Genomic DNA, 55,017 nt, shown 5'->3' on the forward strand with positions numbered 1-55,017 from the left:
CTAACTTTTTCAAAAATGATCATATCAATATAATTCTTTTTTATATATATGCATAATATCATAACCTTTCATTTGGAATATTTTTTTCATAAATTTAACTCTTAACCTGCCCACAAGGGGGATTTAAAATGACAACTTTTTCACAAAAAATTAATTTTTTTAACTTAAATTTTGAAAATGTTCCGGAAGGTCTGACACTTTTATATATATCTTAAATTAAAGCTTATGTAATATACTTTAATTTGAAAAAAAAAAATTTGACCTCTGGACTTGTCTTCGTGGTGAAAGTTGACATCAAAGTTAATAAAAAATTACGATTTTTGTAAAATAATTTTTTTTTATATTTTTAACTTAATAATGCTCTAACTTTTTCAAAAATGAACATATCAATATAATTTTTTTTTATATAGATGCTTGATGTCTTTACTTATCATTTGGTATATTTTTTTTGTAAATCTGACACTTAACCTGCCCACAGGGGGGGATTTAAAATGACAACTTTTTCACAAAAAATTAACTTTTTCAACTTAACTTTTGAAAATGTTCCGGAAGGTCTGACACTTTTATATATATCTTAAATTAAAGCTAATGTAATATATGCGTTATTATGAAAAAAAAATTTCGGACTTAATCTTATCTTCACGGTGAAAACAGACATCAAAGTTAATAAAAAAAATACGATTTTTGTAAAAAAATTCTTTTTTATATTTTTAACTTTATAATGCTATAACTTTTTGAAAGATGGATCAATATAATTTTTTTTTATAGATGCATGATGTCTTTACCTATCATTGAGTATATATTTTTTTTATATCTGACCCTTTACCTGCCCACAGGGGGGGATTTAAAATGACAACTTTTTCACAAAAAATTTACTTTTTCAACTTAACTTTTGAAAATGTTCCGGAAGGTCTGACACTTTTATATATATCTTAAATTAAAGCTAATGTAATATACTTTAATTTGAAAAAAAAAAATTTGACCTCTGGACTTGTCTTCACGGCGAAAATGGCTACCGAATGCTATTTTCGTGTGAAAATTCTCGATTTTATTATTTATATTATATTTAACTTTATAATGCTATAACTTATTGAAAAGTTTATGGATCCACACAATTTTTTTATGAGAAATAATATTTTTTAATAAACCCTTTTTCATTCGACATACTTTATCTTAATCGAGATATTAATAAGGAACCAGCAGATCAAGTAGCTTTTGGAATAAAACACCAATTTTTTTAAAATTAAACACTATCTAAAGATTTGCATCGAAGCGTTTTTTTTTGATAGTGATTTTAATCACTGTCAGATATCATTACACTAGATCCAACTATGCCACGTCACCACTGTGCCGCGACCCCCCTGTGCTGGGTTTTTTTAACGATACGTCAAATGATTACAATTAGTTGAAGATACTATCCTCAAAAATTGAAAAAAATTCTAATCTATCAATTAAACTGTTACTTGTCACATGTTCTCCATACAGACATTTAAAATCATTAATTTCTAATGTTTTCAAAGTATTTATTGACGAATCAAGTTTGATATGATAATTTAATATGATAGGTTTCAACTACAAAATTAAATCATTTTACGTTGTAATTTCATTATTTTTTTTTTCTATTCATGTGTGCTACTACTAGACTATAATATTCAAATTTTTTTGGTAACATATTGTTATATAAATCATTTCTAAAAAAAACGATTGTTACTTTGTCCTGAGTCAATAAAGGATTTTTACAATTATAATCAAATTTTATTATACGCTCAATTGAGTATATCTTTTTAACAAATTTGTTTTGATTGGTTCATTTAGTTAAAGTAGATCATTAAAATTAATTAAATTCTGAATATTTCAATTGCAGAATCTTTTTAAACACCAAAAGTTACTAGGAAATTTTTACTATTACTTCTATTTAAGTTTTCTACTACGATAAAAATGCAAAAAAATATGAAGCTTTTATGATAAATTTACAATAAATAGTAATAATAAAACATTCTGACTGCATATTAATCTTAACGGTACAATTTTTTTAATTCTCATAAAATTTTCTATTTAATGATGTCAATTTTAAACTTGCCAATTGAGCTAAAAGTTATGGTAAAATAAATTATAAATATTCACAAAACTTTATCAAAAATTTTTCATCAACCCAACCAAAAAATAGGTTAAAAATGTTTAACCTATTGATTATTAAAAATGATTATTTTTAACATATTAAAAATCAAATCAGTAATAATTTGAAAAAAAAATTTTTTTTTCTTTTAATTATTATTTTATATGTAATTAGTAATAATATAAAAAATTAGAAGTGATAGAAAAAGTGTAATTGCAGATTTGAAAACAACGCGAAAAATTGATTTAGAAAAGTATATTTTTGCTTCTTATGATAGTTCCTTGTATTTCAGTGCATTTATTTACAGTAACAAACAGTTTTTATTGAAAATTATTGTATCAAGTCCCTTAAATTTTTATACACGTAAAAGTAAACCAAAATTCAATTTCTTTATTAATTTTATAATTTCTCCGTATAAATTATAATATTAAATTATTGAATATCAATTTCATACTAAATTTAATAATTATAATTAGTATATATTCATATATTATATTTTAAAATCAAAGAACTACTAATTAGGGTATAATCATAGAAATAAGAGTTGATGTTGCTTTTGGAATAATCCACCAATTTCTCTAAATGAAACAGTATCTACAGATTTGCATCGAAGCGTTTCTTATGATAGTGATTTTAATCACTGTCAGATATCATCTATAATTGTCCCATCTATGCCTCGTCCACACTGTGCCTCGACCCCACTGTGCTACCGTTTTTATCGTAATTTTTTTATTTAAGAAAAAGATTCAGATATTTCAAATAAAGATACATAAAATAAATAATTTTTTTATTTTCACCGTAATAACTACTTTTTTTATTTTCACCGTAATAACTACTTTTTTTTTTAAGTTACTCCGATTTTATCTAACAATAAACACTCACAATTACTTTAACAGAGAAATGCTTTGTAAGCCAAATGATATCAGCTTAAGAATTTTTTTACAAACCTATCTCGCTCTATCGTGCAAGACCATTGTTTTTAAATCATTTAACTACAAATAAATGCCGTTTTATACATGCATTAAAAAAAAAGTCTGTGTACATTTCAGTTTCATTGCGGACAAGTAACTAAGAAAGTATAGGTTATTTTAATGTAGTTCATCCTTTTTTACGAAAGTCATTCTTAATTTAAAAATCGCTGTTTATTTTGTTAAAAGATATTAACTGTTGAAAATATAGTGTCTGTTCATAAATTATAAACAAAATAAATAGTTATTTGTAATAATAAAGTAATAAATTAAAATGTTTAGTAAAATTTTTATAATTAAATCAAATTTCATCAGTAAGTGCAGGGTGCTTAATTTTTTAAGGGTTTAAATTTAATTTATCCTCCTCCTAAGAATAATTTCTTTATAACAATGCAAATAATTTCGTTAAATGTGTGGGGGTTAAATTTAAACGATGGACTTATTTCCCGTAGTCCTCCTCTCAACGTCTATGAATATCACTTTAAATAACTTCTTATTATAAATAAATGTGGTTAACCAATACAATAAATAATATTATAGATTGAATTATATTATAATACATTTTTTGATCAGTGTAATTAATACTGAACATCAATAATAAGACAATGCATTCTAAAGCAGTTTTGTCGCTGATTTCAGGTGTTTTACGTTACCATCATTTTTATAATCGCAGTAAGAGTTTAAATTTAATTTTCGGTGTTATTAAAATATTGGGTAATTACTATTGTATAAAAATATTATAAATTTTTTATCAAACGATAAATTTTTGTAGCTTATAAGTCAAAATTAATTTAGGTTAGTACAAAGTATATTTTATGATGACATTAAAGATATTACGTTGTTAATAATGGCAAAAAAATTTAATATAAAAACACCATCTTACTCATGAAATTATTTTATAGAATTCTAAAAGCGTATAGCTATTACAGCCAGATAAAAATAAATGATTTATTAAACTACACAATACTTTACTACCAAATGAATTAAAAACGTCAAAATTAATTTTAATATTTATCGCAATACTTTATTATCATGGTTATCATGACTATTAAATTTCAATTAATTTGATTAATTTTAGTTTTGATGTGAAGCTGAAAAGGTATAAATTTTACTATTGTAAGAATATTTATTACTATGTTCTTACCACTTATATTACACACGTTTTATTTCTATTTATTTAATTCGTAATATATATTAATTAGCATAGAGGGAGATGATGATGTGACAATTCTACTCGTCTGTAGCCCGGAGCTACTGACGTCGAACTAACAAAGGGCAGTTGTGTTTGAGTGGCCGTTATAGACATAATTTTCAATATTATTACTTTCGTCTTATTTATATTATTTATAACTTTACTTGTTTTATTCAACGACCCGTCTATCGCCAATTGTCATCATAGCCAACCAACTCCGTCTCACTTGGATATACCTACTAACCAACTGTACTAGGATTCAGGTCAGACGTATTGTACATTACATATAACTTATATTTACTGAACATCTAAATATAACCTTACTTTGTCGTTGACATAAAACAATAGTCTAATTTTATTTAATAATCTATCCCCTGTAACTAAGGTACACGATTGCCTGTGTCTCCTTCAGGCAATTAAAACTCATTTAAGGAGATAGGGACGATATTTGAGCAGACGTCGGGTAGCTTCCGATTCTTGGTTTTGACCAAGATCCTCAACTTTTAAACAAGCCCCTAACACTATGATGTGTTTTTTTTGTGTCTATCGCTACTTTTTCTCAGCTCTCAACGATCCGATTCTTTACAATACATTACAAGATCACAGATTATGTTTATTTGAAGACATAACCTTCAAAAATTTAAAAAAAGTCACTCGTTTCCTAAATATGGGGCAAATACAAACAAAAAATGTTAGAAATATTGAAAATCGGTAAATTGCCACACTTTTTAATCTTTTTATTGTTAAAACTGTCATAACTTAAAAAAAAAAAAAATTTGAAAGAATTTTTTTTATAATTTTTTATATCTCAGGTTTATTTTACTTTATTTAAGTATATATATATATATACATTAACCTGCCTACAGGAGGATTCAAAAGTACTACTTTTTATGAAAAGTTAACCTTCTCAAATTAAATTTTGAAAATTTTTAGAAAATACTACAAGCTTTAAACCTTAGGTAAAAAAAAGCTTATTTTACATACTATAAGTTGACACCCTTACAATGTATTATATAGCAGATAATTCAAAAATAATATGTGAATAAAGGTTTTAAAAAAAAAAAAATTGTATAAAAATGTTTATTTTTATTTTTATTTTTAATCGAGTGAATTATGATAAAAAAAATCACCCTATATAGTCAATAGCTGAAACAAATGTATAAAAATTAGAATTTTTTCAATTTAACTTTTGAAAATGTTTTTGAGTTTCATATATTTCTAGATTTATCAATTACAACATTTTTCTTAAGAGTGTCATATAACTTTATTTAATGACAACATATTTAACTATCATATAAAATAAAAATGAGCTAATTAAGAAAATGACTGATCTATAAAAGCTTTTGAATCGTTGTTACGAAAGTTATAAATATTTAAAGTATAGAATAGATGTTTTCACCTCCATATAATAAGTGAAGTAACAATTGTGTTATTGTGTTTAATCACTCCTGTTGTTGTTGTTAAAATTAATTTAACGTTTTTATCCCTGGTATTCCCTTAATCTTAAATCTTTACCATTTCGTATTTTGAACAGCAAAGAGGCTATTTTTACTATCTACATATAATAAAGGTCTTTTATTTCATAGTACGGCCTTTTAATCTTCCGAAGTCTGTATAAAATCCGTTTTCTCCTCTTGAAAAATTTTATAACTCTTTTCATTTCATTATTTACTTTTTATTGTCATTTTTCCAAGTACCAGTCTATCTATCTATAATGCAATAATATAATAATATAAACGTATTGTTTCCTTCGGCGCATTATTATATTTTATTGTGTAATACCTATTTATGATTGCAAGGATTGTTAGTTAATTAATAAATTATCGTCAACAGGTCACTAACAATTATATTTGATTTAAGTTATTATTTAACTTTAACTATAATTCTATAACGATACATTTTTTTCCTGTATGCGCCCTAAATCTGCAAATCCAATATATCATTATAGTAAATAATTTACCATGATTATATTAATAATTTTATTACACTTAATGACATTAAAAAAAATTTAATTAATAAAAAAAAATGTTTTTTCACTTATCTGTATAGGTTTATATTATTTTTAAATATTATTTATTAGTAAATATATATTTTAAGTGTACAAATACATAAAATATACTTACGAATAAATTCAATTCAAGTTAAGAATATATAAAAAAACTGTATAGCTACAGTAAAAAAAAAAAAAACATTTTGATATTATTTAAGATTGATTTGAAACATACATCATGCACCCATATCTGTCATTCCACCTTCTATTAGTTATTTTTGCTTAGGTAATTGAGTAACAACCACTTCTTCGATGGTTAGATTAGTAATAATTTTGGTTACTACATTTTAAGTCTGTAACACGAATTTGAAATTATTAGTTTACTCAAGGATATTTTTGAGTTATTGAATTTTCTTTATAGCTTATACAGGGTGATTCATTAATCATAAATCATTAACTCAATTACACACAAAATAAAAATAATTATAGTTAAAAAAAAACCCAGCACAGGGGGGTCGCGGCACAGTGGTGACGTGGCATAGTTGGATCAAGTAAATGATATCTGACAGTCATTAAAATCACTATCAAAAATAAACGCTTCGATGCAAATCTTTAGATAGTGTTTAATTTTAAAAAAATTGGTGTTTTATTCCAAAAGCTACTTGATCTGCTGGTTCCTTATTAATATCTCGATTAAGGTAAAGTATGTCGAATGAAAAAGGGTTTATTAAAAAATATTATTTGTCATAAAAAAATTGTGTGGATCCATAAACTTTTCAATAAGTTATAGCATTATAAAGTTAAATATAATATAAATAATAAAATCGAGAATTTTCACACGAAAAAAGCATTCGGTAGCCATTTTCGCCATGAAGACAAGTCCAGAGGTCAAATTTTTTTTTTTCAAATTAAAGTACATTACATGAGCTTTAATTTAAGATATATATAAAAGTGTCAGAGCTTCCGGAACATTTTCAAAAGTTAAGTTGAAAAAGTTAATTTTTTGTGAAAAAGTTGTCATTTTAAATCCCCCCCTGTGGGCAGAAAAAAGGTCAAATTTACAAAAAAAATATACGAAATAATAGGTAAAGACATCAAGCATCTACAAAAAAAAATTATATTGATATGTTCAGTTTTGAAAAAGTTACGGCAGTTTTTAGTAAAAAAAATTGAAAAAATTTCTTTTACAAAAATCGTAATTTTTTATTAACTTTGATGTCAACTTTCACCACGAAGACAAGTCCAGAGGTCAAATTTTTTTTTTTCAAATTAAAGTACATTACATGAGCTTTAATTTAAGATATATATAAAAGTGTCAGAGCTTCCGGAACATTTTCAAAAGTTAAGTTGAAAAAGTTAATTTTTTGTGAAAAAGTTGTCATTTTAAATCCCCCCCTGTGGGCAGAAAAAAGGTCAAATTTACAAAAAAAATATACGAAATAATAGGTAAAGACATCAAGCATCTACAAAAAAAAATTATATTGATATGTTCAGTTTTGAAAAAGTTACGGCAGTTTTTAGTAAAAAAAATTGAAAAAATTTCAAAAATTAGCGCACGACAAATGTGTAATAACTATTTTTACAGTTTAAAAATTTACATTTTTAATAACAATTTAGAATTAAGAATATACAATTAATTTTCTTCTTTTAATTAATTTTAATAGAGGGTGCGATCGTCCCGTCGTCCAATCTACGAGCCGCCACTGGTCTGCAGCATTTATACAACGAATAAGTAAAAATTCTTCTGCACAATTTGTATTTAAGGCATGATTTACTCAATTTTTTATTTTATAAAAAAACTATTGTATCCAATGGATAAAATAGAAAAAACTAGGAGGGGGGACTATAGCTCCTAAAAATTCAGGAGTGATCCCGAGACACACTTAATTGTCTCCCCTCAAAGGCTAAAAATGATATTGATCATTAAAAGCAAATATACTTTCTTTGTAAAAAAAAAAATCTCAATAAAGGAATTGATTAGTACCTACCTTTGATTTTTGTTATATCATTAAAAATTAATTAAAAATAAATATCATACAAAACATCACAATGTCAGTATTAAAATTTAAATTTATTTTGAAAATAAACGCAAAGCAGTCTTTATAAATTTTAAATATTAGGCTATAATAAAAACAAGTTGAGAAAAAATATTAACAGTAACTAATTTAAATAGGTAATTACAAATAAAAATATGAAATGATTAATAAAGAAATATAAATTTTAAGTATTCAACAAATTAAAAATATATCCACAACCGTGGTAGATTCTATTGATATAAAAAAATTTTATATCACCTTACGTTCCATCACTTCATTACCCTTAATATAATCAGTCTTTTAGTCCCATGTGTAGTCATAAATTAATTACATGGGGTTTTAAACTTACATTAAAGACTTAATTAATTCAATTTTTGAATAATCCAAACAAAAACAAATAACAATAATTACGTCACTTACATTAAGCCACGCCTGTTACTAAAGACTCTTGGATGGGTGACCATACAAAAATTTTACAGCACCAATATCACGTCCTAAGTGTAAAATGCAACGGAAAACTGCTTATGAAAAAGTCATATCATGTTGTTATTTAGTTTATGGAATATTATAAATAACCAAATGATCGTCATAGAACAATGAAAAGGTATAAAAATAATTACCTATAAGATCAAAACAACAGATCGTTGTTCTATTTATTCAACTTGTAAATAAATTTTAGATGTGTCGTATAAAATAATAATAATAATCTTTACAAACTATTAAATATTTTGTTTATAATTTTAAATATTTTATAATAGTTATTTTCTCTATTATTATATGCTAATGCCTGTGTTGCGTCTTATGTTATATTAAACAGCGGCTAGAAAAAAGGGCGCTTATTGCCTATTGTATTTTTTATCTTAGACTAGTACACCGCGATACCACCTAGCTGTTCAGTGCGTTACGAGATATATATTTTATACTATCACTTTCTGTTATTGATATATTTTGTATTATTAATAATAAATTATAGCAACTAAAAAACTCTAAGCGTACAAATAATTTTTATTAATTTAATAATATTCCCGCTCACCCCTCATCAGCCTGCAAGACTATTTATGTGCACATTAATGTTAATTTCACTCAAACCTTATAAGTTTACTATCTAACTTGGAATCCTAGTACTTTCAGCTCATAATAATCATTTGGCGCGGTTAAAATATATTTACCAGCTAATACTTCGTTATTTAAAATTGATTATTAATAAAAAAAGTAAATTGAATTAACCCAACAACATAAAAAGCATTTGAAAAAATTAACCAATACGCTTATTTCGAAACTGATTTTTCATTATCAGCGCCAAACAAATACTTGGCGTAAGTATCAAGTTTCAAATACTTTTCGTGGTATACAATTATACAAGTGATTAATTATATTTTTTTGAGATTTAACTTAATTTATTTTATTTTTTTCATATGATTGTTAATAAATCACGAAAATTGAAATATATGCTCCTATCAAACCTTGAAGAAACTATTACCTCTAAAAATATTACTTTCTAATTTTACTTACTTTCAGCAATCCCATTTATATTTCAATAATTCTGTACACAAATTTCGTCAGTTATTCTGCAAAATTAATGTTACGTTAGTAGTTTTTTGTCATTTTTTGACTGCGTTCTTCATGACAGCAAATCCCGCTACAAGACAACATAAGTGTAAGATTTTAATATATATTTGCAGTTACATATCTATAATTAATACCTCTTCCACCAAATAATTCTAAATTAAATATGTGTTTAAACATTAAAATTTTAAATAAGAAATGAAATATTAACTACATCTCAACTTCAAATTTCTTTGACTATTACATACAATAATATAATAAGAATTAGGATCGTAATTACCTTATAACTTTATATTAAGACTATATAAAATTTCTATGATCTTGTATTTTTTAAATAAAAAAAATTAATTTTAGAATTGGAAAATTAAAAATAATTAATTGATCAATTTATATTATTCTTACAGCCTGTCTTCTTCAAACGACTGTTGTATGCATATTACAAAGGAGATAACTCACCTTAATTTTTATAATAATAATTTTTAATGCATCTCCCAACTTGACATGTAAATTTTGCGCATATTATACAAAGTAATATTTATTAATCACTCTAAAGCTAAGCCACGCCTACAACTGTAGGTTCATGATTGGGTGGCCATAAGGGTGTTTTCACAGTGATAAAAAGTACTGTCTTTAGTTCAGAAAGCAAAGAGAAATCATAACACTTAACTTTCACTTGTAAAATAACAGTCTAACTGTAGTTGGCTTATATCAAATTTACCTTCTGGTTAAAACGTACAAAACGAATAGTAATCACAAGATAAGGAAGTATCCTTAAATAAAAAATTGAAAATACAAAAACAAATGGCGTTTATCGGACAAAAAAAAAAAATACCAACTCTAGCATACTACACTTGTTAAATAAAACTGTCATGATATATCAAATAGATTGATTTTACTAGTGATACAAAAACAAAAATTTAATTAAATGCAAATGCTCGACCTGGAGTTAAAAATTGTATAATGATTGCACATTGCAGCACACAACACTAATATTGTTTATGTATTATTGAAGTCAGTGTGCGAGTGTGTTTTGGTTTTATCTGGTCCTCGGTTCGGTGCAGAATATTTCCACTCGTTTGCTCGCCATCGCTTTGCTGCTATGGAAGCATACAACTATACGTTGAAAGGAAATCATCAAATTCTAATCAAGGAAAACACTAAATCACACATGCCAGAGGCGTTCGAGCAGCACATGGCCGTTTCGAATTTAAAATCCCGATCTTGCCCTATCTCCTTGTAGGCGCTCTTGTTGTTTTTCCCATTAATAACGCAAAACTTTAAAACTCCTCGTCACTACCTTACCTTAAATAATTTCATAACAAACGCCAACACCACTTGCATTACTTTCCAGACATAATTCCGTCCCATGTATACGTAGGCTTATGTTCCTCATCTGAAGCGTTTTCCTTTTATTAGTTACCTGTTTATTTATTTTTTTTTTTTTTTTTTAATAGGTACAAACGACTGGAAAGTTCAATTTGTATCGTTATTTTAACACTTGCATTGAATCATGCGAGTACACAAACCATAGTTTTATAATTACTTAATCATTTAATTTATAATATAAACATTTAGAAGATAATGGCTATTAAATGTAAAATAACTCGGTACATTTTAACTAGATACAGAGTAATTCTTTTAATGCTAACCCTCGAAAGAAAGACAGATCAGAAGTAACATTGAAAATAGTTAAAAATTGTTTTTTTGAGTAAGGTAGGACTGAAGCCAAGCAATCAATGGATTGCCAATACCAAGTAAAGCTAGTACTGATATAAGAAGACTATGATAGACTGTGTCATAGTCTTTAATGAATCAATGAAAACACTGTAAATTCTTTCTTTTACTTCAAAGCTATTAAGGATATAGATGTAAAAACAAAGCTACTAATCACGGTACATTTTCCAGGGCGAAAATCATGTTTGTTATCCGCAAAAATATGATTGTGGCGTCGTTTAATACAAGTATACATAATAGATTAAAATGAATGTTATCAAAACGTTTGTTTAAGTTGATAATGTTTTTTAACTTTTTTAATTACTACAAGATTACTCCGCTTATCCGCTACGAAAATTGACAAAAAATGTAGAGATATATATCTATCTACACAAATTTTTAACATTCATTTATTAACATAACTTTATTTTTAATCGGCGTTAACTGATAATATAAATAAAAAATTCATTTAATTTGTATTTCTTGTAAAAGTTCATATTTGAGGACCACTTTACGTAACATACGTATTCAATTAGCTTATAAAATATAAAATCATCTAATGAAAAAAATGACAAATATAATAAATAAAATAACATCTTTTAGGCCAATACTATCATGTTATTACCATTACCTCACCTCAGTCCATATTTATATTGACTGGAGGTGAGATATGGGTATGACAATTTTTATTATTAGATATTTCTCAGCCACACCACTACCACGCCAAGGTATAAAAATGTTAATAAATTTCTAATTACTAGCCCAAAAGTTATTATTGAACACTTCAATATATATTTTTCCATATAAACAAATAAAGTTGACAACCTTATAAGGTAATTAGAAAAAGTACTTACTAATTGATATCAATGAATATATGAAACTAAAAAATAGCAAAAGTAATTGTCTTAATACAATTATTTTTTAAGAGAATTTGAGTGATTAGCGTTAAAAAAATCATGCTGTATAACATTATGAATAATTATTAATAAAATTTGAGAATCAAAAGTTAACATATGACAACTAAGCTGAAGTTAATAGACAATTAAAACTATGTTTTATTATTTTTGCACAACAAATGTTAACACCAATAGAAGTAACAATTAGATATATTTTCACATAACTCAATTCAATGTTTTAATTTAAAATACTCGACGTGTTTTCCGTTATCTGTACTACCACACTCATGAAAATATATATGGCTTAATAAAATTTTCTGCCTTAGTTTGTCTACTTTTAATACATTAATTTAATAGATTTAATTAATAAACAACTAATACAATTATTACAAATAATGAATTAATTTATAGCAATTAATACATTTTATGATAAATTCATATTTATCTATGTAAATCTAGTTTGTTAGATAGAAGTAAAGTAAGAAGACTTCATCAATTTATTAATTACAAACTCATTATTATTATTAATTGATAGTATCAAAATAATATTTTAAGAGAAGGTATTTAAGAGGCAAATGTTAGTAATACAGATTACTAAACAAACATTTTTGTTAAATTTTCTAAGTTAAATAAAATTTAAGTTCAAAAAACAAATAATCAGATCATCTCAAATAAATTTTCGTCTCATAAATAAATATATCGCAATATTGAAAAAAATAAAATTGTTCTTGTAATCATTTAAAAAAATAAATCATTATCAACAAAAAAAGTTATTTTCAAAAATTAAACTTGAAATTTAAATGTTTTCACCATTTTTTTAGCTTCGATGCGAAGCTGAGAAGATATTGATTCTATGATTTTTGTCTGTTGCCCCTTTTTCTCAGCTCTCACCAAACCGATTTCTTTCAACGATACGTCAAAAAATCACAAATCGTATCTAGTCGAATACATTACCCTCAAAAATTGAAAAAATTTCCCACGTTCCCCGTAAATGGGGGAAACCTCAAAAAAAATACAAATTTACAAAAAGCTAATTTTTGAAAAATTTTTAATTTTTTTTGCTTAAAACTTCCATAACTTTTTCAAAAATGAACAAATCAATATAATTTTTTTTTATAGATGCATAATGTCTTTAATCACTTTACTATGAAAAAAAAAATTCGAAATATACGTTTTTGTAAAAAAGTTGTTATTTTAAATCCCTTCCTGTGAGTAGAATAAGTGTTAGATTTAAAAAAAATGATATCAAATGAAAGGGAAATATATAAGGTTTTAGTATAAAAAAAATTATATTGATTTATTGATTTTTGAAAAAGTTATGGAAGTTTTAAGAAAAAAAAAAGTGATAATAATGACAAAATTTACCGATTTAAAAAATTGTAATTATTTTGGAGATTTCCTCCATTTGCGGGTAACGAGGGAAAATTTTTCAATTTTTAAGGGTAATGTCTTCAACTAGATACGATTTGTGATCTTTGGCGTATTGTTAAAAGAAATCGGTCCAGTGAGAGCTGAGAAAAGTGGCAAAAGAAATAAAAAAAAAAAACACATCATGGTAATATTAATACCTTCTCAGCAAAAAAAAATTGATAAAAAAATTAATTTTTTAAATATTTTTTGTAATTGCGAAAAATAACATAAAACATATTTTAAATTGACTGCAATATTTTAAAAATTGATTAAAAAAAAAAAATGTAGATAATAAATTAAAATAGTTGTCAGATAGATCTGTTCCACCTGTATACAAGCAAGATGACAAGTTTTTTAAAATTGTATTAGTGTAATATCGCCGAATAAAAAATTTGTATTATTTATAAATGTTTACCTTAAATAAAAAATATAACATTTTTAAATATGTAATGTATAGGTGCGTATTTTTGCATCGAAAAAAAATTTAGCCGATTTTCACTTTATTAATCCATATTTTATAAGAACCCTTTAACAGTTAATGTACTCTACTCAAAAATCATTTATTTCTTAAGTATTGAGGAAAAAAAATTGCGTGTGAAATTAATTAACGCCATTATTTTGGTTGTAGTAATTAAAGTACGACAACTGTGTTTTTGACGGTTTCGTTCGTGTTTTCGAAGCAATCTGTTGATAATCAAGGTAAAGGCGCAAAACGTAAAAAAAGCTTAGCTATTTGTAGACAAAGAATCTTGAAGATGACAAAGAGAGAAATATTAAATCCGTTCCGCCGAAAAGGGAAAGCACGCGGTAAGAAGGAGAACAACACTATAATATACCGCTGGTGGCGACAGTATAAGGGACAAATTAAAGACAGAGAAATGCGTTTGTATACAAACGAGTATAATATATAGACCGTGTACGATTCTTAGAGTCTTTACAGATTCGTATTGGAAGGGTAACGGGAGATTACTCGGTGACATCGGAAGCCGGTTTTATTAATTAGAGCTTTGAACGGCTGCGTTCGCTGATCGTATTGCGAGGACAGTAGAGGAGAGGAAGTACTGCTATAATTATTATGATTATAAACAACCTCTGATAAGGGGAGTGCCGTCAACGGGTGAGCGGATGGTCTTTCCCGAGTCTGATTAAAAATATGCCGATAAGTTTCTCTTGTCGTTTACCCCGACTCACCTCTACACCCTTTCTCACTTACAAATGAAAATCGGTGTGACAACCCAGAAAACCGAGTACGAAACAAATCTACCATTTCCCCAACTCCGCCCGTCTGTCATATAATAATATAGTACGTCATATTCAGTGTTCCCCACGGATCGGAAAACCCAACATAAAATCGAACGGCGTTTGTAACAATAACAATAATAATAATTTCAACCGGCAAATGTCATACCATTTTGTTTTTGTCATTAGTCTTTCATTCATATACATAACTTACATACTTACATATTGTCAATAACTGTACATTAGCATTCACTTATCACTCTAACTAAAATAGTAGATATTTATTGCTCGTAAAAGAAGCTAGATAGACTTTTTACGTTTAGATATTTATGTTAGACATTTATACAACAAATGCAGATTTTTTCAATTTTTATTCAATAGTTGCTTTTTTACACTGTTTACGAATAAGTAAAAATAAAATTATTAAATATATTAAATAGCTATTTTTGCCTTCATCGCTCAACTACACATATACAATAGTTATTAACAATTACGTCCTAATCGAAACATTAAATTTAAATGGTCATAGCTGATACGACAATGTTGTAAATTCTGACTAGAAAATACACAACTCGGATTGCTCAATATGTGCGTTACTACTTTACTAGCTCTTAAGTCGGGTTCCCATGTCTGGTGTACTTGTCAAATATTCGTCACTTGTTTATACTCGTTAAGTCGTTGGAACACTACTTGTAGTACAGAATACTTGTACAATTATTGGTGGGGTCACTTGTCATTTTCCAGCGGATTGTCGGTATATGTGACACAAATCAAAGGAATTAATGGCTTGATAAGTTTACACTTGTAGTTCACTGGTGCACACTTGTGTACTTGGCATTTGATCCAATCATAGCAATAATAAACTTGGCTTTTATTTATTACTAGTTCAGGTGTACAAATACTGGCATACTTGTCAAGTATATCAGTCATGGGAACGTTCTACTTGTTGATAATTGGACGATTTGGCAAGTATACAATTATTGGTATACTTTACAAGTACACCAGTCATGAGAACCCGGCTTTAGATAATTAAAAAAGTATATTTAGCGCACAAAAAATCTATGATTATTATTTTAAGAAATATCAAATGATTATTGTTAGCCTGTATATACAGAGGGATTGATTAATCTTTGATCATTTGATTTCTTTTAAAATAATAATAATCTTTTTTTTTAGCTTATTTAACACGTTGACTGCCGCGCCTGTTTTGGTGTGTCACCTATATGTAAATATTTAAATGCTGATTGAAGCATTTTAATAAACTGATAACAGAGAATCAGATGATACGGTATTTAGACGGTAACTGAGGGGCTATTTGACACCACGAATCTTCAAAGATAACATAACAGTAAAGGACTAAATGATCCCTCATGGCTCACTTAAAAATTCTACTGAGGGGCTGAAACGAACCTCATGGCAGTCAACGTGTTAAATGGAATTTATTTCTCAATTTATAATTGCTTACATTTTTTTAGAACCATTTCTTATCTCTTATAAGGTTATCAACTTAATTTTTTTTAATGGCATCATACATATTTTACTAATTTAAATGTTAAAAAATTATTCAACTAAGAAAATGTCTAGTCCATAACAACTATTGAACCAGAATTTCAGAATATTTATAGATTTGACTAGAGGTAAGGTGTGGGTTATGCTATTATTATTACACAACTCTGCCGCGTTCCTCTTCCCATCAAAGTATAAAAATACTCATAACTCTTGAAATACTGATTTAAAAGTAATTAACGACCAGTAATTCCATAGTTGGATCATTTTAAGTAATAAAATATATAAGTTGGTGCAATTATGAGAACTAAGGAATGGACCAAAAAAAAATTCAAGCACTTATAAATCTAGAAATAAATACTACTTGAATAAGCAAAAAATTATTTCTCAAAATTATTATTTTATCTAATATTAACAATAAATCGATTACTCAGTATAGGTATCTTTAAAAATCATTAAGATATATAATTCTGTTTTTTATTAACTTCTTACCTTATAATTATTTTTTTTATAATTGGATGTTTTGACGATTTATATTTTATAACTATTCTATCACTTAATTATTTTTATAAAATACCGTAAAATAAATATACATTTTAAAAAGAAACCAAATTAACATTAATTCATTTTGGTATAAATTTCCCGCTATTTAATTTTGTATAAATTACATTAAAGCTTAACTGTTATATAAATCATAAGTAAGAAAACAAGAAAAAGGTTATTACCGTAATCCAATGTCGTAACCAATAACTTACCATAATAATGTCGACAAATCGTTAATTTATCTATTTTGTGTTAAGTATCAATTATGTTATCAACTATGTGAAAAGTCCAAGTAACAATCTCAGATGCTGAAGCATTTTTTATACTAAAATTATGTAGGAGACGTATTCAGAAAATAACCAAAATTTTTAAATTTCGTGAATTTGGAGAGTCTAATTAATAATCAGACTCTCCAAATCCGTGAGGAATGTTGATAATTAGTGATTATTAAATTTTTTTTTTTATAATGTTTATAAACATATCCTTGAAGTATGATAAAAATTTCAGCTGGATTTATTTTTTACTTAGTCAGTGGCAGCCGCTATGGTTAGACGTGTTTTTATGAGTTCGGCGATTTTCGTTTGTTAAAAAAAAAATAGATCAAAGGCTTTGAATCAAATTTTGCGTAAAAAATGAAATAAAATGTTAACAAAGGCATATGGTGAGTCAGTCATGAGTATAACAAGGTTTTACGAGTGATTTAAGCGTTTCCAAGATGGCCGTGAAGACGTCGAAGATGACGAACGCTCCAGCACATCAACAACCGATGAAAACGTGGAAAAAGTGAAAGAAATGGTTACAAACGATTGCCGAATTACAATCAAAGAAATCGCTTATGATGTTGGAAAATCGATTGGCCCATGCCATGTAATTTTTTCGAATGTTACGAGTATGAAACGTGTAGTAGAAAAATTTGTTCTAAAACTATTGAATTTTAAAGAAAAATAGCGGCGAATAAAAGTTGCTTAGGAGTCACTTAATAAAATCAACAATAATGCAGAATTACTGAAACATGATATAACAGGTGAGGAAACCTGGGTTTATGTATACGACGTCGAAACTAAGGCTTAATCGTCCCAGTGAAGACATTCTGGATTGCCAAGACCGAAAAAGGCTCTATGTCACTGTGTTCTTCGATTTTAAAGGCATAGTGCATCATACATTCTTGCCACGAGGTTAAACGGTCAATAAGGAGTATTACCTACAAGTTCAATGCCGTTTACTTGAAGTAATCCGAAAAATACGCCCGTATTTATGGCAAAACAATTCATGGATTTTGCACCACGATAATAATGCACCTGCTCACACTTCATTGTTTGTGAATTTTTAGCCAAAAATAATACTCTAACGATGTACCAGCCTCCATATTCGCCAGACATGGCTTCGTGTGACTTTTTTCTACTTCCAAAAATAAAGTGAAATTTAAAGGGCCATCGTTTTACAAACACAGTTGACATTAAAAGCACAATGAGCTGAAGGCTATCCCAAAGATCGAATTTGAGAAGTGTTTCCACAATTGGAAGAAGCGTTGGCACAAATGCACATATCTAATGGGGACTTTTTTGCAAGATCACATTAATGTAGACGAATATTTTTTTCAAAAAATGAAAATTACCGTTATTTTCTGAACACACTTCGTGTACTTATACGAGATTGAAAGAGTTTTATTAAGTATTATGTATATAGGGTGTTAGTGGTGGTTAAATGATTTTACCTGGAGGGTAAATATATAATATATATAATTAAATGTTTGTCATAACACTTAAATTTATTAATCTTTTTTCATTAAAACTAACTAAACACGAAAAATTTTACTTCAATGACATATCATGACACTAATCATATAGAATTATATCATAAGTTATCAATATTTTTGTAGTTTATATTAATTAAAATACAGTGATAATTTTTTTAATTAAATAAAAGACGCTTATTAGATTTTGATTTAACATCAATTTAATTTGATGATATCAAATTTTCTATTACCACTATTAAAACCAGTAAAAATAGAAGACAATCCTTGCTTATTTTCCTAGTGATATTATATTTGTATAATAATATCATAAACAATATGATAAACCAAAATTTCATTTGAAATAAAAAAAGGAAATTTATGTCACTCATTTGGGTCAATTTACTTTGACATGAAAATATTATAAATTTTCTTTATAAAATACAAATGGGATAAATCTTATTTTAATAATTTAATTGATTCTGTGGTTAAAATTTTTATTAATGTTCTTTTGATCATTCTTATTAGTAGTGAATTGTAAACATTTACAAACAGTGAATTAAACTACAAATCTAATGTACAATTATAGTAAAAAAAAAAAAATACATTATTTAAATTCAGTGCAAATTTATGTGAATAATATAATAAATAAAAAGTAACTTTATGTTTATTGTTTATATGACTCTTAATAATAGCTCATGTTCTATCAAAAATGTGTTATATGCTAATTTTATGAACTTAAATTTAAAATATAAAAATGATTTATGTGATTCAATGATACAAATATGTAAGCAAAATGGGAGCTACATTAAACATTTTAACAATAATTACAATGAATTATGAACAATAATACTGCAGAATAATGTTATACATTCTTAAATCAATGACAAACATAAAAAAAATGTATAAAATATTTTTAATAAAAAAAATTTACACAATTAATGATCCAAAGTCAATGAATTAATAACATGCATATTTATTAAATGAAAAATCTACCTTATAGACTTATAGGTAACTACGTTATAAAATATTTAATAGTTTTAAACAAATCAGTCTATTGGCTTGTATTATATTGTCGTTATATTATTAAGTAAAATAATAATTAAAAATATATCAAGCAAATTAAATGAAAAATTATTTAATAAATGCAAATTTAAAATAAAAATCTGGAAGTTTTAAAAGTTATCATTTGTGGGAAGACTATTTATAAATAACTTGTAGATTAAAAATTACATATCATAAATAATGATTTATGATTAATAAAAAAATACTCCTAGGTCTTTGGTTTAAGCCCTAAGATAGTTTCAAATTAGTAAAAATATTGAACATGATGTATATTAAAGTATAATAATAAAACAACTCTTAGTCCTTTGTTAATGAACTAAAATGTATTTATTATACTTACAAATATTAAAAATAAATTTAGTAAAGGATTATAAAAGATATTGCTTATTAAAATATATGACTAAGAAAATGTTTAACTTATTATTTTCAAATTTAGCAAACAAAATAAAAACAAATGATTTGTATTATACATAAATAAATAAAAAAATTCTAATTCAATAAAACATTTTATGAGAGAAATTTTTACTGAAATATTTAAATAACTAATCAAATATGTTGAAAATAAAGTTAACATAGAGTTTATATATTAAAATGCAAACTAAATGGTTCAAGTAATAGCATGAATAATTTAAAAAATAAAAAAAAGTTTATAAAATTTATTACCCTGTTTTAAAATGTTTACTATTTAATGGCATTTGTTTCCATTTTAGTAATCATATTCATAAGTTAATTTAAAATAAAAACAGTGAAAGTATTACGAAGATAATTTAAACTTTAGTAAATTCTTGGTAGCCTTCAGCACCAGTAAAAATAACGTCAACCCAAATACGAACAGCTTGCGATGTAGGAGCTAGCAAACAAAATCTACGTTCTTTGGTTTTCACGATAAAAGTTTGCCGAGGGTTAGGAGATTTGCAACTGTTCATATGATCGACATATACTTCTTGAATTGCCTATGAATAAAAATAAAATATTAACTCTTACTTTAATTTTATATAAAACTAAAATATAACTTACTTGAAAATATGTAACAGAACGAAGTTTTTTTTCATTGCGATCTGCATAATATGATAAAGTATGTTTAATACGATCAAACACATACCATCTTTTTTTCCAACTATAACGATGAAATTTAACTGACAATTTACTCAGAAAGCCTCGGCAAGAAAAGCTATTTATTTCAATATGTGAACATGCATCAATTTGATGACCGGCTGATTCAATGTGAGCCTTTAAATCTAATTCACCGTTGCGAATAGGTAAATATCTCGTTAACGGTCTCTATAAAAATAAATAATGAAGACTTAAGTAAAAAGATACGAGATAATATAATAGCAATTCCTACTTTAGTAACATTATCAGATTTATTTCTAAAACATACACTTCCAATAATATCTTCACTAGAAGTAAAGGAGGCATTTGATAATGCATGATTATTGAGATCAGTCTTTTTACTATCTTCTTGCTGTATGGAATTAAACAATTATTTATCAAAATACAAATTAATATTTAATGAGTATATAACAAGGATACCATAAATGCAGAAGACAAAAGGAAATCACCTTATTTACTCTTCTTTTATACACCAGTGCAACTAATTTTGTTATTAACTAATCTCTTGGTTGTAAAATAAGTCATTAAATAATGTAAAACATAAACCTTGAAAATGGCATCACCTTATAATATGGTGATACCACAAATGAAGGTTATTTAATATGATTCATGAAGATTAGACAATTTCTTATAAAAACATTAATAAAAATACATATTCTTTTGCAGTTTTCAGATCTTTTAATTAATAAAATACCAGATATTTCTGGTATAAGAAAACAACAAAATTCAAGGAATTATAAAATGGAAAAAGATAGAAAATCTCATAATAAGCTTGACAATAATTAAAAATAATAAAATGTAGATATTTTACAGTTCTTTTATACACTAAATATACAGACCTTCAAATATATATTTTGGTAAAAAATGAACTAAAATTGATAAAATACCCCCTTTAATACCTATAAAAAGAAGAATACTTAAAAAATAATGCCAAATTTGAATTCAGAAATCTCAAAAACATGCTAGTATACATTTTTTTTTCTACTGAAAAGTAGAAATTCTATCCCATATTAATTTTATCTAGTTAAAATTATGTTTTGGAACACTGTGAGTCCCTAATGTTTAATGCAATTCTTTATAAAGAATCTCCAGTTCATTGATAACCCCATATTCATTCTACTAAATAATTAGTAATGATGAATGTTTACCTCAACAATTAAAGTGTCACTGATATTAATTTGACTAGTAGACATGCTGTCCATACCAGTAACTTCACTATAGTTGCTACAAACACTGAAATATTATAAAAATAAAATATAATTATTCAATACTCAGTAAGACACTAAAAAACATATATTTTTAAATCAAATTATCTACACAAAAATTTAAGAAATTTTACCTGGTTGTAATTAATTCACTGGATTCTTCAATATTACTACAATCTTCACTGGCAACACTATTTAATGAATTATTATTCATATTTCTTTGTTTAATCTGCTCATCTTCCCATTGAGCAATAACTTCATTTTGAGCTTTTTTTTTTAACTCTTTAACTCTCTTCCGAGCTTCTTCAATCACTATACTCCCTATAGAAGAAAATACAAATAAATAAATAAATTTGTTAGACATTTAAGTAATTTTGATATAAAACCTTGTTTCGCTAAATGAATTTGGCGATTTTTTTCAATTTCTTGTAATGAAGCTCGTGTACGTTGGCCTAATAATGCATTATTCAATTCAAATAAAGGAGTATCCAATGTTATTTTAGATATTCTATCTAAATCTTCTTGCGATTGTTTATCTGAAGAAATTTCCAACTCCTAAATTTGTATTCTTGTGATTACATAAGAACAAAAAACATTAATTTTTAAAAAGAAAATCTTACTTCATTAGATGATCTTTTTTTATAAGATTTTTCTAATAACTCCAAGGAACTATTAATGTCATCCAGTCTTTTATGACCCTATAGGTAATTATTTTGTATTATTTTATCACATCAAAAAACTCAAGACAAAAAAAATACCTGTTGGATAAAAAGTAGACAGGAACTTATTTCTACTTGAATGGTATTGCACTCATCAGATGCATTTCTATCAATTTGTTCCAGTTGAGCTCTTAATGATTCTAATCTAGCGATTCGGTCATTATATAAAGATACTGAAACACTATGCTCCCTATGAAGCTCTTCACGTTTAGTCAACCAATCCGCTTCTTCTTCTAAAAGATTAAATTCAATATCTTCAAATAACTAAAACAATACACATAATATAAAATTAAAAAATATATAATAAATATATTCAATTGAAAAATAAAAGATAAACAAATGATTTGATTATTGGAAAAAAATAGTTACTTTTTGTTCTGCTTCTAACAACTCTGATTGTTTTTCTATAGAATCATAAATTTCTCCTCTCAAATCATCATCAGAAATAACTTGCAGTTGATTCTTTAATCTTCAATAGGTTAAAATTTATAAGATAATTTATGAATCAGTTGTCTATAAAATAACTTGAAGTTTTATTACTTGTCTAATACAGATTGATGTTCACCTAATTGTTCTTTACTAAGCGATTGTCGATCTAATTGGTTTTTGGTGCATTGTTCCATTTGTAAATCACATTCTTGAATTGTTTCTCGTATCTTAAACAATTTTTTTTCTTCTAATCGGCTTTCTTCTATTTCAGATTTCAGTTCACCATCTAATAACGCACGTTCCATAATCAACTATAAAAAAAATGTTGAATTTCAATTAAGTAAAATAATAAAATTTTAATAAAAAAATACAAACCTCTCTATTAATTTCTTCTTTTTGAAGATGTAGTTCAACTAATTTCGATTTTAGATTTGATAATTCTACCAAAAGTGTACTTTGCTCATTTTTTAACTGCACAATATCTTTTTTGTTTGACATTTTTGGATCAGCATATAAAGAAGTATACCAATCAGATAAAGGAAATATATTTCGTTGACTCAACAAATTGTTTTTGTCATTAACAAGTTTATTGGTAGACATTTTAAAACTATTAGGTAGTGTATCACACTTATTATCAGAATTTATATGACAGCTATCTTCATTTTTTTTAAGTGAACAACAATCACTATATAGATTATTTGAATAGGTACTTGAGATTGTTGTATTATTTTTTATTTTTTGTGGTTCATTTATAAGGGTTATTAGATTTTTAGAACTTTCCAAAGAAATATCATTGTCATTATCTAATTTTTTACTAAAATTATTAGTTTTTAATATGGAATTTTTCGTATCTGAGTTTACATTAATTTCTCTATTATATCTTCTAGTTCTTTTAATTGTTAAACTTGAAAAGTCATCAGCAGTATCACAATCTCTAAAAAACCAAGATTCGATTATTTTAAATAATCAAGTATAAAATGACAATAGTGATTTTATTAAAATATAAAATATTGTAAAATAATTATTATCCTATATATATATATATATTTATTTATTTGAGACATAGCAGGATCAAGTGATCTATGTATCAAAAAGTGTGGAAGATCAAAAAAATAAAAAATTCTCATAAAAAGCCATTTAACAGCTCAATATTTAGAGGATACTTATTTCTAATAGTTACAAATAACTGATGTTGAATTTCTTTTTTATAGTATTTCCTTAAGTATATTAATTTATTTTAATGTAATAAAATTCATTTTTAAAATTTTGGCATTTAGATTACTTGTTTTTGTCATGTTTCATTAATACTCTTTTTGAAAAATTATCCTTACAGTAGAAAGGACAGAAAAATATACTAAATAAACTTTCTTGTAACAATAAAATAAAAAATATTTAAAAAATTAGTACCTGAAGTATTCTATTGGGGAAGGAATTGTCTTGATTCTGGTTCTAGGGCTACCAGGAATGAACCCATTTTCTAGAAACCCATTGTCACTAAAACTGGAAGGTGACATAGTATTTTCTAAAAAATCTGGATTTTGTTGATGAAATGGTGAGCTACAAATGAAAAAAATGTTTGTGAGAAAATTATTTTAGTTTATATAAATATATATATACATCATACCATGGGCTGACAGGAGAACCATCAGAATTAGAACCAAGTTTTTTATCACGAGGAAGAGACCCATTTGTTTTAATTCTACAAATATATTTTCCATTTAAAAATCAATTTAGAATATTTTACTTTATATCCTAATCAATTTTTTTTTTTAACATTACAAAGTACAAATAATGAACTCATAATCATTAACGTTTTAATCACATTCAATGTAATATCCAAGGAAGATCTCTATTTTAATATTAGCTTAATGAAGGACACCACAAGGAAATTAATAAATTAATTATAATTTGTACTAAGTCTAAAAATTAATAAATAAAACCTGTTCCCAAAAATTGAACTTTTTAGTATTCTTAAATGGAAATCATCTCATAATCATAATCCAAACAAGTGTTTATCAACCAAGGAATCACTACTCCCTTTGAAGTGTTTAATTATCTATTAGGGATCACCAAAATATGGTTTATAGTTGATTTGCATCTATAGTAATAAAGGTACTAAAATATTGAAAATCTAAAAACTTCTGTAAAAAAGTTGAGAAACACTGATCTAGACTAAAAACATAATTTTCTACAAAATACGTCATATTAAATTGATAGTCTCTAAATTGATCACTATTATATATATATCATCAATATAAACTAGGAAAGCCTTATTTTTCTATTATCATCATCAGGAGTTTTTAATTGTGCATTCATTGTAATTTATTTTTAACACTACTGTGTTTGTCTATTGTAAAAAAAAATTTTTTTTTCCATTCTAAAGGATTTCTTAAAACTGAAACTTATTTTTATTTCTGATCAGGTAATAGATTAATTAGGCTAATAATTAAATATTTCCAGTGGTTCAATTTTGATAATACTACTTAAGACAAAGATGTGATTATTATAACAAATTTTTATAAAATTAAATAAATAACTAAAATTTGTTTAAATATTTGAAAATTCGAAAAAAAGAGTAACTCATCCTTGATATCCAATTAAAGATAAAAATATATTAATTATCTAATTTTTATACTTCTTTTTATTCTATTCAAAACTATGACAAACCTATTTTGTTGGGGTTTATTCAATCGTTCATTTTGAACTTGTTTCTCATAATCACTACACATACTTAAAACTTCTTCCAAATTTAATATTTGATTTTGATCAAGTTGATGAATGTTTTCCTTATTGTACTGGTTCTACATAAAGTTAAATTAATGACAATTATTTAAAATTAATAAAATAAGGAATAAATACCTTATTTAGGTGATTAGAAACATTTGTACCAGTAGATGTGTTAGAAAAATTGTCGGCTAAATTTAAAGATTGAGGAGATGCTGTAAGAGGTGAAGATGTATGGAAAGTTGGAGAATCACCAAATATAGAGCCACTGTTTCTTCTGAAACTTTGGACGTACCATGATTTTGGAAGGTAATCTGGGTTTCTATCATAGGAAGGACTAGGAATAGAGATTCGAGGTTTATCAGATGGCGAAGTTGGCGACAATGATGGAGATCCAGATGATGAGTTTTGATGAGATGAGAAAATGGGTAATCCATTAGAGTTGTGTTCTTTCACTGTATTAAGCGATAAAGTTTTAGGTTCATTCCGACTAAGAGTAGAATTTTCTAAGAACAATGGAGGTTTTGACGAAATGACATCCATTACTTATTCAATGACAATCGATAACATCAGAACTTAACACTAAATGGCTGCCTAAATAAACATAAAGAAGTATGCTGAGATAAGAACTCGTAACACATTGTGAGTTAAATAAGAAAAAGTCGTATCAAGACAAAATAGATTCAGTAATCTAATTTTATATTTTATACTAATGAAATAGAAATCCATACGTTAATTCATTACTGAATCATGTTGAATATTCAACACGTCTATTAAAATATAATAATTTTCAAATAATCGTTAAAAACTTTCTCACGTTAGATTCGCAATAGATATCTTAATAGATACTTAACATAATATTCACAATTTATTTTTAAAAACTTGAGTTAGGATAAATGTAATATTTTATTTAAAATATTGTATATATATATATATCTTACTTATCTAAGAACAATAATGAAATAATATAATTATTTTTTTATAATTAAAATTTAGAGCTCAAGTTCTTAAAACAACTTATATGTTAATACGTATTATAAATTATGTGATGGGAGAGTGAATGTATTACTATCAACTAATCACTCCTACAGATATGTCAAATGAACTCGACATTAACAACATTCATTCACTATTGAAATTACGTATGTAATTACTGTTGTTTTTACACGAGTACAATGTTAACATCATTAAAAAAAAATAGAAAACATATGTTTATCATGTCAATTGTAAATAAAGATATTAAAATTTAATTTTATTAGCATTTGTGAAGAAAATATACTGCATCATTAGCATTTAACTGAATGTTGTAATCGTTAGAATATAATCAGAAATCGATTCAAATCAAGTGGGAGGAGGTTGTGACGCTTGAATTACTTTCTGTTGTCTGGTTAATTTCAAAGATAGCTTCCGGTATTAAGATCGATACAACTTAAAGATATGATGTCTGTATAATTATCAATAAAACTCCAACTCAGTATGTAGGAGGAAAACTATTCCCACTATTGCATAATGTTACGATTTAATGCTTGCAAACAATTATCAATAGCGTAACTATTATAATAATTAATTAACAGATATATTTGGTAAAACATTGAAAATAATTAAGAAAAAACTTTTTACATTAAGTGAAAATAATATAAATTCAACAAAAAAATTACAATATTTTATATGTCTGATGTTTTATACCAAATATAAAATTAATTAATGTATTAACTATCAGTTGTTGAGTTTTTTAATGTTTAATTATTTCAAAAAGGTAGAATAGAAAAATTCTTTACTAATTACATTCATGAGAATTACAACTTATCGATACTTCGTAACTTATTCCGTAATTGAACACATCAATTTATGTTTAAAAATAGTAACTATTTAACAAATAATATGAAAATGTCTTTTTTAAGTGCATTATTTTAGCATCCCCATCATTTGAATAATGAAAATTATTCATTCTTAAGCAATAGTGAAAAATTATAGCATTCTGAAAAGTTGAACAGTCTAAATTATATCTCTGACGAGCAACAGTTTTAGGTAAATGGTAAAAAGAAAACAACATGCCTAATCTTATTATGTCATTTAGATACTAGACACCTTTTAAGTATTAACAATAGTCAATAATACTTAAATGTAGTTAGTCTTTCGCCAGAATGATTACAAATTTACTTTTAAACATTTTTGCTGTCAACAAAAATGTATAATTTAATATTTAATTGTTATGTCGTAAAAATATGCTTTTGCTCTTCGTTAGACGTCACTAACAATTGTATTTTGTAAAGCCAAGAGACGAATAAATAGTTAACCGTTAAAAAGAAATGATCAGTTTTTATAATTGTGCTATATTGAAGTTTAAATAATAGAAACATATGTTATACAATGCACGTGTGTTTACTAAATTATAACATTAAAGAAATTATGTTTTATTGCTGCAAGATAATAGACCGTTATCATTATTAATTTATCGGAGGTCAAATCTATTAGTTAAAAAAGTAAAAAATTCAATTAGTTTTATGTATTTTAACTTAAATTGAAATATAATAAAACTTTTTATTGAAAATGGGTTGATTTTTAGATTAAAGTATTAAGAAACCCAAGGCAATACTTGTAAGGTGTTAAAGAAAAAATATCTTAAGAAAAATTCAATTGAGTTCGTTTGTTTAGCTTATCTCCCCAAAAAAATGTAATTCATTCTGTTAACTATTGTTTTTTTATAGCTAAATAACTTACTTTCTACTTAGTACACATAATGTATTATCAAATTACAATTTATGCTAATTAATGCAAGTTTAAAGAAAGACACCCGAATTATAACTGCAATAATAATGTATATATAAAAATAATTCTTTGTAGATAAAATGTATTAATAATGATTTTACTAAATTTTTTTTTCTTAGAAGTCAATTCATATTTCTATGACGCGAATAAAAAATGCAAGAATGCAATTTTATAAAACGAATTTAATACAACCAATTATAAGATTAAGGCAAAAAAGTGTTTACAATGTAATCTTAAGAATAAATGTCTAATATGCTAATTTCGTCAAAAAAATGTATAATGAAAACTATAAATGACGGATCTCATAATTTGGTTTCATAATAATAATACATCTATATATTTTATACATGTTTTCAATGCAATCACATTTTCGATTTCTCCATTAATATTATTACTTCACTTATAATAAAACAACCCTGTCTAGCTCAGAAATAGTTCTAGATAGTTCGTGCAGTATGAAATAGAAATAATTATAAGAACGTCTTTATTAGAACATATAGATCATTTATTATTTTATATTGCTCGTTATTAGGTCATCAGCATAAATTAAAACAATTAACAGTGTTTTTAATTAGGAACCATAAAATGACCCCTCTTATAATAAGTGTATATATAATTGTATTCACATTTAACCGCTGCAGTCTCCGGTATCTCAAACAACTTGCAAACGGTTGACCCTACAGCAGTTAAGTTTTTATTATTGTTGCGACGTTTTTTTTTACGTTTTTAATTTATTTGTTTTGAACAACATTACACAAAATGAAATAGAAATTATCCGGCGGTAATATAATACGTAACTACTTAATATGAAATAGTTAACAATGTTTTTCAAATTTTTCAATAGACCTAGAGTTTAATTTAACTGGTCTTTCTTATATTCATTGCATAGTTATTTAAATAAACTGGAGGCGTTGAAACTTAAAAAAGTTATTTCTATGACAGTGTGTAATCAATTTATTTAACTTAAATAGTAATTTTGGCCAAAACATGTTGTGGCAACGACGTCCGAAAAAACAAGAATACTCTTATTAATAAGTAATAACAACCAATAATAAAGTGTCATAAATTGTGCTTTATCTAATGTAAACAGATTAATATAAATATTCAGCAAGATGCATGTCATTTTGAGATTGTTTTATCTGAACACGTTTTTAAGAGATAAAAACAAAAGCTCGAAAGAAACACTATATTTCTACTATTTTATTACCTATTGCCCATTTGTCCTCTAGCCAAAACTATATGCAATTAAGGAGACTAAGAGCCTCATTTTAACTTAATGGTAACTGCTGCTAAGACGGTTAAAAATCACAACAACACGTTTTAAGAAAGAAAAAATTATGAAAATTCTTATAAATAAACGTTGATTATCATCATTAATATTAATAATGAGATCATAGATATTATAACGATAAATACTTCAAGGAACTTGGGCGTTAAAAATATAGAAAATGATGTGTCATAAAACGTGATTTGTTATGAATAAGTTTAAATAAAATCTATCAGAATAATTAAAAAACCCACGTAAAAGTTACAATCATTTTAGCTGTAAGTTTAAAAAGAATATATACATAATACAAATAACTCAAAGATGAAACGTAGGGGATAATAAAAACGAACATTTTGTTAATTTATAATTAGTTGTAATTTTTTGTGAAAAATAATTTTTTTATAGTTTTTATCTCTACACCAAATAGTCAGTACGATTGCGGTATCTTGAATATTTTTATACATGATTAATAATTCATTATTTATTTTGTACGCACAAACAAAAACTAGAAAAAACTATACAGTATTGCCGAAAACGGCACAATAGGGACCTAGCACAGAAGAAACCATTATTGATTGAAATTTGATAATGATTAATAAACGTTCGATTAATCTAATCTATGTATTTAAAACACCAAATAATTCATCATTAGCCTTAAGGAACTTTTTAAACTATTTACTTGTTTTAAACAGATTAACAATATAAATATATATTTTTAACAACCATATAATTTGCCTATAGAAGATAAAGCGTCGGGCCAATTTTTTTTATTTAATTGTAATATATAACATAAACTTAAATTTAAAATATGTTTAAAAAACGCAACATTTCAAATTTTTAAAAAGTTATTAGAAATTGTAAGTGAAAAAAATTTCATTAATTTTTTTGAAGATTTTTTTCTATTTACAAGAAATAAATCAGTTTTATTTCGAGGGAAATATCTTCAATTAGACACTATCAGTGATTTTTGATGTGTTAAGTAAAAACTAGTTTAGTGAGAGCATATAAAAGTGATGATAAACACAAAAAAAAATTATAATAATAATAAATAAGCACATCATAGTAAAAATAATACTTTTACAACTTTGTTTTGAAATTTAAGTACACAAATTTAATAAAACACATCTATAAAATATTTATAAGAAATTAGTTAAAAGGTGAACAAAGACTAACTTCTAATTTTCAGATGATGTAATGCGTTTATTAACAATTAGGTGAAAATTAGTTAGTTTCATTTACAATACAAGGGACTGTACTATTAAACATTCTTAGTTATAATCTGTAAACAAATAATAAGAAATTCAAATTTTTCTTAAAATTTGAACTATTTCATATTGTATTATTTCACGGTTTTTACCCATATCTTTTTAGCAATTGATTTCATTCTATTTTAACTCTTAAAATATTTATTTTATAATAAATTATAAAAGTTATTTGTTTTAAATCATATAATTCTTTTCAAAATATACAAACACTTTAAATAATATTCCAAAAAACCTGTCTTTTTTAACCTGCATCAAATTAAAGCTAATAAAATGTATTTTTAGATGAAAAACTATCGGAAATTTCGATTTCTAAGAGTTATCAAATATTATAGCCAAAAATTACACAATTTTCAATAAAAATAGCCAATTTTGTAATATTTTGCATAGTAACGGAATACTTATATCATTCTAAATCATTTTAAATTAAAGCTTGTTTAATTTAATATATGATCAAAACAATATTTTGTATATCAACTGAACATCTACACTAAAAACTAAATAAAAATATAGCTTATTTATAGTAATACATGATTTTAAAAAGGCACTCTAACATGCCTTCTATGGGTAATTGGCAATTTAAATCGAAAATCATACAATTTTTAGTGGATGTGTTAAATTCTTTTTTATATTTGTATCAAATACACATAAAAGCATTTTACAATAATAATTTTAATCACAACTGACACCAAACATAATAATCTACAAAATGTTTTTACATCACTATGCTGGATTTCTACAATAATTTACTTCATACTTTATTATTTTTATTACTTTATTCCAAGTTTTAATTTTTCAAATAGTTAATTAAATTTTAAAATAAAATGTTAAAAAATATAAATATATGAACCACTTTAAAATAAAGTAAGCTATTTTTTTCGTTTTATCATAGATAAATCTATTTATATGCCTAAACTTAAAAATAATAATAATCAAAGCTTCACTAGAACAGATAAAAAATTAATAAAGTATAAAGGATATCTGAAAGTTAACAATAAAATGTTAATATGAAATTACTTTTCATATTTAAAAAAATATTATTTTAGGTAATTTAATTAATTTAATGTTGAAAATTGGAGTCTCATTAAAATCAAAAAGATGGTCATTGACATTATAGTTAATACCTATAGAATAGGTATTTTAATTTCCCACGCTTTAATAATTATTAATCAAAAAATCAAAATGTACTTTGGAATGAACTAGCTAATGAATAAAATATTAAAAACTATTACAAATACATGAACAATGTTCTAATACTTTCAATTTTTTTCTCTTAGATAAAAATATAATAGTTAAAAACAATAAATTATCATTTAATGAAAAACAAACTAATTTTACAAAAATTAATCTCAATTTTATGATTTAAAATTTTTAATTTTACTCAATAAATACATCATATTAAAACACTCTTATTTAGTGTACTATAGAAAATATTGAAGGACTATAGTTAAATATCATTATTATAACAACACATGATTTTACAAACACAATAACGATCTTTAAAAAATTTAAAAAAAGTATTGGTAGTTTAAGTAAACCTGCAACAAATATTTTTGACACCATTCGTATAGAGCATATAATTAATAAATTTAATCTATTGTATTAATATTATTATATTAATACAATATCTATTGTATTTAAAAGCAATTAATGATAAATGGAGCAACATGAAGCCTAGCAATATATTTGTTTTTTTTATTAAAAATTCATATTTAATATCTCCTCAAAGTTACACAGTCAAAGAAATAGAAAAACTTATAAATACTTATTATATGTAACAGGATGAAATCTCAGTACCTTTACACAAAGACTCAACCTATTGAACTAAATTAATAAAATATTTTGGCAAAGTTAGCTGTATAATACAGATAACTAGAACAAAAATACAATTAAATAATGTATACTAATAATTTTTTACATTTGTGGCTTGATATTTAAAAATAAGCAAACAATTTAATCAAGGTTATGAATATACTAGCAAGGAAACTTAATTCAGTTAAACATTTATGTAAGAATAAAATATTTTATCTAAAAATAGATAATTCTAAAAAACAAAACTAGCACTCAAATAATTCAATAATTTTATTCAATATACTAAATGAATGTCTTAAAAAAACAAGATATTACAAATGTACACAATTTTTTTTCTTTTTGAAGATTTTTTCCATAATTAATGATTGATTACACGACATGAATTTTAATATCCTAAAACTCGACTCTTAGACTTATGCCGACGCTTTAACAGTCTTAATAAATACTATAATCATCAAATGTCTATTTTTTTGATCCTAATTAAATCATAAGCAAAATATGAATCAAAATTTACTAAAAAATAACCCTGCTTTTATACAATATACTAAAAATAATAATTAACATTATCCTATATTATTCTATAATAAATTAATTTATTTTTTAGTTAAAATAAACTAATGACAAGTTAATATAGAATTATTAAACTTAAAAAAAAATACTAGAAAAAATATTCTTAATAACCATAAATATGAAACTATCAAGCTTAAATAAACTTGATAGTTTTGTTATATTATTTTGAAATGTAAATCTATTTGCGAGAACAAAAACACTATGGAATAAAAATAAACAAAGATTACAAATAAAACAAGAGTAATAAAAAATGACTCATTAAATGAGTCATTCGTGTTGTGTTATTTGAATGATAACTATAAATCTAATTCAATAAAATAAACGATGGAATTGATTAGATTTTATTATAAATATGTACCATAAAAGATAACAGCACATTATCAAAAAAACATATAGCCCTAACATCTTACCATATAACGTTCAAAAATGATTAACTAGGTTAATATAAAATAACTTAAAAATTTTTTATAAATATAAATAAAATTATAATAAAAATTAAGAGATCTTATTTTTATCATCAGTTTTTTAATTTTATGCTCAGGTGGGCATTTCTTTAAGTCTGAATTAAAAAAAAATACGAAATATATCATGATGATAGCTAGACACCAAATTTAAGTTACCAAAGTAAAAATTTACCTAAGCAAATGAACATTTTAAATAGCTAACTTACCAAATATGATGAAATGATTCCTCTAAATGAGTACCTACAAACCTTCAATTTCTTCAAATAAATTTAGAGTCTAGGTAATATTCATTTTGATCATCAAGATAATTCAAATAAAAACCCAATCATAGCATTATCATCTTTATATGTTAGTATTTTCATACAACTGTTTCAATACTTTTATTTATAAACAATTTTTCGGCTGAATCAAGAAACTACTAGATGTAGAAAAATCATCAGGGAGTTAGTATTAAAGTAATACGAGCAGATATCATTGCGGCATTTCACAAACGTACACAAATGCGCGGCGGCGGCGGCGGCGGCAAAACAATAGATTCGATACGGCGACTTAAATAACAAGCGAGTGATGAGCAACGGTGACTGCGGCAACGTTTTTTGATTCAACTGCGGCAAACGTCGTACTACGTGGATCCCACGCGACTCTGAACACCGGTCTCGGATGGCTGAGGTCTGTCGTGGTGTGGTCGCCGCCTGCCTGCTTGCCGCCGTCGACAACAACACCGGTAATTCCCCCACCACTTTTTCAATAACAATGATACTTGGCGGTTGTTGCTAATGTCTATTGCTCTTCTCGACTCGACAAAATGTTTTTAAATAATGTCAAGCATGCTGTCAAATGCCACCTATCCACATTTAACCATATACCACGTGTGTTTACTTAAATAATAAAAATTATCTTCTATTAATACGTAAAGGTATTATTTTATATTAATGATCGTCTGTAATTTAATATTACGTGTTCCAGTAACTACCAAAAGCTATTCTTCCTAATCCTCAAAATTCGAATATATTAAAATTGTTTCTTTTTTTTTTTAATTTAATAAAAATAATAAAGATACGATCGAGAAAAATTATCAAGAGATGATCATCTCATCAAATCTAAATCTTATCTCGATACAAATTTTTACATAGATATTGAACATCATATTAAACTTCAACGAGTTTAACATTAACAATAGCTTGTTGCAAGTTAAATAGCTAACATTTCGGAAGTGCAAATTTAAAAAAAGAATCCGAGGTTATTTTTAACGCTTCATACAGAAAATCTTGCTAATATCAAACTCATTCACTAAAAAAGTGTTAATATCCGAATTGTTATACTCTTGATTGAAAATATGATTTCTCTATAATACTCTTTTATGATTTGATATTATTTAAATAAACTGTTTTCATTTCAACAGAGAGACAATATTTTTTAATGATGATATATACATAAAGTGTAAAGTACATATAATGAATTTGACGTTTAAATTTTGCAATAAAAATAAATTGTTGAAGAAAATCCATGTTTTCAATTCATACTTCCTATTAACTGTAACTAATTATGTACGTATATTATTATTTAAAATATACTAACAGTAATATGTGACTATTTTCTTTGGACAGATAGTATTTATTATTTTGTATAAAAGTTTTAATATTCTTAACACATTGCATTAGAAGACTCCCTAAAAATTCTAATGATAAATGGTTTTCATTATGAAGCATACTGCAAAATGCTAATTGAAAATACTAATTGTCCCTATTCTTGTAAAACATTAAAATTCATGTTAACAAAAAAATTTAATAATAATACTTATTTGAATAGGTTTGTCTTATACTTGTCTAATATTTTATAAATCTGACAAACACGCATCACACTAACCATATTATGCTATAGAATCACTAAGTATATACATACATATTAGGCATAGGACAAAAATAGAAAAAAGAAGAAAGTAGTTAACGGACGCGAGGTGTAGGCATAATGTGCTGTTTATGGATCTGTTGCCATTAAAAAATCTTATCCGGTGTCCCTAAAACCGTATCCAAATACTCGCGCCTATCCTTGATTCCAATTCGTACTGAAAGACTAATTCTATACCTACGGTCATATTGAAAAGAGTAACAAAATTTTTTTAATAATCGTGATTTCTATCTGATACCTACACTACTGTAGGCCAAACCCGAATAATAACATCAACCGGAGATAAAGAACAGGTGTAATTTTGAACATAAACGTAGGTTTATTAAGCCCACACAAATGGGTTTCGCACATAGCATCTCATACAGTGTTATGTAAGTATTTAGTGTCACGCATAACTACAGGTACTTATGGACATTACGTCCAAACTAAGAGAGTATAATAATTCAATATTATTCTCTTAAAAGACAAGTAGAAGCTTTTGAAAACTATTGGAAAGCAGCGGATAGAACATTTTTAGTTTCCAACAAAAATTACACAAAAAACTGTAATCTTATCTAAATTTTTTACAAAGCTATTATTGCTTTCAGTAGCGTGCTCTGGATTTCGTCAAAGGAATTTTCCTCTTTCTGAAGGCCTATTTTTGATTCGTCCGTTTGATAAACGTAAACATTTATCAAACGGAGCTATTGTTCTATGAGGTTACGGTCAAAATTTTACTGTTCGATAAACGTTTACCTTTCACAATTGGTTTCAATTTATTATAATAATATAAATAAATTTGTTGAATTTTAAATTCATACAATTTGATTTTTAATCTTATTTTATGAATTTAAAGAATGCGTCTTTAAATGCATTCTATATTTAATAAATAGATGTTTTACATGTAATAAATATTCATTTATTGCATAAAATAAAGAAATATATATTGTTATACGTATATAATATATATATATATATATATATATATATATATTCTGTTGGTATTAAAAATATAATTTGCGTTAATTATTAAATGTATAATTCTTCAAAGAGGTACGTTGTATTAGACCACGGATTTTGTGCGAGAGGCCCATGATCTCAAGTATAAATTTAATATTTTACAATATAAAAAATAAAAACTAATTCTTTTAAATATAATAACCATACATACCTAACAATTTTTATTAATAAAATTTAATAATTAACTAGTGGTTGAAATTGTTTAGAAATTGTATGTTATATATAGATATGTATATTATTTAACTAAAAATATTTGTTTGTAGGTTTCAAACATATTTTTAAATTATTTTATATTTTGCATAACAACATAATTATAAAAATATCTTATTATATAATAGAACAAGGAAAAAAATGCTTTTCTGAAAAAATTACTTAGCGTGCACGGATTTTAAAATGTTTTTTTTCAACGAAAGTGCTTGGTCACCAGACTCCGGGAAAATTATTGGCGAAGGTCGGAAAATTTTTGCCGTTCGCCAGTGAGCGTTTTAAAATTTTGACAGTTTTCGAGAAAAATGGTCACTGACGCCATCGTTTTACGACTTAAGGTTTAAATTTTCACCAGATCCGGCCATTGAATTTCCTGAGATATGATAAAAAATCGATTCAATCCATTCTATTTTCATCATTTTATGAGCTTTTTTTTTTTTTAATTCACGTACATGGTATTAATATGGACATTGACTCATTTCTGTGCATACGTTTATTCTGAACCTTAATTTGTGTAATACATATTTTTATTAGGACACTATTTTTCGCATATCACTATATTTTATATATTATTAAGGAATGTTATATATAAATTTCAAAATTGTTATAATTACATAAGTTTGCACATTCATTACCAGAACAGTACATTATTAATAATCTTATTTTTCTCATTTATGATGTATGACTATCAGTTTATCGTTTAAATTGGAATCCAATCGGAACAAATGCATTTTACCACCCCATCGAGTATTTTCAATTTTTTTTTTTTTAAACATGTATTTTTCAATGCATTTTTGTGTATACCAGGGGTGTATTTAAGAGGGCTATGGGTCCCCTTCGAACCAGCGCTATCAATATTTTTTGAGGCAACTTCTAAGATATAAGGACCTAATGTCCTTTTTATTTATCATTACTTTGATTTTTAGCAAAAAATTCTATAGCATGTTTAACAAAGTAAAAATATATTAAATACCCTCCTAAAATAATTTCTGAATACGCCTATTTAGAATACCTCATTAACAAACGTCAACCTTATACCCAATAAATTTCACTATATTCTCTTTTTGAATTTTCCTGATTTTAATAATTACATTTTTAATATATTTTTGTTACACTGATTCTGATTTAATATTTTTTCTGCAAAACACTTATCGTGCCCGTCGTTGTCTGGTACTCCTACCGGAATCAATGGCCTACTTATGACGACGGTCCGAAGAGGCTAACACACTGAAGGCGCATTAGGCTCGTAGGGTCTGGTGTCTGGGGCGGAGCCTAGTTTTTTTAAATACATGTATTTTTATGTCCCTAAGCCAAAATTTAGCTCCCCTATTTCTTCCGAGTATACCTACTTTTACGAATATTTGATCTGTTTAATAAATTAAAATAATTAATTATGATGTTAATTTAAAATTATATTTTAGTTAAATATTTTACCTAAAAGGTAAGTATAAGGGTCAAACCTTTCTATTGTTATAAATAACCTGCCCGTTCAATATTTCATACGTTCCGAACGTATTCATGAACGACGTTCGTCATATAAACCTATATAAAATAAAATCTGAACATATTCGTTCGTGAACGGACGGTTTAAAAATAGACCCGCTGGATTTTTTGCTGTCTTCTTCTTTAAAATGATTTCTTATTTAAAGAACGCCATTTTTGTATAATTGCATTCAATAAACTACAAAGTAGATTATTAGTTGGGGAATATTTATGTGCGGTACTTTTCTGTAAAGTAAACAAATGTCCCGCTTTTTACCCAACTACTGTTATTTATTGAGTCAATAGTGTGATGAAGTACCAGTTCATGTATTATCATCATAGGCGCAATTTCAACAACATTTTTGAAGGATTTTATTATATGTAACATCTAATTTTATAAAAAACGGGTTTCTATTGTTCTCGTTGTTACAAACAATGAGTTTCCTGACTTACTGAACACTCTGTATAGTTATGTATGTAGTTTTTTTTAATTTTAAAAGGGATAAGCCCTTTATCCAATTCAAATTGTTCCTATGTTTATCATAGAAATTAAACAAGTTATTTATATATATCATCTATTAATAGTAAGCATCATAGTGAGTTATATTAACCTAAACGCTTACCTACTTGATCTTATTAACAAAATACAGTTCGAGGAAAGTGAGGTTAAAATCCTAATTAACTTGTTAATGAAGTCATTGATGGTTAGTTTTACATTCGATGCGAACCTGAGAAGGTATTAATTTTGCTATGATGCTTATCATACACAACTCACTTATTCTATTTAGCTATTAAATTATTTGGTTATACATTAAAAATTAAAATTAAGTTTTTTTGTATAACTGAGATAATAAGCATCTTCTTCTTCCTCGCCTTAATCCCAACTACTTGGGGTCGGCCACCCTTATCCTAAACTTCCACTTGACACGATCTCCCACATCAGCTGTCCTCAAATCGCATTCAATAGTATCCTTCCATGTCTTTTTTGGTCTTTCTCTACACGGGATATTTTTAAAAATTCAATATTTTTTTGTGTTGTGACATATGTCAATGTGATGTTGTATCAATGTTCGAAATCTTGATCACATCTTAATGATAATGAGTTAAAAAAATAAGAAAATATGATTTAGTATTTAACTATAGATAATGATTTTATTTCTATAAAAATACCACTTGCAGTTCCTAATTTAACTCAGATAATAAGCATAATAAAATAAAATTATTAATTAATATAATCAATGCTGTATTACGGAAATTTTAATGAAAGGGTGGTCAATGGAGATGGGTTTAGCCCTTTTAACATTATTAATTTAGTCTTACTAATTGACCATTGGTTGATATTACTATTGACATGACAAATAAACAAAACCAATTGTACTTCAATATCAATACTTTTTTTTGAAATTTGGTAAATTAACACTTATTTTGGATATGTTATGCTATTTGATTCATTTTTATAATACAAATGATATATACAACCAAATAAAATAGTACTTTAATAACTATTCTAGCTATTAGTATTATTATTTTCATAATAATAATAAAAACAAATTTAATAATTTAAATTTATTGGTTGCTACGTATTTTAAATGATAATAATTTGATGCATTAAAAACTCATAAAATAAAAAATAAAATTATTATCAAATGTTTGATAAATTTGAAAATATAGATTCTCACAATAAAAGTTTAATTAATAATACATATCAAACTAAAATTTACTTAAATTAATTTGGCAAACATTCTAGACTATCATAGAAAATTGATGATTTAAAATAAATCAAAATTGTTAATAGTAACTCAGAAAAAATTATTAATAAGATAAAAGGTAAACATAAGTTTAATGACAGAGTAACAAATTACATTTAAATTGCTGTGAAATTTGATTGCAAAACTTAAGTAGTCTTATTTTCTCCATAAACTTTTAAAAAATCCACGCTTTGGTTGACTAGTATCACATTCTTCACTTATGTCTCCTAGAAAACAGAAAAGTTAATATTACATTATTTACTATTAATTTATTCAATTATATTATAACAAGAGTTTAACAAATCTTATTAACAACTCATAAAATTTCAAAACAATTAATATTTTGTTGTATTTTTTAGCTTTGATGTGAAGTTGAGAAGGTAGGTATTAATTTTACTATGATGTTTTTTTTTATTTATTTTTTTGTGTCTGTTACCGCTTTTTCTCAGCTCTTACTGAACCAATTTCTTTTAACGATACGTCAAAAGATCACAAATAAAATCTAGTCTAAGACATTACTCTAAAAAATTGAAAAAATTTCCCTCATTCCCCATAAATGGAGGAAATGTCCAAAAAAATTACAAATCGACTATTTTCTATTAAAAATTGTATATTTTCCAAATTTTTTCAATTTTTTTTTCTTAAAACTGCCATAACTTTATCAATAATGATTATATCAATATAATTTTTTTTATAGATGCATAATGTCTTTAATCTATTATTTGATATATTTTTTTTTATACATTTGACCCTTTACCTGCCCACAGGGGGGATTCAAAATGATAAGAAAAATGACCCTATTTAAGCTAGTTAAAAATTTTCAAAGTCAATTTTTTCGAATTAATAGCTGGAATTGGCAAAAAATTTAAAATACCTCTTATTTTGTATTCAATATAAATTAGATTTATATAAATTTTATGAAAATAGGTGACCCCATCACTGTGACTTCCCCTTGTCAGATATATATAGTCTCAGAAATACTAATTGAAACTATATCAATGTTCTAATGCAAAAAAGAGGTAGATAAGATTTTGAAAGATGTCATAGAATAAATGCCATCCAATATAAAAATAACTATTTAATTTTAAAATTCTACTAATTTATAGTATTTTAAGAGTTTAAACATTAACTATTGGTAACTAATAGTTTTTAAAGGAAACTTTTGAACAAATTCTACCGAGTGCTCTCACCTCTTTTGTGTGCTATACCATCAATATAAATAAATTAAATTAAAATTTTAAGTAAATATAACTGGCTCGGGATAGAAACACAAACTATCCCAGTTATATGATGTGTTAATATTTTTCAACAAAAATTTTATATAAATACAAAGTTAAATAATATAGTGGCAGAAAGGTGAGTAAGGGTTAGTTAGATAGTTTGAACCAAAAATAACTAAATGATAAAGATAAGATTTTTTTTTCGTTTAGTAGGGAAAGTAAAAAATGTTTATGTATACCCCCAGAACATTACTCTAATTAGTTATTGAAATAATATATTAATAATTAATATAATCACATCTTACCATGAGGGCCAATCACAGAAGACGCAAATACAGTTTTTGTTTTGCTATTTTTATTGGTATTACCTATAAAAGTTTTTTTATTAATATATTAATATTCCTAGTAATTTTTAAATAGTTATATTACATTTAACTTTCAGTAGTTTATTATTCCATAATTATTACCTTTTCGAATTAATAGACTAGTTACACGCCGTAAAGCCTCCCTTGGAGATCGATTGAAAAACTTAGGAGAAAGATTTGGAGGTAATGTAACTGGCTTGTGCCTATCTCCACCACTCCAATGTGAATTTCCTACAGGACTTTTACTAGCTGCCAATTTGTCAAGTTGTTCAACTGAAACAGGACGAAATTGCCGTTGCCGAGGGTACCAACCCCTACCAGGGCCATTCATGTGTAGTAACTCTGCACCAACCATTGCATGACTCAATCCAATACTTGATCCATGCCCAGCACCTCTCATGTTAATACTTAAACTATCTATTTAAAGTATGTTTAATCAGTATATCAAAAACTATATATTCATAAAATGGGTTGTTCATATATTGTAAATTACATATACATAATACAAGATTTCCAAAAATTCTTACTGCTCATTTGAGACATGGTTTTAGTGTTTGTTGCTGAATACTGACGAGGAAAATCACATCTTCCAAGAAGTGGTGTATCAGGTAATGAATTTGAAATATCCGACAGTTTCTCAATTGTACTGGGATGAATTCCAATTCTAAATGGCAATGGTCTAGGATATTCATCAGTTATAGGTAATTCCGATGGATAAGTCCTTCTTTCAGTTTGTACCTGGAATTTTTATTTATTTTATTTTCAAGTAATATTATACTGAAATGAATCTTAATAATGATTTATTATACTAATAACTCATTTAACTATCAACTTCAATAAACTTAAATAAATTATTGTTCAGAATTACAATATTAGGATTACTAAATAAATAATTATTATTACTAGTTAGATATGGATTAGTTTTATTACTTTTAGGTATAATAAATGTCATATTTATTTACTAACTACATTGATTTACTAACCGATCGAGTTCCAATTTTTTGATGATGTTGGAAATTTTGGGAAAATTCAGCATCGATTGATCGAGATTTTATTATTGAATTACTAGATTCGTTCTTATGAAAATTCATAGCAAATGGAACTGTTGTTGTTTCAACTTCTGTTTTTCTTTCTAATAGAACTACGTCCATACTTTTTATTTTGGGTAATTTTGGAACTGTAAGTAAGAAAATATTTTAGTTACAAATAACTATAAAAGTAAGAAAAAAAAATTTACCAGATTCTTCAACAGGGGATGGTGGCAATGGTCCAAATAAAAAATCTAAATCTCCATTAATATTATTAAGATTTAATTGTTCATTAACAAATTCTTCTAAAATATTAGCATTTACATAGTTTGTACAACTTTCTTCAATTGATTGAAGTTCCAGTTCTTTTTCAAGTGTATTGAGGTTTTTATAAGAAACATTATCTTCTATTTTACCATGATTTTGTTCATTAATACTTAATATATTATTCTGATTATCTTGTTTTGATACAACATTAATTTCTTCCGATATTTGTGGCAGTACTTCTTTATTTACATTGTTGTCAATCAAATTAATATTGTTTAAATATTTTTCGTATAATAAATTGTTTTCTTCAACTTCTTTTAATAATTTATTATTTTCTTCAATTTCTTTAAGTAATAAATTGTGTTCTTGACTTTCTTTAAGTAAAAAGGCATTATTTTTATCTATCTCTTTTACAATATGAATTTCTTCAACTTTAGCTGATTCTAAGCTAATTTCATCTTTAATAGGAAAAATTTCTTCTTTATCAATTTGTTCAGTTGATAAATCAGTATTTACTTCAATATTTATAAAAATGTCTTCTGTTTGACAACTAGTATCTACAAGAACTTTTTCAACATTATCTATTTTAAATAATTCGGTTGATACTTGTATAGACATATCTTGTTTTTCAATAGAACTTTTGTTTAGCTTATTTATTAATAATTCGTTTTTAGTAGCATACATTGTTAAGTATGGATGTTGATTTTTTGTACTATCATGACTTAGAATACTAGGTAACGATGATACTCTATATAATTTTGGAGGATTTGGTGGTTGGAAGTCAGGTGGCATTTCATCTAAACCATCAACTAAACCTTCTTTAAGTAAAGTTTTTATGTCTTCAAATGTTGAGCTAAATCTATTTATTTCAGCTTCATCTAATATAGAATATTTTATATTATTAAAATTACTACTATCATTATTATTTACATTATCAACTACATTCACTGATTTTTCATTACAGTGATTTTGAGAGTATTGCACAGATTTAATGCTTGATTTGCAGTCGTTTTGACAAATTAATATATTTTGTTTGTAAGTATCTAATGGACTATTTAATGGTTCATTATCATTGACTAGAGGTAAAACAATTTTTAATACATTATTACTTGATGAACATTCTAAGATGTTTTCATCTATACAATTTGATTGAAAATTTTCTTTAAAATCAATCTTATTTGGTAAAGACATTCCATCTACTACATCAGTTTCCATTTCTTTGACAGGCGGTGGAATGTTTGATACAGCTTTTATTGTTACACATTCTACTACTTGTACTAGAGGCCAACTTTTATGATTATTATGGAAATCCAACGATTTTGAGATGTTAGCCAAATTATCATCATATTCCTTATTTTCCTTATTAATCCTAGGCTATTAATTATTTAAAATAAATAAGATAAGAGATTATAATAGGTTTAATAGAAATAAAATAACTACTTACTAATGTTGATGATAATGTAACTGAATTGGGAAACATAATTGTACTTTTTATATGGTTATTAGATGAATCATTTCTTAATCTATAACACAATAATAAACAAATCTAAATTCAATAATATACTAAAATAAATAATTCTACATTTTGCCACCATAATTATAATTTAATAGGAAATAATACAAATAGTTAATTTTTTTTTAAGATTTAAGAAACACATTTCAAAACTATAACTAACTTTCAAAATAAATTAATTGTATGTACATGAATTTATACATAAATTAACACTCGAGTGTATTTAAACAAGAGGTAAATTATCTAAGAATATGCATAAATGGGGTCAATTGTTTTTAATTTAAACTGAATGATATAATTAAATATCATCTAGGTACAATAGTAACAAAAATTAGTCTTAAATATCAACCAAGGTGAAAATTTATTAAAAATGAATCTTCAATGATACATTGAAAAATTTATATTTTGAAAATAATAAATGATAAATTTAACTTAATTTTAGGAAAATGTGGTATATTATTATAATTTTATAATACACTTGTATTTAAAAAAAAATTAAATGTTTAATATACTTCATAGAGAGCTATTAATAATTTCACAGTAATTGGACAAATCTTGAAATATATATTTTTAATCAACAAATACCGTACATGAAACTACAATATTTATAAAGAATTCTTTCATTAAATCAAAAATAATTTCTCTAATGGCTTTTAAATATTAATAAATTATTCTTGAACTTTTAGTAATTGTTAAATGTCGTCATTACGCGCATGTCTTTCTATTATTAGTGCTGTGATGGAGAACTCATAATTAATACTTAGGCCTAAAATGGATATTATATAATCTTTCACACATTAAGATCATGGAAGTCAAGCAAAAACCTTATTTAAAAGCTTTAACTTTAAGTGTTAAAAAAAATGTTTTTGTTTAACTTGACTTTAAAATACATCCAAAAAATTTATTTATTTGTATTAAAAACTAATCTAGCAACATAAAAATCAATATATATATAAATCTATTGTTATTCCATAGAATGTCTTTTAGGTGGCAATAATAACTAAAATTGTCAAACTTAAAAAGAAATGTATATGTTTACTGTGTGAAAATAATATCAATTTCTTCTACTAATAATAGATTTATAATTTTAACAAACACAATAAAAATAAATAATATTAGGTAATTGAAGATTATTATAGTAACAAGGACACTAATCTAATAATTTCGAGGCAAAAAACATTTAAATGTTTTTGTATACTGAAGTCAGTAATGTCACAAAAATCAAGATTACATTAAGGCTGTTTTTATGTGATCATAAAATTTATGTACATGTATAAAAAGTATAAGAAAGAAACTTCTATATGTAATTAAATATTTGTAGCATTTAAAATTGAGATCAATTAACAGTGAATAAAGGAGCTAAAAACTTTTATAAGTATTACTATATTTTAAAAACACAGTAGACTATTATTACAAAAATTGTATTCTTAATGCAATTTAAAATGTTTTCTAAAATATTGGTATCTGGTAGTTTTAGAGGAATTTTAATAGTTTAAGTATAAATATTAAACTTAATTAATGCAATAATAATAAATTCAGATATAGTGTTTGAAAAAATTCTTGTACTCACAATTTCTAATATAATTGTTAGAAAACGATAAAAACACTAGATATCACACATTTTTTGTTTTGATTGAGGTGATAAACATATATATTTTAGAAGTTACCAATTTTTAAACGAACGACCAGCTACTGTTATTAACACATTGTACAAACACAAGAACCATGTGAGTAGCGTCAACGGGGAGGTGTTGAGATGCGTGGGGAGAAAAAATGGAAAACAACTGAAATGAAAATAATCAATAACTCACTCTGTATTCCAACGCGCGGCCGCTGTTAAGAACCGCTATGAGCTCTGGAGCATTGCGGAAGGAATCATTCCATCTAAAACATGTCGTAATGGAAGTAGCTGTCCACGATAACTACACATGTCCAGTCGGTATTATATTATTAAGTTTTAAAAGTTCAATGAAGAAAAATGAAAACTGAGTTTATTGTCAAAATGTGGTATGGAGGACCAACACAAAGAATTGATGTTATCACTAGTTTATTATTGTTTTTGTTATTGTGATAAAAGAATAAAAAAATAAATAAGTCACAAATAACATCCAAACATTACAAGTCGAACAAATAAAACAGAGGCCAGAACACGACCTACGGCGAACATTATTCAACAAGCTTAATAATGATATGGCGGGTGAAGGGGTCGGCCATGGAATGCATGCCGCGCTCTCTTCCTATCATGGTAGGTTCATTGTATGTAAAGACATCGAAGAATTTATCTATTTTTTATATTTTGGCCATCAGATGGCGACTGACGTAACGACAACCTACGCGATTATTGATGACCATCTTGCGCATATTAATAACATGATGATTAAGAAAAAATTCGTGACAGTAACGATGCCGTTTTAAAACATAATACCAAATATGTTTTATCATCATTAATACATAAATATTCAAAATAGAAGTACCATTTTGAGCCAAATATTTATGTAAAATTAACTGCTACTTTGTAGAAAATAAATTTTTTATTTTTTGATGACTGCTGTAAATAAGTAATTACCCATTTGCTCATTTAAACTTCCAAATTATTGAACATTGAGAAATCATTGAATACTGTGAAACTATCAAAGAATAAAATACCAAGGAATAGGTGTATTACCGATTTCCTCAATTATTTTAAAGAAAGCTAACTGCTCCGTCAAAATTCCATAACTTTTGAAGAAATTTCATATGAAACTCATTATATAAATTACATTAAAATATTTTAATCAAAAATTAATTAAAATTAAAAATTATCCGAACTCTAATGATTCTTTTAATATTTAATCAAGAATATTTAGAATTTATTTTTATTTTCTATAAATACATATTTAACTTATGCTTTAAAGATAACGAAAATTATTTTTAATGAATAATACGTACAATAATAATAAAAATTTATTCTTTAAAAGCAATGATAAAATTTTTTCTAAATTAAATACCTGCTTAAATATTAGAAATATAAAACTTACTAGTATTTCAGTACTATAGTTCTGAATAGTGATGTGCAAATTCCCAGGAATTTTATGATGGGAAAATCCCTTGAGAAAATTTCCGGAACATTCCTTATACCGGGAATTTATCGGGAATATTATAATTTTATTAAATTTTGTTTCAATATTTAACTAAACTTATAGCTGTAAATGGTCCATGGCCTATATTTTATACACAAAAATATTATTGGAGAAAAGTAAGACATTTGTGTAACAATTAGTAGAATTATTCTAAAAATATTTGATTTGATTAGGATTTAGGTACCTATAAATTTATCAATATAATGAAATTATGTACTAAAGGTTCAGTTGTTGATGCAAAGAATTGACTATAAGTAATTATTTAAACTGCTTGTATATATTTACATTAAACTAAATATGAAATTTTATGTTGAAACATTAGGAATTTTAAATATTTTATAACTAATTATAATTTTTGATTCTGTTATACTTTTCACTGTTTATATTTCAAATTAACTGTATGCTATGAATTATTTTATAGGCATCATAGTCTATGATTCCTATAAAATGCTTAAACAAGTCACCAAATTTAATACGTTATTTTTTGTTCACATTTTCCAGGTTTTTCAAAAGTAATAAAAGCAAAGGATAACTTTATTAACATAAATGTTTACTTATAAATGTAAATAACAACAAGATAACTTATTTCTTTTTGTTTTAAATACTCATTAAAGAAATCATTGTCACTGTCACTAGGACACCACTCTTCATCGTCGGACGAAATTAAACCATCAATTGACATTGAATTTTCATCTGACACAATTGATATATTNGCCATGTTAAAGGCCATTCCGCCATGTTAAAGGACTTATTTTTTCCACACATTTCCAAATAAAATTATTGCTCCATATATCTTGTCGAGATCTGTAATTTGCTATATCAGCTATTATTTGAGCACCATCCATTTTAAGAGAATCAGTCATATTATTTTGTATAGATATCATTTGATCAATAAACTCAATAGCTTTTAATACTTCTGAATTTGATAAATTACACCCTTGAGTTTTGGGATCCAACAAAGATGCAGCTAAGTGTAGAGGTTTAATAGTATTTAAATGTCTTTCTTTAAACTTATTCAGTATTATTTGCACTTTTTTAGTAGAAATAATCAGTGATTCTGAGATATAACTACAAAAAGTATTTTGAATTTCATAAAAAGCATCAAATACATGATTAATTATATTGCTGTCCCCTTCTAAAATTGTAATCCATTTTACAATAGGGTTAAGTAAATTAATAAGTTTATCGATTTTAGTCCAAAATACAGCATCATCTAAAATTAATTTGTTTCTGTTTATTCCTATCATAGAAGAGCCAACAGCATGAACAGCTAATGTTTGTAATGATAATTTACATTCTTTCATTGAAGTTAACTAGTCTTTCGTTAAAATAAGACCAACAATTCGAATATTTTTACCTGCCGGCATTTTAAAAGTATTTTGAAAAGTAAAATAACAAATAAAATCACTGTGAAAAACGATACTACTATAATCAATTTTAATCTAAGCCCTAATATATTGCTTATCAATAATATGTTGATAAACATATCAGTGTAATCAAGATATAAATACAATAACGTTGTCTCTTTCACTAGCACTGCCATACTTTAGTAATTATAATAAATAAAATGTATTAGTTCTTATTAAAGAAATATTCCCGAGTGGTAATAGAATATTTCCGGAATATTCCTNAGATGCAGCTAAGTGTAGAGGTTTAATAGTATTTAAATGTCTTTCTTTAAACTTATTCAGTATTATTTGCACTTTTTTAGTAGAAATAATCAGTGATTCTGAGATATAACTACAAAAAGTATTTTGAATTTCATAAAAAGCATCAAATACATGATTAATTATATTGCTGTCCCCTTCTAAAATTGTAATCCATTTTACAATAGGGTTAAGTAAATTAATAAGTTTATCAATTTTAGTCCAAAATACAGCATCATCTAAAATTAATTTGTTTCTGTTTATTCCTATTATAGAAGAGCCAACAGCATGAACAGCTAATGTTTGTAATGATAATTTACATTCTTTCATTGAAGTTAACTAGTCTTTCGTTAAAATAAGACCAACAATTTGAATATTTTTACCTGCCGGCATTTTAAAAGTATTTTGAAAAGTAAACTAACAAATAAAATAACTGTGAAAAACGATACTACTATAATCAATTTTAATCTAAGCCCTAATATATTGCTTATTAATAATATGTTGATAAACATATCAGTGTAATCAAGATATAAATACAATAACGTTGTCTCTTTCACTAGTACTGCCATACTTTAGTAATTATAATAAATAAAATGTATTAGTTGTTATTAAAGAAATATTCCCGAGTGGTAATAGAATATTTCCGGAATATTCCTCATTCCCAGGAACGTTCCCTGGGGAATATTTCTTGTGGCACATCACTAGTTCTGAATCATACAAAAAACATGTTTATTCAAAATTAATAAAAAAGTATTTCCTAAAAAATTTGGACTTACCTGGTTGGTGCACCAAGCCCTTTAATATCTCTACAAAGAAAACTTTAAAGATATTTTGTAATACGGTAAATGTAATTTATTTCATATATTGGCTTATCGTTTCCGCCAAACCGATAATTTATATCTGTCTATAAATAGAAGCTTGAGAACCACTGGTTAAAATATTTGTCAAAATAACCCGATAATAATTATCTACTATTAATTTAATCAAATTTTTTACTATCTTTTTATTGTTATTATATAGCAGTGCATTGATAATTGTAAATCATTTCATTCACATTTTAATGAACAATTAATAAATTTTAACGTCAAAATATATAGTTTTGATAATGCAGTCTCAAAAAGCGTACGGAATAAAATTAAAATCCGTTTCAGAAAAACAAAAGAAACAATTGATAAATTTAATAGCGATGAAATTAGCCGATTTGAATTTGTGAAATTAGTTTGCAACAACTATAGAAAAATGTATAGATCATAGATCTATTTTAGCTTCGATGCGAAGCTTAGAAGGTATTATTTTATTATATTATTACACGTATTAAGCTTATTATTAATATTTGAATTTTGTTTCAATGTTTTAATGACTTTTTATTTCCTTATAAACTACATTTTTATTATTTATTACAAATATTTATATACATACTTAAGATAGTAATCTATTATAATTTATTTACCCTAGGTAAGACGTCATATTTTCTTTATTAAGTTATGCCTGTGTGATAAAGTAAGTAATTTTTCATAACGACATTACCATATTAGGAGGTGATGTAAGGGAGCAAAAATTTTTGGGGTTTAATGTATTTGATAGTGGTGGGACAAAAAATTACTTTATTTTGCTCATTAATATTAATACCTCACCCAAAAAGCTTAAATACAGGCCTGAACGTAACATTCAATAAAAGCCAAACAATTTGGTACTGGCAGTTACCTAACCTATATGCTAAAACCGATACTGGATTGTCGTGGTGACCAATGGATAAAACTAAATGGTTCTAAATTTTTTTAGTAGATAGACAGATAGAAGATAAGTTTGGCGGAAAGGATACTTGGTGGAAACGATAATCTCCCATTGGCTCTCTTATAAATTTATCCCTTTTAAAGCAGAGATATATAAATTTGAAATAGAACATTACTCTAAAGCTCGTTCGACAAGAAATGTTTTCAACAAGATTTTACGGTTAAAATTTTATTAAAATTATTAATTGCGAATACGTATTTTGCGAATAACGTTACCCGTATCAACGTTAATCTCATACTAACAACCCAACCGAAAGAACGCCCTTATAAAACTTTATTGTAGTTAACAAGTCATGAGTCGCGCTCTCGCGAGAAGAATTTTCTTATCATATTAAAATTATTTTACTATATGGTTTTAGCTTCGATGCGAAGCTGAGAAGATATTTTTTTGTGACTATCATTTATTTTCTCTGCTCTCATTTGATCTACTTTATTTTAATAATACGTCAAATGATTACAATTCGTATATAGTTGAAGATATTACCCTTATAAATTAAAAAAAAATTCCACTATATCAATTAAAAAAAAAACGGTAGCACAGTGGGGTCGAGGCACAGTGTGGACGAGGCATAGATGGGACAAGTATAAATGATATCTGACAGTGATTAAAATCACTATCATAAGAAACGCTTCGATGCAAATCTGTAGATAGTGTTTCCTTTAGAGAAATTGGTGAAATATTTTAAAAGCAACATGAACTCTTATTTCTTTAATTATATCCTGATTAGTAGTTCTTTGATTTTAAAATATAATATATGAATAAATACTAATTATAGTTTTTAAATTTAGTATGAAATTGTGAGGCCAGCTATGATGTATGGTTCATAGTGTTGGGCGGTTGATAAGAAAGTAGAGCAGAGAATAAGTGTAGCAGAGATGAGAATGCTTAGTTGGATGAGTGGAGTGACTAGAGAAGATAGGATAAGGAACGAGCATATAAGAGGAAGTATAGGTGTTGCGTCAATCGTGGATAAGATGACAGAAAATAGACTTAGATTGTTTAGTCATGGTATGAGGAAAGAAGAATCGAAAGCTGTAAGAACAGTTATAGAAATGAATGTTGAAGGAAGAAGAGATAGAGGAAGACCAAAAAAGAGATGGAGGGATGCTATTGAATGCGATTTGAGGACAGCTGATGTGAGCGTAGAAGATGTGGGAGATCGTGTCAAGTGGAAGCTTAGGATAAGGGTGGCCGACCCCAAGTAGTTGGGATTAAGGCAAAGAAAAAGAAAAATATTACCAGATATTCCGGTGGCAATTGACATAATATGATTGTTATTTCGGAATGTACAATTTAGCGTTTAGTTGGGTTTAAATAATATAGCGTCAAATCAATTACCTACTCTATCGCTTGTATATTAATATACACTACACTTTAATGATACAATAAATAAATAAACTCACACATACACACATATGCATTTATAACATTGTGTCTAATGTAAGTATAACATGATAAAAAGTAACCGTAAAATGAAAAAAATGGAATATAAATTTTAGTACTCACATTAAATGTAATGTAACTCGAAAAATATTTGTTTAAATGAAAAAATATAAGAAAATTTTTTTGTTTATAATTGTCTTTTAAACAAATTTTATACGAAACTTTTTTTTGTAAATTAAATATTTTTTGAGAAAATTAAAAAAGCTCATATTTTTGAACTTTTGCGAGGCTGTAAAAAAAAAGCTCAATTCCAATCTTGAGGACTATTAGTATGTCATTATACATATTTTTATTCAACTTTTAAAAAAACAAAATTTGTTTAGAAATTTTTTCCGCAATTTTTCCTTTGTTGACTGGCCTAGATGTCAATTTTAAACTTGTAATTGAGCTAAAAGTCATGATAATATATTCAATTTTTTTTACTATAAACTTTCATAAATCTTTATCGAAAATTTTTCATCAACATTAAAGGACCAAAAAATAGATTAAAAATTAAATTTTGGACTGATTATGTTTAACATATTAAAAATCAAAATGAGTGATAATTCGAAAAAATAATTATTTTGATTTAATTATTATTTTATATGTAATTAGTTATAATATCAAAAATCAGAAGTGATAGAAAAAGTCTAATTGCAGATTTGAGAGCAACGCAAAAATTTAATTTAGAAAAGTATATTTTTGCTTCTGATGAAAGTTCCTTGTAGTCCAGTGCATTTATTTATAGTAACAAACAGTTTTTATTGAAGAATATTGTATCAAGCCCTTGAAATTTTTATACACGTAAAAGTAAAGCAAAATAAAACTTCTTTATTATTTTTATAATTTCTCCGTATAAATTACTATATTAAATTGTTAAATATCAATTTCATACTAAATTTAATAATTATAATTAGTATTTATTCATATATTATATTTTAAAATCAAAGAACTACTAATTAGGATATAATCAAAGAAATACAGATTTGAATCGAAGCGTTTCTTATGATAGTGATTTTAATCACTGTCAGATATCGTTTATACTTGTCCCAACTATGCTACGTCCATATTGTGCCACGACCCCACTGTGCTACCCTTTTTTGATATTATTATTAATTATTAAAAACTAGTATTAACATACAAAAAATTGTTCGTTAAAAGAAAATTTAACAATTGATCCGCGAACATAATCATAGGTATTGTAGTATATAAAATAAAATAAATTAATTTTAAAGTAAATTTAAAATTAAAAGTTTTAATTTAGGAATTAAATGGTTTTTAAAATCATAGAGATTATAAAGTACCATATAAAATACTTTGGTCTAAATATAACAATGGTATATTAAAATAAGATTATTTAATAAGATACCTAAAAATATAAACAACACTAAAGAAGCATTACATTTAAAAATAAGCCTATAAAACCTATTCACAATTCTCATTGATATATTTTATATAATAAAAAAGACGCGACTCAAGATAACAGAAGATAATCAGTAAAAAGTTACTTACTATAATGTAGGAGCAACTCAATCATCTTGGTGTAATTTCTTAGAAATCTACTGTGAAAATCTAATATTATGGATGAGATTGTTTATAGTATTCAAAGCTATTAAATTTTACTAAAAAAAAAAGTTTGGTTCAGTTATATAATTTAATACTAGGAAAAATAAATTTTGATTAATTTTATTATAAATTTACTATATTCATCACTTTATTTGTAAAAAATATAAATCAAAACATACAATAATATTTACAAAAAATAGCTATAAAGTTCCTAAAACCTTTTTTTATGAAGTATCGTTTAATTTATACTACTTTCCAATTAATTTAAGTAAAGAGAAATTATGATATTTTTTTTAAAGCCCTTATATATACATTTTTTTGATATTTTTCTGTCATTATGTTGGTAATTTTAGCTTCGATGCGAAGCTGAGAAGGTATTGGTTTTACTAAGATGTGTTTTTTTTTTTTTTTTTTTTTTTTTTTTTTT

General features: G+C 25.6%; 2 protein-coding genes and 1 long non-coding RNA gene across 4 annotated transcripts; all 3 read right to left on the bottom strand.

Annotated features, from left to right (window-relative positions):
* Window positions 1–6,400: 6,400 nt before the first annotated feature.
* On the bottom strand, window positions 6,401–17,291 carry LOC126898501 (uncharacterized). The gene is made up of 3 exons (XR_007702286.1): window positions 17,125–17,291; window positions 9,815–9,941; window positions 6,401–6,619 (listed from the first exon to the last, which is right to left on the bottom strand). It is a non-coding gene; the product is annotated as an uncharacterized LOC126898501 (long non-coding RNA).
* A 3,177-nt stretch (window positions 17,292–20,468) lies between these two features.
* On the bottom strand, window positions 20,469–34,989 carry LOC126898489 (pleckstrin homology-like domain family B member 1). The gene is made up of 16 exons (XM_050672553.1): window positions 34,513–34,989; window positions 26,298–26,756; window positions 26,106–26,239; window positions 25,063–25,137; window positions 24,846–24,995; window positions 23,814–24,372; window positions 23,550–23,749; window positions 23,379–23,478; window positions 23,049–23,273; window positions 22,911–22,988; window positions 22,677–22,845; window positions 22,425–22,611; window positions 22,234–22,318; window positions 21,318–21,437; window positions 20,990–21,253; window positions 20,469–20,925 (listed from the first exon to the last, which is right to left on the bottom strand). Exons 2-16 carry the CDS (start codon window positions 26,703–26,705, stop codon window positions 20,740–20,742), a joined length of 2,940 nt encoding a protein of 979 aa, XP_050528510.1. The 5' UTR covers window positions 26,706–26,756; window positions 34,513–34,989; the 3' UTR covers window positions 20,469–20,739.
* A 5,734-nt stretch (window positions 34,990–40,723) lies between these two features.
* LOC126898490 (uncharacterized) lies at window positions 40,724–47,249 on the bottom strand. 2 transcript variants are annotated; one of them, XM_050672554.1, is made up of 8 exons: window positions 46,855–47,249; window positions 44,975–45,053; window positions 43,473–44,904; window positions 43,219–43,412; window positions 42,763–42,973; window positions 42,338–42,652; window positions 42,176–42,238; window positions 40,724–40,877 (listed from the first exon to the last, which is right to left on the bottom strand). In XM_050672554.1, exons 2-8 carry the CDS (start codon window positions 45,008–45,010, stop codon window positions 40,807–40,809), a joined length of 2,322 nt encoding a protein of 773 aa, XP_050528511.1. In that variant the 5' UTR covers window positions 45,011–45,053; window positions 46,855–47,249; the 3' UTR covers window positions 40,724–40,806. The 2 variants fall into 2 exon arrangements, with proteins under 2 accessions (XP_050528511.1, XP_050528512.1); XM_050672555.1 differs by lacking the exon at window positions 46,855–47,249 and adding an exon at window positions 46,614–46,809.
* Between the last annotated feature and the right edge of the window lie 7,768 nt (window positions 47,250–55,017).

The sequence above is a fragment of the Daktulosphaira vitifoliae genome, unplaced genomic scaffold, assembly GCF_025091365.1.
Source record: "Daktulosphaira vitifoliae isolate Bord-2020 unplaced genomic scaffold, ASM2509136v1 Scaffold_2, whole genome shotgun sequence".
NCBI classification, from domain to species: Eukaryota; Metazoa; Arthropoda; class Insecta; order Hemiptera; family Phylloxeridae; genus Daktulosphaira; species Daktulosphaira vitifoliae.

Bases quoted from the DNA above. Each gene is read 5' to 3' on its own strand.
- LOC126898489 (XM_050672553.1), bottom strand. From the start codon at position 26,705: ATGGATGTCATTTCGTCAAAACCTCCATTGTTCTTAGAAAATTCTACT. The intron at 25,138-26,105 runs GTTTGTCATAGT...ATATATTTGTAG, and splicing joins AATAAACCCCAACAAAATAG to AATTAAAACAAATGGGTCTC. The intron at 22,846-22,910 runs GTAAGATTTTCT...ATACAAATTTAG, and splicing joins AAAAAAGATCATCTAATGAA to GAGTTGGAAATTTCTTCAGA.
- LOC126898490 (XM_050672554.1), bottom strand. From the start codon at position 45,010: ATGTTTCCCAATTCAGTTACATTATCATCAACATTA. The intron at 44,905-44,974 runs GTAAGTAGTTAT...AATAATTAATAG, and splicing joins TTACATTATCATCAACATTA to CCTAGGATTAATAAGGAAAA. The intron at 42,974-43,218 runs GTTAGTAAATCA...TAAAAATTCCAG, and splicing joins AAAAAATTGGAACTCGATCG to GTACAAACTGAAAGAAGGAC.